Below are 67,168 nucleotides of genomic sequence, written 5' to 3'. Positions count from 1 at the left end.
GAAAAATCCCCGCTCGACTAGTCCATCTCGTCCTTCCTTCTCATTTCGTCTCACCTTCCCATCTTGTTCTCGCCTATCCTGCCGTCAACCCCTGCCCCTCGTCCTACCTCTGGCTTGGAAAGCCTTCCCTCCTCAAATCCGTCAATCATCATCATCATCTATTGTATTTATTGAGCGCTTACTATGTGCAGAGCACTGTACTAAGCGCTTGGGAAGTACAAATTGGCAACATATAGAGACAGTCCCCCCTTCAAATCCCTACTGAAGGCTCACCTCCTCCAAGAGGCCTTCCCAGGCTCAACCGCCCTTTTCCTCAGCTTCCCCTCCCCACCGCCCCAACTCCCTCTCTCTACGCCCCTCCCAGCCCCACCACACTTGTGTAAATATACACATATTTATTATTCTATTTATTTTAATAATGTGTATATATCTATAATTCTATTTATAATAATGACAGCATTTATTAAGTGCTTACTATGTGCAAAGCACTGTTCTAAGCACTGGGGAGGTTACAAGGTGATCAGGTTGTCCCACGGGGGGCTCACAATCTTCATCCCCATTTTACAGTTGAGGTCACTGAGGCCCAGAGAAGTGAAGTGACTTGCCCAAAGTCACACAGCTGACAATTGGCGGAGCCGCGATTCGAACCCATGAATTCTGACTCCAAAGCCCGTGCTCTTTCCACTGAGCCACGCTGCTTCTATTTATTTATATTGCTGCTATTGATGCCTGATGGCTTGGGAGTCAGGGGTCGTGGGTTCTAATCCCACCTCCACCACTTGTCATCTGTGTGACTTTGGGCAAGTCACTTGTCTCAGTTACCTCATCTGTAAATAATAATGTGTATATATCTATAATTCTATTTATTTATATTGCTGCTACTGATGCCTGATGGCTTGGGAGTCAGAGGTCGTGGGTTCTAATCCCAGCTCCACCACTTGTCAGCTGTGTGACTTCGGGCAAGTCACTTGCCTCAGTTACCTCATCTGTAAAATGGGGATTAAGACTGTGAGCCCCACCTGGGACAACCTGATCACCTTGTATCTCTCCCAGCGCTTAGAACAGTGCTCGGCACATAGTAAGCGCCTAACAAATACCGTCATTATTATTATTATTATATGATAATAATATGATAATAATTATATGATAATAATAGAGAAGCAGAGTGGCTCAGTGGAAAGAGCCTGAGCTTTGGAGTCAGAGGTCATGGGTTCGAATCCCGGCTCCACCAATTGTCAGCTGTGTGACTTTGGGCAAGTCACTTCACTTCTCTGGGCCTCAGTTACCTCATCTGTAAAATGGAGATTAAGACTGTGAGCCCACCGTGGGACAACCTGATCACCTTGTAACCTCCCCAGCGCTTAGAACAGTGCTTTGCACATAGTAAGCGCTTAATAAATGCCATTATTATTATTATTATGTGTGTAATAATAATAATATTATACCCACTTACATACATATCAACTAGGGATGTACTCTACCAAGTTTTTAGTACGGGACACATGGTAAACAGTAAATACCATTGATACATACATATTGAGCGCTTATTGTGTACCCTGTACTCAGCGCTTGGGAGAGTAGAATACGAGTTGGTATACGTGTTCCCTGCCCACAACGAACTTACAAATCATCATCAATTGTATTTATTGAGCGCTTACTATGTGCAGAGCACTGGCCACTCACCCCATTTCCTTCCCCTCCCTCCGTCCTTCCCTTTTTGGTGCCTCCTTTCTCCGTCCCTACTTCTCTGGGGGTCTTTGTCTCCTTCCCCATCTTCCTTCCTGGGATTTTTCCGCCCAGCTCCCTGGAAGCCCCTCCACCTATTCCAATCTGAGCTCCCACAATCAGGAACTACAAACCCCGTTGAATTTTCCATGCCACGGTCACGGACAGAAGCAGGCTTTCTTGCCAATCAATCAATCAATCATATTTATTGAGCACTTACTGTGTGCGGAGCACTGGACTAAGCGCTTGGGAAGTACAAGTTGGCAACATATAGAGACAGTCCCTACCCAACAGTGGGCTCACAGTCGTTAGAACAGTGCTTGGCACAAAGTAAGTGCCTAACCAATGCCATCATTCTTACCTGTATATATGTATATATGTTTGTACATATTTATTACTCTATTTTATTTGTACATATTTATTCTATTTATTTTATTTTGTTAATATGTTTTGTTGTCCGTCTCCCCCTTCTAGACTGTGAGCCCACTTTTGGGTAGGGACCGTCTCTATATGTTGCCAACTTGTACTTCCCAAGCGCTTAGTACAGTGCTCTGCACACAGTAAGCGCTCAATAAATACGATTGAATGAATGAATGAATAAAAGTGACTAAAAGTCTAAAAGTCCAGTTCAGACTCAGTCCTCCGAGGCCAGGAAGACCCGATTGAGGGTGGGGAGTGGGGGTCATCAATGATTTATCTTTGTTGCCAACTTGTACTTCCCAAGCGCTTAGTACAGGGCTCTGCACACAGTAAGCGCTCAATAAATACGATTGATTGATTTATCAGCTAATTAGCAAAATCCCCCATCCCAATCTGGGTCAGTTGGGGCAGATAGACAGACAGGCCGGACAAGGCCAGAGACAAAGAGCAGGAAAAGCAGACCCCAACCGGAGAAGACTTGTTTTTTCCTTTGTTTTGTTTTTATGGTCTTTGTTAAATGCTTACTATTTGTCAGGCCCTATTCTGAGCACTGGGGTAGGTAAAAAATAATCAGGTGGAATTCATTCATTTATTCAATCGGATTTATTGAGCGCTTACTGTGTGCAGAGCACTGTATTAAGCGCTTGGGAAGTACAAGTTGGCAACATATAGAAACAGTCCCTACCTAACAACGGGCTCAGACATTGATACCAATAAATACATAGAAAAATAAATAAATGACATCTGTCACCTCCCATAGTCGGGGGAAAGCTCCCAGTCTAGAGGGGGAGATAGACAATAATACCAATAAATAAACAGATAAATAAATAAATTACTACCCATGGCAGGGAGGGGGGAAATCAATCAATCGTATTTATTGAGCGCTTACTGTGTGCAGAGCACTGTACTAAGCGCTTGGGAAGTACAAGTTGGCAACATATAGAGACAGTCCCTACCCAACAGTGGGCTCACAGTCTAGAAGAAGCTCCCAGTCTAGAGGGGGTAATAGACATTAATAAGAATAACTCCCATTCTAGAGGGGGAGACAGACCTCAATACCAATAAATACCCAGATAAATAAATAAATGACATCTGTCATCTCCCATGTAGGGGGAGAAAGCTCCCTGTCTAGAGGAGAAAACAGACATTAATAAAAAAAAAACTCCCAGTCTAGAGGGGGAGACAGGCATTAATACCAATAAATACATAGAAAAATAATAAATAAATGACATCTTAGTCACTTCCCATGGGCGGGGAGACAGTCTAGAGAGGTAGACAGACATGAATAAGAATAACTCCCAGTCTAGAGGGGGAGGAAGACATCAATACCAATAAATATATAGAAAAATAAATAAATGACATCTTGTCCCCTCCCATGGTGGGGGGAGAAAGTCCCTGTCTCACATGGGGTTCACAGTCTTAATTCCCATTTTTCAGAAGAGATAACTGGGGCACAGAGAGGTAAAGTGACTTACCCAAGGTCACTCAGCAGACAAGTGGTGGAGCCGGGATTAGAACCCAGGTCCCCTGACTCTCAAGCCTGTGTTCTTCCTACTAGGCCAAGCTGCTTCTCCAGGTTTAAGGGCCTAAACAGGAATTATCTAAAGGGCTCATAATCTTCTCCTCCCCCTGCCAATGAGAGAAGCAGGGAGGAAGGAGGGAAGGAAGGAAGATAACTTCCCTCCTCCCAGGCATGTCCCCACAGGTCACTTCAATTAATTGATCAATCAATAGTATTTACTGAGTGCTTACTATGTACGGAGGACTGTACTAAATAGTAATTAAGAATAATAATTATGGTATTTAAGTGCTTACCATGTGCCAGGCACTGTACTAAGTGCCGGATACAAGCAAATCGGGTCGGACCCAGTCCCTTGTCCTTCATGGGGCTCACAGTCTCAATCCCCATTTTACAGATGAGGTCGCTGAGGCACAGAGAAGTTCAGTGCCTTGGCTAAGATCACACAGCAGCAGACAAGTGGCGGTTGGGAAAGTACTACACTGTCAGGGAGATGGGGGTGGATAGAGGGGGCTAAGGTTTGGGAGCCCGCTGGCAGAGACTAGAAACTGGATCCCTTGGGTAGGGTTGAGGGGCAGGGCCCACTGGGGGATGGGAGTACTTGTCCCTTCATCCGATACAGGTGGAATGATGGGAGTTAGAGGGCCTGGGTTCTAATCCTGACTCCGCCACCTTATCTGCTGTGTGACCTTAGGCAAGTCACTTCACTTCTCCGGGCCTCCGTTACCTCACCTATAAAATAGGGATTAAGACTGGGAGCCCCACGTGAGACATCATCATCATCATCATCAATCGTATTTATTGAGCGCTTACTATGTGCAGAGCACCGTACTAAGCGCTTGGGAAGTACAAATTGGCAACATATAGAGACAGTCCCTACCCAACAGTGGGCTCACAGTCTAAAAGGGGGAGACAGAGAACAAGACCAAACATACTAACAAAATAAAATAAATAGAATAGATATGTACAAATAAAATAAATAAATAGAGTAATAAATATGTACAAACATATATACATATATGCAGGTGCTGTGGGGAAGGGAAGGAGGTAAGATGGGGGGATGGAGAGGGGGATGAGGGGGAGAGGAAGGAAGGGGCTCAGTCTGGGAAGGCCTCCTGGAGGAGGTGAGCTCTCAATAGGGCCTTGAAGGGAGGAAGAGAGCTAGCTTGGCGGATGGGCAGAGGGAGGGCATTCCAGGCCCGGACATGAACTGTGTCCAGCCTAATTCGTTTGTACCCCTCCCAGCCCTTGCTACCATGCCTGACACGTAGTAAGTGCTTACCAAATACCATGAAAAAAAACACCTGGGCAATGCAGACTGGTCAGAAAGCAGAGCAATCATCTTTGAAGTGATTATTTCAACTTGGTCAATAAAATGGCTCTTTCTTTTCTGGAGTGCAATACTAATTGGCAGTTGGCCAGGAAAACCCCACTCCTCATTTCCTCTGAAAATCCCCCGAATGTTCCAGCCAGCTTTTCGGCCCTGATGGGTGGCCGGGTTGATCCCGGCCAAACCCCCAGAAAGCGAAGAGATTAGAGTCTGTTGCATTCATCATTTTACTGGGCATCCACTTACCATCATCAATCATCGTCAATCGTATTTATTGAGCGCTTACTGTGCGCAGAGCACTGTATTAAGCGCTTGGGAAGTACAAGTTGGCAACATATAGAGATGGTCCCTGCCCAACAGTGGGCTCACGGTCTAAAAGTCTACCCACCTATGCTAGGAAAGGAAAGCTAATCGGAGAAAACCCTTTCCACCCAGAATAAAGCATCTGATTCCCTCTGAACCTAAACTCTCCCTCCCAAGGAATCAGGATCCCAGGCATTGGCCAGGGGTTGCTCAAGTGTGTACATGCAAAACCCCACAAACACACCCCTCTCCCCCCACCCCTGGAATTTGAGGGTTGTAGACAGGAGTTGTGGAGCGGTCTGAAAGCCGTGTTTTAGGCTGAATTATTTGACGCTGGAAAAGGCTTTTTACTGGATAATCTGTGAATTTGCCCCACATACCGGAAACAAACACTTCCTTGGGGGAAAGCAACGTTTTAGGCTGAATTATTTGACGCTGGAAAAGGCTTTTCATTGGATAATCTGTGAATTTGCCTCCCATACAGGAAACAGACACTTAGAGAAGCAGCGTGGCTCAGTGGAAAAAGCACGGGCTTTGGATTCAGAGGTCATGGGTTCAAATCCCGGCTCCACCACTTGTCAGCTGTGGGACTTTGGGCAAGTCACTTCACTTCTCTGGGCCTCAGTTCCCTCATCTGTAAAATGGGGATGAAGACTGTGAGCCCCACGTGGGACAACCTGATCACCTTGTAAATTCCCCATCATCATCATCATCATCAATCGTATTTATTGAGCGCTTACTATGTGCAGAGCACTGTACTAAGCGCTTGGGAAGTACAAATTGGCAGCATATAGAGACAGTCCCTACCCAACAGTGGGCTTACAGTCTAAACGGGGGAGACAGAGAACAAAACCAAACATACTAACAAATTAAAATAAATAGGATAGATATGTACAAGTAAAATAAATAAATAAATAAATAGAGTAATAAATATGTACAACCATATATACATATATACAGCGCTTAGAACAGTGCTCTGCACATAGTAAGCGCTTAATAAATGCCATTATTATTATTATTATTATAAACACTTCCTTGGGGGAATAGGACGGATTAATCACCAGGCAGATCTCCTTCTTGGATTCTTTCTCTGTAGTTACAGCTCAGAGGGTTGGGGACAGAAGAGCGACTAAGGGCCACAAATACTGGTAATGAATTAATTGACTTACTTGGGGTCCTGATCTAAGAATGAGCAGTATTTTCCTTTGGTTGGAAAAATTTCCAAAGTGTCCAAACCTTGTCCAAAGTGTCCAGAGAAGCAGCGCGGCCTAGAGACATAGGGATTCAGAAGGACGTGGGTTCTAAGCGCTTAGTACAGTACAAGCGCTTAGTACAGTGCTCTGCACACAGTAAGCGCTCAATAAATACGATTGATTGCTTCTAATCCCAGCTGTGCCACTTGTCCGCCGTGTGACCTTGGGCAGGCCACGTCACTTCTCTGTGCCTCAGTTACTTCATCAATAAAATCGGGATTAAGAGTGTGAGCCCCACATGGGACAAGGACTGTGTCCAATCTGATTTGCTTGTATCCACCCCAACCTTTAGCACAGTGCTCGGCACATACTAAGCACTTAAATACCATAAAAAAACCCCCTAAGTGCCTGAAGTTCTTATCCAGGAATCCAGTGATTTGGAGCTAGGGTCGCAGGGGGAAGAGCATCGGAACATTAATCCTCAATGAATGCCAGGGTGTACCCGGCGGGCATACACACTTCATGCTGCTGCCCATATCATCTTTGTCCAGAAACGCTCTGGGCATATTACTCCCCTCCTCAAAAATCTCCAGTGGCTACCAATCAATCTGCGCATCAGGCAGAAACTCCTCACCCTGGGCTTCAAGGCTGTCCATCCATCACCTCACCCCCTCCTAACTCACCTCCCTTCTCTCCTTCTCCAGCCCAGCCCGCACCCTCCGCTCCTCCGCTGCTAATCTCCTCACCGTACCTCGTTCTCGCCTGTCCCGCCATCGACCCCCGGCCCACGTCATCCCCCGGGCCTGGAATGGCCTCCCTCTGCCCATCCGCCAAGCTAGCTCTCTTCCTCCCTTCAAGGCCCTGCTGACAGCTCACCTCCTCCAGGAGGCCTTCCCAGACTGAGCCCCTTCCTTCCTCTCCCCCTCGTCCCCCTCTCCATCCCCCCCATCTTACCTCCTTCCCTTCCCCACAGCACCTGTATATATGTATATATGTTTGTACAGATTTATTACTCTATTTATCTTACTTGTACATATCTATTCTATTTATTTTATTTGGTTAGTATGTTTGGTTTTGTTCTCTGTCTCACCCTTTTAGACTGTGAGCCCACTGTTGGGCAGGGACTGTCTCTATATGTTGCCAATTTGTACTTCCCAAGCGCTTAGTACAGTGCTCTGCACATAGTAAGCGCTCAATAAATACGATTGATGATGATGATACACACTGGTTAATTCTTCACCCCCTGCCTTCACAGAGTATGTTTAGCTTCCGTCATCGCTAATGTCAAGCGCACATTTCGAGTTTCTAGTTCTCGATTTCTTCCCCCTTCAGCCTTTTCTCCGCTGGCGGCGTCCCACACCTAACGCATTTTCTCGGAGAAACTTCTGCTTTCGGCACATTTCCGCTGTGGTTTTTTCGCTCCGAGTTCCTCCTCTCCCTTTTTCAGTTCACCGTGTCACCCGCCCAGCCCCTGTCGATATTCCACTCACCGCCGCTGTCCTCCATGCCCAAGGCCTGTGTCTGCAGGCCTTGCTACTTCCCAGCCAGCTCACACCCAGCTCCCCCAGAGCCATTCTCCTCCCTGTAACCCACTCTTGACTCTCCCATTTCTAATCCTGCGTTCACACTCTTCTTCCCCTGTCCAGAACCCAAATCCTACAGACTCCGGCACTCCCGCCCCAGCTTTAAAGCTTCTTAAAAAGCCACCTCCTCCAGGCGGCATTCCCTGACTCATCCCCCCGCCGCCTTTGGTCAGGTCGCCCCAACAGTTACCCTTACCATTTATATAGCGATTTTCATACTCCATTTACTCATTTTTCCAAATGCTTGCTGTTCTGTTTAACTTCGCAACCCCACCGTAGATGCACAGGGTTTGTCTGTCTGTTTGTCTGTTCCCTCCCTCTGCCCATCCGCCAAGCTAGCTCTCTTCCTCCCTTCAAGGCCCTACTGAGAGCTCACCTCCTCCAGGAGGCCTTCCCACACTGAGCCCCTTCCTTCCTCTCCCCTTCATCCCCCTCTCCACCCCCCCATCTTACCTCCTTCCCTTCCCCACAGAACCTGTATATATGTATATGTTTGTACATATTTATTACTCTATTTATTTATTTATTTATTTTACATGTACATATCTATTCTATTTATTTTATTTTGTTAAGATGTTTGGTTTTGTTCTCTGTCTCCCCCTTTTAGACTGTGAGCCCACTGTTGGGTAGGGACTGTCTGTATATGTTGCCAACTTGTACTTCCCAAGCGCTTAGTACAGTGCTCTGCACACAGTAAGTGCTCAATAAATACGATTGATTGATTGATTGATTGATTGATTAATTCTCCCCATTAGGTTTTAAGCTCCGTAAGGGCAGGGATCCTGTCCTTTACTTTTAATGTCACTTGTCCAAGTAAATACAGAATACAGTGCATGGTAGGTACCCCCTTCAGTCTCATGCTTAATAGGCACTCAGTACAGTGCCCTGCTGGCACCAGGTGTTCAATAAGTACTACTGAAGGAACAGATGAGAGCCCCAGTGTTGCATTAAGTTTGTCAGGCAGGTTTCCAGTAAAAAAAAAACACATGCTGTGGTTGGTTTACATAGGTCACGTACATCTTCCCACTTATAATAATAATAATAATAATGGCATTTATTAAGCGCTTACTATGTGCAGAGCACTGTTCTAAGCGCTGGGGAATTTACAAGGTGATCAGGTTGTCCCACGTGGGGCTCACAGTCTTCATCCCCATTTTACAGATGAGGGAACTGAGGCCCAGGGAAGTTAAGCGACTTGCCCAAAGTCACACAACTGACAAGTGGTGGAGCCGGGATTTGAACCTGTGACCTCCGACTCCAAAGCCCGGGTTCTTTTCCACTGAGCCACGTTGCTTCTCTTACAGATCTTACAGATCTTATGGTATTTGTTAAGCACTTACTATGTGCCAGGCACTGTTCTAAGCGCTGGAGTAGATAGTAGCTAAGCCGGTTGGACACAGTCCATGTCCCACATGGGACTCACTGTCTTAATCCCCATTTTACACATGGAGGAACTGAGGCACAGAGCAGACAAGTGGCCAAGTCGGAATTAGAACCCAGATGCTTCTTACTCCCAGGCCCCTACTCTGTACACAGTAAGCGCTCAATAAATACGACTGAATGAATAAATGAACCCACTGAGCCACACAGTTTCTCTGGCTTCCACCAGGGCCACCTGTATTGCATCAACTGGTACTTCCCAAGCGCTTAGTACAGTGCTCTGCACACAGTAAGCGTTCAATAAATACAATTGAATGAATGAATATAATTTATCTCAAGAGTTTGACAGGGCTCTGACCACCTGGGCCTGAAGAATAATACTAGTAATAATAATAATATTGGTTAAGGCCTCACTGGATGCCAAGCACTGTGCTAGGCACTGGGATAGATGCAATACAATCTGATCAAACCTCGTTCTTATCCCACATAGGCCTCAGAGTCCAACGGGAAGGGAGAACAGGAATTTAATTCCTATTTTACGGATGGGGAAATTGAAGCACAGAAGCATTAAGTGACTTACCCAGTGTCAAAGAGTAGGTTATGACAGCCTTCGGTCCTCTCCTCAGATGAAGAAGTGTGCAATCGGCACGGGAGAGGATGGTAATCACTGGTGAGAGCCGAATTTGCACAAGATTTAAAAATTGTGGTATTTGTTAAGCGTTTACTATGTGCCAGGCACTGTACTAAGCGCTGGGGTGGATACAAGTACCCTGTCCCACATGAGGCTCACAGTCTCAATCTCCATTTCCCAGATGAGGCAACTGAGGCCCAGAGAAGTGAAGTGACTTGCCCAAGGTCACCCAGCAGACAAGTGGGGGAGGCGGGATTAGAACCCATGACCTTCTGACGCCCAGGCCCGGGCTCTAACCACTGGTTAGAGAGAGAAGCAGCATGGCTCAGTGGAAAGAGCCCGGGCTTTGGAGTCAGAGGTCATGGGTTCAAATCCCGGTTCCGCCAACTGTCAGCTGTGTGACTTTGGGCAAGTCACTTAACTTCTCTGGGCCTCAGTTACCTCATCTGGAAAATGGGGATTAAGACTGTGAGCCCCCTGTAGGACAACTTGATCACTTTGTAACCTCCACAGCGCTTAGAACAGTGCTTTGCACATAGTAAGTGCTTAATAAATGCCATTATTATTATTATTATTATTAAGATTTGTGGTTCGGGGGCGAAGACCACCAGACAAACATCCAGTTAGTCGTCAAACCGCTCCACAGCATAAAGACTCACCTGCCGGGCCTGTTGGCTCCGCGGTCTTTTAGCTCCATTCTTCCTGACGAGGGAGCGCTGCCTTATAACAGTAACTAACTTTAATGAACAATAAATGCCCGTTTATGGACACCCCACGACCTAAGCCAGGAACCTTCCCCAAGGCAAGCAAAATAATAATAAAGTATTTATAGAGCACGTACTGTCTGCTGTGTGACCTTGGACAAGGCATGTAAGTTCTCTGTGCCTCAGTTACTTCATCTGTAAAATGGGGACTAAGACTGTGAGCCTCACGTGGGACAACCTGATGACCTCCAGTGCTTAGAACAGTCCTGGGCACATAGTAAGCATATAACAAATACCGTAATTATTAGTATTACTGTGTGCCAAGCACTGTACTGAGGACTTGGGAGAGTTCAATAGGACATCAGACACACTCCCTGACCACAAAGAGCTCACAGTCTAGACGGGGAGGTGGACATTAATATAAATAAATAAATAGGAAAATAAATAAATTACAAATATATACAGATATAACATATCTATAGATATCTGTATATAAACAAATCAAATTCACAGGGACATCTTGAGATGTCCCCCTCCCCATCCCCCCCACCTTACCTCCTTCCCCTCCCCCCAGCACCTGTATATATGTATATATGTTTGTACGTATTTATTACTCTATTTATTTATTTGTTTTATTTGTACATATTTATTCTATTTATTTTATTTTGTTAATATGTTTTGTTTTGTTCTCTGTCTCCCCCTTCTAGACTGTGAGCCCACTGTTGGGTAGGGACCGTCTCTATATGTTGCCAACTTGTACAAGCACTTAGTACAGTGCTCTGCACACAGTAAGCGCTCAATAAATACAATTGAATGAATGAATGAATGAATGTCTCTAGCATGTAAACCTGTTGTGAGCAGAGATTGTCTTTCTTTATTCATGAATTATACTTTCCAAGTGCTTAGTACAGCGCTTTGCACACAGTAAGCAGTAGAATGGGGGTTAAGACTGTGAGCCCCACGTGGGACAACCTGATTACCTTGTATCCACCTCAGCGCTTAGAACAGTGCTCAGCACATAGTAAGCACTTAACAAATGCCATTATTATTATTATTAGAGAAGCAGCGTGGCTCAGTGGAAAGAGCCCGAGCTTGAGAATCAGAGGTCATGGGTTCAAATCCCACCTCTGACACTTGTCAGCTGTGTGACTTTGGGCAGGTCACTTCATTTCTCTGTGCCTCAGTTCCCTCATCTGTAAAATGGGGATGAAGACTGTGAGACCCATGTGGGACACCTGATCACCTAGTATCCTCCCTAGCGCTTAGAACAGTGCTTTGCACATAGTAAGTGCTTAATAATAATAATAATAATAATAATAATGGCATTTGTTAAGCGCTTACTATGTGCAAAGCACTGTTCTAAGCGCTGGGGGGGATACAAGGTGATCAGGTTGTCCCAAGTGGGGCTCACAGTCTTCATCCCCATTTTACAGATGAGAGAACTGGGGCTCAGAGAACTTAAGTCAATCAGTCAACCAATCAATCAATCGTATTTATTGAGTGCTTACTGTGTGCAGAGCACTGTACTAAGCGCTTGGGAAGTACAAGTTGGCAACATATAGAGACGGTCCCTACCCAACAGTGGGCTCACAGTCTTAAGTGATTTGCCCAAGGTCACACAGCAGACATGTGGCAGAACCTGGATCAGAACCGATGACCTCTGACTCCCAAGCCCAGGCTCTTTCCACTGAGCCATACTGCTTAGCAAATGTCAACGGTATTATTATGATTAAATACGAATGGATGGATGGCAGAAGAAAGAAAGAAAGAGAGAAAGAGAGATAAAGGAAGGAAGGAAGGAAGAGAGAGAGAGAGAAAGAGAGAAAGAGAAAAAGGACGGAAGAAAGAAAGGAAGAGAGAGAGAGAAAGGAAGGAAGAAAGAAAATAAGAAAGAAGGAAAGAAAGAAGGAAAAAGAAAGAAAGAAAGAAAGAAAGAAAGAAAGAAAGAAAGAAAGAAAGAAAGAAAGAAAGAAAGAAAAAAGGAAGAAAAAAGAAAGAAAGAAAGAAAGAAGAAAGAAAGGAAGAGAGAGAGAGAAAGGAAGGAAGAAAGAAAATAAGAAAGAAGGAAAGAAAGAAGGAAAAAGAAAGAAAGAAAGAAAGAAAGAAAGAAAGAAAGAAAAAAGGAAGAAAAAAGAAAGAAAGAAAGAAAGAAGAAAGAGAGAAAGAGAGAAAGAGAGAAAGAAAGAAAGAAAGAAAGAAAGAAAGAAAGAAAGAAAGAAAGAAAGAAAGAAAGAAAGAAAGAAAGAAAGAAAGAAAGAAAGAAGGAAAGAAAGAGAGAGAGAGAGAAAGGGAGAAAGAGCGAGAGAGAAAGAAAGAAAGAAAGCAAGAAAGCAAGAAAGCAAGAAAGCAAGAAAGAAAGAAAGAAAGAAAGAAAGAAAGAAAGAAGGAAAAAGAAAGAAAGAAAGAAAGAAAGAAAGAAAGAAAGAAGGAAAGAAAGAGAGAGAAAGGGAGAAAGAGAAAGAGCGAGAGAGAAAGAAAGAAAGAAAGAAAGAAAGAAAGAAAGAAAGAAAGAGAAAGAAAGAAAGAAAGAAAGAAAGAAAGAAAGAAAGAAAGAAAGAAAGAATGAATGAATGAATGAATGAATGAATGAATGAATGAGTGAGTGAGTGAGTGAATGAATGAATGAATGAATGAATGAATGAATGAATGAATGAATGAATGAATGAATGAATGAATGAATGAATGAATGAATGTCTCCGGCTGCTCTGTCTCCTTAAGGCGAGCCCATGAAACCGGGCATGCGCAGCAGCAGCTTCGCAGTTGCTAAGGCCTAAAGGCAGATAGAGACCCCGAGTTGGGAGACAGCCAATCCCAAAGCTCGACGCCCCCCATCCCACCAATCCGGACTCAGGAGCCTCGCAGTCACCCCTCTCAGGCTCCGCCCCCTCCCCGGCCACCCAATCATCGCGCCGCCCTCCTTGGGCGGCCTTTTCAAACCACGGAACGCGAAACAAATCGGGGCCCTTTAAAGGGCGTGAGGCGTCCCGCCGGGGACGTCTCCCTCCGCCGGCTAGTCCGACCGAAAGGGCGGAGAGGGAGGGAGAGGGAGAGGGAGGGGGAGGCGCCGATGTCGTCGGGTCGGAAAAGGGGGTGGGGGAGGGGTCCAATCCGGGGCGTCCAATAGTGGGGGTGGGGGGTGGGGAGGGACTATTTTTCGAGGTCCGGCTCGGGCCCTGCAGCCGGGGCCGGGGGAGGGGGATCGCTCCGCGCGCTGGGGGTCACGTGACCCGCGGCCAGCGCTAAACCAAAACAAGGCGGATACACACTCACACACAGTCACACAGACACTCACACAGACAGCGCGGGGCAGAGCGTTCAGTACAGAGTACCGCACCCACCGCCACAACCTCAAGGTGAGCGGGAGCCGGGCCGCACTCGGGAACGGGGGGGAAAAGACGCGGGGGGGGGGGGGCGGGGGGAGGGGATCCCTTTGTTCTCCCCCCATGAATGAATGATCACTCATTCATTCAGTCGTATTTATTGAGCGCTTACCGAGCACTGTACTAAGCGCTTGGGAAGTCGGCCACATCTAGAGACGGTCCCTCCCCAACAAAGGGGGCCCACGGTCTAGAAGGGGGAGACAGACAACAAAACATCTTAACAAGGTAAAATAAATGGAATAAATATGTACAAGGAAAATAATAGAGGAATAAATATGTACAAAATAAATAGAATAAATATGTACAAGTGGAATAATAGAGGAATGAATAGGTACAAATAATAAATCTGTACGAATAAATGAAATAAAATGAGTAAAATAAAATAATAGAGGAATGAATAGGTACAAATAAATAAGATAAATAGAATAAATAGGTACAAGTGGAATAATAGAGGAATAAATAGTACAAATAATAAATCTGTACGAATAAATGAAATAAAATGAATAAAATAAAATAATAGAGGAATAAATAGGTACAAATAAATAAAATAAATAGAATGAATAGGTACAAGTGAAATAATAGAGGAATAAATCGGTACAAATAATAAATCTGTACGAATAAATAAAATAGAATGAATAAAATGAATAGAATAAATATGTACAAGTAAAATAATAGAGTGATGAATAGGTACAAATAAATAAAATAAAGTGAATAGAAAATAATAGAGTAATAAAGCTGTACAAATAATAAATCTGTACAAATAAATAAAATAGAATGAATAAAATGAATAGAATAAATATGTACAAGTAAAATGATAGAGTGATAAATAGGTACAAATAAATAAAATAAAGTGAATATAAAATAATAGAGTAATAAATATGTACAAATAATAAATCTGTACAAATAAGTAAAATAAAATGAATAAAATAAATAGAATAAATATGTACAAGTAAAATAATAGAGTGATAAATATGTACAAATAAATAAAATAAAGTGAATAAAATAAATGGAATAAATATGTATAAGTAAAATAATAGAGTAATCAATATGTACAAACATGTACCCATATTCATACAAGTAAAATAAATAGAGAAATAAATGTGTGTAAACATATACATCTATTGGTTCATTCATTCGTATTTATTGAGCGCTGGGGAAAGTACAATTCATTCATTCATTCCATCGTATTTATTGAGCACTTACTGCGCGCAAGGCGCTGTACTAAGCGCTTGGGAAGTCGGCCACATCTAGAGACGGTCCCTCCCCAACAGCGGGCTCACGGTCTAGAAGGGGGAGACAGACAACAAAGCATATTAAGAAGATAAAATAAATAGAATAAATATGTACAAGTAAAATAGAGTAATAAATATGTACAAGTAAAATAATAGAGTAATAAATATGTACAAATAAATAAAATAAATAGAATGAATATGCACAAGTAAAATAATAGAGTAATAAATATGTAGAAACATAGATACATAAATATGGACGAACATATGTACATATATTCATAGAAGTAAAATAAATAGAGAAATAAATATGTACAAACATACATCTATTCATTCATTCATTCGTATTTATTGAGCGCTGGGGAAAGTGCAGTTCATTCATTCATTGATTCCATCGTATTTATTGGGCGATTACTGCGCGCAGAGCACTGTACTAAGCGCTTGGGAAGTCGGCCACATCTACAGACGGTCCCTCCCCAACAGCGGGCTCACGGTCTAGAAGGGGGAGACAGACAACAAAACATATTAACAAGGTAAAATAAATGGAATAAATATGTACAAGTAAAATAATAGAGTAATAAATATGTACAAATAAAATCATAGAGTAATAAATTTGTAGAAACATAGATACATAAATAAATATGGACGAACATATGTACATATATTCAAAATAAATAGAAATAAATAGGTACAAACATATACATCTATTCATTCATTCATTCGTATTTACTGAGCGCTGGGGAAAGTACAATTCATTCATTCATTCCATCGTATTTACTGAGCGCTTACTGCGCACAGAGCGCTGTACTAAGCGCTTGGGAAGTCAGCCACATCTAGAAACGATCGCTCCCCAACAGCGGGCTCACGGTCTAGAAGGGGGAGACAGACAACAAAACATATTAACAAGATAAAATAAATAGAATAAATACGTAGAAGTAAAATAATACAGTAATAAATAGAATAAATATGTACAAGTAAAATACTAGAGTGATAAATATGTACAAATAAATAGAATAAATATGTAGAAGTAAAATAGTAGAGTAATAAATATGTACAAACATAGATACATAAGTAAATATGGACGAACATATGTACATATATTCATACAAGTAAAATAAATAGAGAAATAAATATGTATAAACACATATACATATATTCATTCATTCGTATTTATTGAGTACTGGGGAAAGTGCACTTCATTCATTCCATCGTATTTATTGAGCGCTTACTGCGAGCAGAGCACTGTACTAAGCGCTTGGGAAGTCGGCCACATCTAGAGATGGTCCCTCCCCAACAGCGGGCTCACGGTCTAGAAGGGGGAGATGGACGACAGAACAAAACATATTAACAAGATAAAATAAATAGAATAAATATGTACAAGTAAAATAATAGGGTAATAAATATGTACAAATAAATAAAATAAAACGGAATAGATATGTACGAGTAAAATAATAGAGTAATAAATATGTACAAACATAGATACCTAAATAAATATGTACGAACATATATACATATATTCATACAAGTAAAATAAATAGAGAAATAATAATAAATATGTACAAACATAGATACCTAAATAAATATGTACGAACATACATACATATATTCATACAAGTAAAATAAATAGAGAAATAAATATGTGCAAACACACATACATATATTCCTGCATTTGTATTTACTGAGCGCTTACTGCGCGCAGAGCACTGTACTAAGCGCTTGGGAAGTCGGCAACATCTAGAAACGGTCCCTCCCCAACAGCGGGCTTACAGTCTAGAAGGGGGAGACGGGCGACAGAACAAAACATATTAACAAGGTAAAATAAATAGAATAAATATGTACAAGTAAAATAAATAGAGTAATAAATGCGTACGGACATATATACATTAATAAATGTGTACGAACATATATACATAAATAAATATGTACGAACATATGTACATATATTCATGCAAGGCTCAGTCTGGGAAGGCCTCCAGCGATGCAATGCAATGCAATTCGGCAATACCATCTCTCTGTTTATTCCTACTAACGTTGGGCGGTGACGGGTCTCATTTATTTATTATTTTTCTATGTATTTATTGGTATTTATGTCTGCCTCCCCCTCTAGACTGGAAGCTTTCCCCCCCCACCATTGGAGGTGACAAGATGTCATTTATTTATTTATCTGGGTATTTACTGGTATTATTGTCTGCCTCCCCCTCTAGACTGGAAGCTTTCCCCCCACCATTGGAGGTGACAAGATGTCATTTGTTTATTTATCTGGGTATTTATTGGCATTATTGTCTGTCTTCCCCTCTAGACTGGGAGGTTTTTTTTTTATTAATGCCTGTTTCCCCCTCTAGACTGGGAGCTTTCTCCCTCCCCCACTATGGGAGGGGACAAAATGTCATTTATTTATTTTTCTATGTATTTATTGGTATTGATGTCTGCCTCCCCCTCTAGACTGGGAATTATTCTTATTCATGTCTGTCTCCCCCTCTACACTGGGAGCTTTCCCCTGACCATGGGAGGTGACAAGATGTCATTTATTTATTATTTTTCTATGTATTTATTGGTATTCATACCTTTCTCCCCCTCTAGACTGGGAGCTTTTTTATTAATGTCTGTTTCCTCCTCTAGACTGGGAGCTTTCTCCCCCCACCATGGGAGGTGACAGATGTCATTTATTTATTTATCTGTGTATTTATTGGTATTGATGTCTGTCTCCCCTTCTAGATTGGGAGACTTCCCCCCACCATAGGAGGTGACAAGATGTCATTTATTTATTTTTCTATGTATTTATTGGTATTGTTGTCTGTCTCCCCCTCTAGACTGGGGGAGAAAGCTTTCCCCCCACGATGGGAGGTGACAAGATGTCATTTATCTATTTTTCTCTGTATTTATTGGCATTGATGTCTGTCTCCCCCTCTAGATTGGGAGCCTTCCCCCCACCATAGGAGGTGACAAGATGTCATTTATTTATTTTTCTATGTATTTATTGGTATTGTTGTCTGTCTCCCCCTCTAGACTGGGGGAGAAAGCTTTCCCCCCACAATGGGAGGTGACAAGATGTCATTTATCTATTTTTCTATGTATTTATTGGCATTGATGTCTGTCTCCCCCTCTAGACTGGGAGTTATCCTTATTAATGTCTATTTCCCCCTCTAGACTGGGAGCTTCCCCCCTCCCCGCCGTGGGTAGTAATTTATTTATTTACCTTTTTATTGGTATTGTTGTCCATCTCCCCTTCTAGACTGGGAGCTTTCCCTCGACTATGGGAGGTGACAGATGTCATTTATTTATTTTTCTATGTATTTATTGGTATTAATGTCTGATCCCGTTGTCGGGTAGGGACCGTCTCTATATGTTGCCAGCTTGTACTTCCCAAGCGCTTAGTACAGTGCTCTGCACACAGTAAGCGCTCAATAAATCCGATTGAATGAATGAATTAATGTCTGTCTTCCCCTCTAAACTGGGAGTTAATTCATGTCTGTTTCCCCCTCTAGACTGGGAGCTTTCCCCTTCCCTGCCATGGGAGGTGACAGATGAAATTTATGTATTTATCTATGTATTTATTGGTATTAATGTCTGTCTCCCCCTCTACAGTGGGTGCCATTTATATTAATGTCTGTTTCCCCCTCTAAATTGGGAGCTTCCCCTTCCCCCTGTCATGGGTGGTGAAAGATGTAATTTATTCATTAATCTATTTATTTCTATTTATGCCTGTCTCCCCCCCTCGTGGGCAGTCAGATGTAATTTATTTATCTGTTTATATTAATGCTTGTCTCCCGCCTTTTGACTGCGAACTCCTTTTGGGCAGGGAAGGCCTGTGTTTATTGTTGTATTGCCCTCTCCCAAGCGCTTAGTACAGTGCTCTGCACACAGTGAGCGCTCAATAAATACAATTGAGTGAATGAATGGTGGCCCGCTGATTTCCTCCTGCTCCGGGTGGGTGGATGGGTGGGTGGGCTGAGGTGACAAGAGGCCTGCCCGCTGTGGCCTCCGGAAGGGGTCCATCATCATCATCATCATCAATCGTATTTATTGAGTGCTTACTGTGTGCAGAGCACTGTACTGAGCGCTTGGGAAGTACAAGTTGGCAACATATAGAGACAGGCCGAAACCCACTCCCCACCCCCGTCCATCATTCAATGCCGTTTTCTTTTCAGTGGTATTTAGGTGCTTACTATGTGCCAAGCACTGTACTATGCCCTGGGATGGATACAAGCAAATAAGGCTGGACACCGTCCCTGTCCCACGTGATGATAATGATAATGATTATGGTATTTGTTAAGCGCTTACTATATGCCAAGCACTGTGCTAAGCCCTGGGATGGATACAAGCAAATCAGGCTGGACACAGTCCCTGTCCCACATAATAATAATTATGGTATTTGCTAAGCGCTTACTATGTGCCAAGCACTGTACTAAGCCCTGGGGTGGAAACAAGCAAATCAGGCCGGATACAGTCCCTGCCCCACATAATAATAATAATGATAATAATAATGATTATGGCATTTGTTAAGCGCTTACTATGTGCCAAACACTTTTGCTTGATTCCCTGGGGTGGAATCAAGCAAATCAGGCCGGATACAGTCCCTGCCCCACATAATAATAATAATGATAATAATAATAATGATTATGGCATTTGTTAAGCGTTTACTATGTGCCAAACACTTTACTAAGCCCTGGGGTGGATACAAGCAAATCAGGCTGGACACAGTCCCTGTCCCACATAATAATAATTAGGGTATTTACTAAGCGCTTACTATGTGCCAAGCACTGTACTAAGCCCTGGGGTGGAAACAAGCAAATCAGGCCAGATACAGTCCCTGCCCCACATAATAATAATAATGATAATAATAATGATTATGGCATTTGTTAAGCGTTTATTATGTGCCAAACGCTTTACTAAGCCCTGGGGTGGATACAAGCAAATCAGGCCGGATACAGTCCCTGCCCCACATAATAATAATAATGATAATAATAATAATGATTATGGCATTTGTTAAGCGCTTACTATGTGCCAAACACTTTACTAAGCCCTGGGGTGGATACAAGCAAATCAGGCTGGACACAGTCCCTGTCCCACATAATAATAATTAGGGTATTTACTAAGCGCTTACTATGTGCCAAGCACTGTACTAAGCCCTGGGGTGGAAACAAGCAAATCAGGCCAGATACAGTCCCTGCCCCACATAATAATAATAATGATAATAATAATGATTATGGCATTTGTTAAGCGTTTATTATGTGCCAAACGCTTTACTAAGCCCTGGGGTAGATACAAGCAAATCAGGCCGGATACAGTCCCTGCCCCACATAATAATAATAATGATAATAATAATAATGATTATGGCATTTGTTAAGCGCTTACTATGTGCCAAACACTGTACTAAGCCCTGGGGTGGAATCAAGCAAATCGGGCCGGATACAGTCCCTGCCCCACATAATAACGATAATAATAATAATAATAATGATTGATGATAAATAAATAATTGATGATGAATGATAAATACGATTGATGATTTGTTAAGCGCTTACTGTGTACCAAACACTGTACTAAGCCCTGGGGTGGAATCAAGCAAAGCAGGCTGGATATAGTCCCTGTCCCACATAATAATAATAATAATAATAATAATAATAATAATAATAATAATAATGATTATGGCATTTGTTAAGCGCTTACTATGTGCCAAACACTTTACCAAGCCCTGGGGTGGATACAAGCAAATCGGGCTGGACACAGTCCCTGTCCCACATAATAATAATAATAATAATAATAATAAAAATGGTATTTGTTAAGCGCTTATTATGCACTAGCCATTTCTCAGCTGTGTGACTTTGGGCCAGTCACTTCACTCCTCTGGGCCTCAGTTCCCTCATCTGTAAAATGGGGATTAAGTCTGTGATTCCTCACGTGGGACAACCTGTTGACCTTGTATCTACCTCAGCGCTTAGAACGGTGCCCGGCACCTAGTAAGCGCTTAACAAATGCCATCATCATCATCATTATTATTATTCCTAAGCACTGGGGTGGGTTCAAGCAAATCGGGTTGGACAGGGTCCCTGTCCCCCATAGGACTCACAGTCTTCATCCCCATTTTACGGATGAAGAAACTGAGGCACAAAGTGAAGTGACTTGCCCAAAGTCACGCAGCAGATAAGTGACAGAGCCGGGAGTAGAATACAGGCCCTTCTGACTCCCAGTCCCGTTCTCTGTTCACTAGGCCTCGCTGCTTCTCTTATTAAGAGATGCATTAAGTAAAAACTTTTTTTAAAAAATGGTACGGCGTTCATTCATTCAGTCGTATTTATTGAGCACTTACTGTGTGCAGAGCAGTGTACTGAGCGCTTGGAAAGTACAAGTCGGCAACAGAGACAGTCCCTACCCAACAACGGGCTCAGTCTTAAGTGCTTACCTTATCTCAGATACCGTACTAAGCCCTGGGGTAGATACAGTGATGATGATGGCATTTATTAAGCGCTTACTATGTGCAAAGCACTGTTCTAAGCGCTGGGGTAGATACAGGGTAATCAAGTTGTCCCCCGTGGGGCTCACAGTCTTCATCCCCATTTTACAGGTGAGGTCACTGAGGCCCAGAGAAGTGAAGTGACTTGCCCAAAGTCACACAGCTGACAGTTGGCGGAGCTGGGATTAGAACCCACGACCTCTGACTCCAAAGCCCGGGCTCTTGCCACTGAGCCACGCTGCTTCTATCAGTAATAAATGCCATCCTTTGTGCTTTGCACATAGTAAGCGCTTAATAAACGCCATCATTATTATTATCCTTATTATTAATTGATTCATTCAATCATATTGAGCGCTTACTGTGTGCAGAGCACTGTACTAAGCACTTAATAATAATGATGGTATTTGTTAAGTGCTTACTACGTGCAAAGCACTGTTCCAAGCGCTGGGGAGGTTACGAGGTGATCTGATTGTCCCACAGGGGGCTCACAGTCTTCATCCCCATTTTCCAGATGAGGGAACTGAGGCCCAGAGAAGTGAAGTGACTTCAAGATCATTCAGTTGTATTTGTTGAGCACCTACTGTGTGCGGAGCACTGTACTAAACCCTTGGGAGAGTACAATAGAAAAATAAACAGATGCATTCCCTGCCCACAGGGTTGGACACAATCCCTGTCCCACATGGGGCTCACAGTCTTAATCCCCATTTTCCAGATGAGGGAACTGAGGCCCAGAGAAGTGAAGTGACTTGCCCAAGGTCACACGACAGACAAGTGGCAGAGCCGGGATTGGAACCTAACTCTTCCTGAATCCCAGGCCCGGGTTCTATCCACTAGCCGGAGAAGCAGCATGGCTCAGTGGAAAGAGCCCGGGCTTTGGAGTCAGAGGTCACGGGTTCAAATCCCGGCTCCGCCAACTGTCAGCTGTGTGACTTTGGGCAAGTCACTTAGCTTCTCTGTGCCTGTTACCTCATCTGGAAAATGGGGATTAAGAATGTGAGCCCCCCGTGGGACAACCTGACCACTTTGTAACCTCCCCAGTGCTGAAGCAGCATGGCTCAGTGGAAAGAGCACGGGCTTTGGAGTCAGAGGTAATGGGTTCGAATCCCAGATCCGCCACATGTCTGCTGTGTGACCTTGGGCAAGTCAACTTCTCATAGCCTCAGTTCCCTCATCTGTAAAATGGTGATGATGACTGTGAGCCCCACGTGGAACAACTTGATCACCTTGTATCCCCCCCAGCGCTTAGAACAGTGCTTTACACATAGTAAGCGCTTAACAAATGTCATCATTATTATTATTATTATTAACAGATGTCATCGTCATTATTATTATTATTATTATTATTATTATTATTAGAACAGTGCTTTGCACATAGTAAGCGCTTAACAAATACCAGGACAACCTGATCACTTTGTATCCCCCCCCCCCAGCGCTTAGAACAGTGCTTTACACATAGTAAGCGCTTAACAAATGTCATCATTATTATTATTATTAACAAATGTCATCATTATTATTATTATTATTATTATTATTATTATTATTATTATTAGAACAGTGCTTTGCACATAGTAAGCGCTTAACAAATACCAGGACAACCTGATCACCATGTATCCCCCCCAGCGCTTAGAACAGTGCTTTACACATAGTAAGTACTTAACAAATGCCATCATTATTATTATTATTAACAAATGTCATTAATTATTATTATTAGAGCAGTGCTTTGCACATAGTAAGCGCTTAAATACCAGGACAACCTGATCACCTTGTATCCCCCCCAGCGCTTAGAACAGTGCTTTACACATAGTAAGTGCTTAACAAATGTCATCATTATTGTTATTAGGCCACGCTCCTTCCTGCGTGCAGAGCACTGTACTAAGCGCTTGGGAGAGTGCAAGGCCCCAGAGTCGTCATCAATCAGTCGTATTTATTGAGCGCTTACTGTGTGCAGAGCACTGTACTAAGCGCTTGGGAAGTACAAATTGGCAACATATAGAGACAGTCCCTACCCAACAGTGGGCTCCCAGTCTAAAAGGGGGAGACAGAACAAAACCAAACAGACTAACAAAATAAAATAAATAGAATAGATATGTACAAGTAAAATAAATAGAGTAATAAATATGTACAAACATATATACAGGTAGGTAGGCAAGTTCCCTGCCCACAGTGAGTTTGCAGTCTAGAGCATGCTCAGTGGAAAGAGCGAGGGCTTGGGAGTCAGAGGTCATGGGTTCGAATCCCAGCTCCGCCACTTGTCAGCTGGGTGACCTTGGGCAAGCCACTTAACTTCTCCGGGCCTCAGTTCCCTCATCTGTAAAATGGGGATGAAGACTGTGAAGCCCCAAGTGGGACAACCTGATCACCTTGTAGCCCCCCCCCAGCACTTTGAACAGTGCTTGGCACATAGCCCTTCACAAATACCCCCATTATTATTATTATCACCTTGTAACCTCCCCAGAGCAGTGCTTTGCACATAGTGAGCGCTTAATAAATGCCGTCATTATTATTAGAGGGGCGGTTACCCCTCGCGTGCTGATGCGGACCGGGCCCGGGGTTTCCCGCAGATGAAGGAGCTGGCGAGTCGGGAAGGCGTCCGGCTCTTCCGGCTGCTGAATCTCCACCTGGAGCAGGAGCAGAAATTCCAACCCCGGGAGAAAGGGCTGAGTCTGATGGAGGCCACCGCTGAGGTAAGCCCGAGGGATCCATCCCTCGGAGGGGGAGGCAGGCCGCCTTCCCGTCCTCCCCCCTCTTCCCCTCCCTCCAACAATCAATCAATCAATCAGTCGTATTTATCATCATCATCATCAATCGTATTTATTGAGCGCTTACTGTGTGCAGAGCACTGTACTAAGCGCTTGGGAAGTACAAATTGGCAACATATAGAGACAGTCCCTACCCAACAGTGGGCTCACAGTCTCACAGTATTTATTTATTATTTATTTTTTGGATGGCATTTCTTAAGCGCTTACTATGTGCAAAGCACTGTTCTAAGCGCTGGGGAAGTTACAGGGCGATCAGGTTGTCCCTTAGGGGGCTCACCGTCTTAATCCCCATTTTCCAGATGAGGGAACTGAGGCACGGAGACGTGAAGTGACTTGCCCAAAGTCACACAGCTGACAATTGGCAGAGCCGGGATTTGAACCCATGACCTTTAGACGTTTAGACCTTTTAGACTGAGTAGGGACTGTCTCTATATGTTGCCAATTTTTACTTCCCAAGCGCTTAGTCCAGTGCTCTGCACATAGTAAGCGCTCAATAAATACGATTGATTGATTGATTGACTTCTGACTCCAAAGCCCGGGCTCTTTCCACTGAGCCACGTATTGAGCGCTTACTGTGTGCAGAGCACTGGACTAAGCGCTTGGGAAGTACAAGTTGGCAACATATATGTATATATGTTTGTACATATTTGTTACTCTATTTTACTTGTACATATCTATTCTATTTATTTTATTTTGTTAGTCTATTTGGTTTTGTTCTCTGTCTCCCCCTTTTAGACTGGGAGCCCACTGTTGGGTAGGGACTGTCTCTAGATGTTGCCAACTTGGACCTCCCAAGCGCTTAGTACAGTGCTCTGCACACAGTCAGCGCTCAATAAATACGATTGATGATGATGATATAGAGGCAGTCCCTACCCAGCAGCGGGCTCACAGTCTAAAAGGGGGAGACAGACAACAAAACCAAACATACTAACAAAATAAAATAAATAGAATAGATATGCACAAGTAAAATAAATAAATAAATAAACATATACAAGCATATATATATATATATATGTATATATATATGTGTGTATATATATATGTGTATATATATGTGTGTATATATATGTATATATGTATATATATAATATATATACATATATACACATATATATGTGTATATATGTGTGTGTGTATATATATGTATATATATTACATATGTATATATATTATATATATATATACATATATATACATATATATAAAAAGCTGTGCCCCTCTCCCTTTGTCCCCACCCCAGTGCCCTGGGCGCCCGAGAATCTGGGGCCGAGCCCTGGCCGGCTCCAATCGATCAGTTAAATTTACGAAGCGCTGCTTTGCACACAGAAAGCGTTCAGTAAATACGATTAAATGAGTTCCTTCAGTCGTATTTATTGAGCGCTTACTGTGTGCAGAGCACTGTACTAAACGCTTGGGAAGTACAAGTCGGCAACGTACAGAGACGGTCCCTACCCAACAACGGGCTCACGGTCTAGAAGGGGGAGACAGACCCCAAAACATGTAGATGATAATAATAATAGTAATTGGCATTTGTTAAGCGCTTACTATGTGCAAAGCACTGTTCTAAGCGCTGGGGAGGATACAGGGTGATCAGGTTGTCCCACGTGGGGCTCACAGTCTTAATCCCCATTTTACAGATGGGGGAACTGAGGCCCAGAGAAGTTAAGTGACCTGTCCAAGATCACACAGCAGACATGCGGCGGAGCCGGGATTCGAACCCATGACCTCTGGCTCCCAAGCCCCAATCGTCAGAACAAATATAGCTACAGTGCCAAGCACTGTAGGTTGCAGACGACAAGGAAGTGTCGTGCCACTGCTTTGCACACAGTAAGCGCTCAATAAATACGACTGAATGAATGGTGCGCTTACCGTGTGCCAAGCACTGTAATAATAATGGTATTTGTTAAGCACTTACTATGTGCTAAGCACTGGGGTAGATATGTTGCCAACTAGCCGGGATTCGAACCCATGACCTCTGGCTCCCAAGCCCCAATCGTCAGAACAAATAGAATTATAGCTACAGTGCCAAGCACTGTAGGTTGCAGACAAGAAAGTGTCGTGCCACTGCTTTGCACACAGTAAGCGCTCAATAAATACGACTGAATGAATGGTGCGCTTACCGTGTGCCAAGCACTGTAATAATAATGGTATTTGTTAAGCACTTACTATGTGCTAAGCACTGGGGTAGCTATGTTGCCAACTTGTACTTCCCAACCGCTTAGTACAGTGCTCTGCACACAGTAAGCGCTCAATAAATGCGATTGAACGAATGAATGAATACAAGGTATCAGGTTGTCCCACTCGGGGGCTCACCGTCTTAACCCCCATTTTACAGGTGAGGTAACTGAGGCCAAGCGAATTTAGGCGACGGGCCCAAAGTCACACAGCTGACAAGTGGTGGAGGTGGGATTAGAACCCACGACCTCTGACTTCCAAGCCCCGGCTCTTTCCACTAAGCTGCTTCTGTAACTGTAGGTTGCAAACATGAAAGTTTATTTCTCCTTTATCCATACAAAGGTTTTTTGGTTGGGTTTTTTTTGTTTTTACAAAAGTGCTACTCCCAGGTTGAAGCCTTTTCAATCAATCAATCGTATTTATTGAGCGCTTACTATGTGCAGAGCACTGTACTAAGCGCTTGGGAAGTACAAATTGGAGAGTACAAATTTTCTTGGGAGACGTCGTCCTTTTCCGAATCCTACTGGAAACATGTCCAAATTCCCCCCCCGGCCATGAACAAGTCAGTACTCCGTAAAAGCTGCGCTTGAAAGAAAGTTCCTGCTCATGTCCTGGGGAGTTGGATTCACCGGATTAATGTTTCTTGGATTAATTTAACTGGCTTGCCATCTGGTTGCGGTATTCATATTCATCACTGCCAGGCCTTTGTGGCCCAAACACATCTCCCAAAGCCTCAAATATTTTTATAAAGTGCACTTAGAAGGTGCCCGGAGCGGCTGAATCAGAATCCCTTTCTTTTGTATTTTTTTTTATGGTATTAAGCTCTTCCTATGTGCCTGGCACTGTAGTAATAATAATAATAATAATAATGATGGCATTTGTTAACACATGGGGCTCTCAGTCTTCATCCCCGTTTTACAGGTGAGGTAACTGAGGCCCAGAGAATAATAATAATAATAATGATGGCATTTGTTAAGCGCTTACTATGTGCAAAGCACTGTTCTAAGCACCGGGGAGGATACAAGGTGATCAGGTTGTCTCACGTGGGTTAATCCCCACTTTACAAGTGAGGTAACTGAGGCCCAGAGAATAATAATAATAATGATGGCATTTGTTAACACATGGGGCTCTCAGTCTTCATCCCCGTTTTACAGGTGAGGTAACTGAGGCCCAGAGAATAATAATAATAATAATGATGGCATTTGTTAAGCGCTTACAATGTGCATAGCACTGTTCTAAGCACTGGGGAGGATACAAGGTGATCAGGTTGTCTCACGTGGGGCTCGCAGTCTTCATCCCCCTTTTACAGGTGAGGTTACTGAGGCCCAGAGAATAATAATAATAATGATGGCATTTGTTAAGCGCTTACTATGTGCAAAGCACTGTTCTAAGCACCGGGGAGGATACAAGGTGATCAGGTTGTCTCACGTGGGGCTCGCAGTCTTCATCCCCATTTTACAGGTGAGGTTACTGAGGTCCAGAGAAGAATAATAATAATGATGGCATTTGTTAAGCGCTTACTATGTGCAAAGCACTGTTCTAAGTACTGGGGAGGATACAAGGTGATCAGGTTGTCTCACGGGGGGCTCGCAGTCTTCATCCCCATTTTACAGGTGAGGGAACTGAGGCCCAGAGAAGTGAAGTGACTTGCCCAAAGTCACACAGCTGACAAGCGGCGGAGCAGGATTTGAACCCATGACCTCTGACTCCAAAGCCCGGGCTCTTTCCACTGAGCCATGCTGCTTCTCGTAGCCACGCCGCTTCTCAGTGTACTAAGCACTCTAGGGTGGCTACAAGCTAATCGTTTTGGACTCAGTGTCCCTGTCCCACATGGGGCTCACACTCTTTATCCCCATTTTACAGATGAGGTAACCGAGGCGCAGAGAAGTGACGTGACTTGCCCAAGGTCACGCAGCAAAGTGGCAGAGCTAGGGTTATTGCGAGAGCCTCTCGTTATCGGCATCGATGGTATTTATTGAGCGCTTACTGTGTGCAGAGCATTGTGGTCGTGGGTTCTAATCCCCGCTCTGCCACTTGTCAGCTGTGTGACTTTGGGCAAGTCAGGTAACTTCTCTGTGCCTCAGTTCCCTCATTTGTAAAATGTTGATGAAGACTGGGTGCCACACGTGGGACAACCTGATTATTTACAGCGCTTAGAACAGTGCTTTGCACATAGTAAGCGCTTAACAAATGCCATTATTATTATTATTATTGTGCTAAGCGCTTGGGAGAGTGCAACGGAGTTGGTCGACACGTTTTCTGCCGGGCCATCCTTCAACCGGGACAGGGCTGGTTGCCAGCTTGTACTTCCCAAGCGCTTAGTACAGTGCTCTGCACACAGTAAGCGCTCAATAAATACGATTGATTGATTGATTCTTGTTTTAGACAAAGAGATTTTCCCTGGGCCAAGGGAAAATCGGGACTTCTCCTGAGAAGTCGTAAACATTGATTTGAGTGCAACGGAGTTGGTCGACACGTTTTCTGCCGGGCCATCCTTCAACCGGGACGGGGCTGGTTGCCAACTTGTACTTCCCAAGCGCTTAGTACAGTGCTCTGCACACAGTAAGCGCTCAATAAATACGATTGATTGATTGATTCTTGTTTTAGACAAAGAGATTTTCCCTGGGCCAAGGGCTCCCGAGAAGTCGTAAACACTGGTTTCAATCTGTTTTGCAGAACGACAATACCCTGTGTCCAAGACTGAGAAATGCCAAGGTGGAAGATCTCAGGAGCTTAACCAACTTTTTTGCATTTCGGACCGAAACCTTTGTCCTGGCCGTCAACATTTTGGACAGATTCTTGGCTCTTATGAAGGTATTCGCGTGCGTGACATGCCTGCTTTAAAAAGGGGAATTTTTGCTTAGTCGGGATTAGGAGAATTCAAAATTCAAATCCAGCTATTTAAAATTGGGCTGTCTCGGACTGCCGTAGGCGTAAAGTTGATGGTGCTGATTACATCAGAGGGTAGGGTTTGCTTCCAGGGTGTATAATCACGCAACACCTAATCCTAGGGATTTATATTTTTTTCATCACATAGAGAGATCACTTCACCAAAGTCCTGAAATCTCTTATTCTTTGCTTTCTAGCCTATCGCTTTTATCCCGCAAATACTTCCCAGACTGAGCCCCTTCCTTCCTCTCCCCCTCGTCCCCCTCTCCATCCCCTCCATCTTACCTCCTTCCCTTCCCCACAACACCTGTATATATGTTTGTACATATTTATTACTCTATTTATTTTACTTGTACATATCTATTCTATTTATTTTATTTTGTCAGTATGTTTGGTTTTGTTCTCTGTCTCCCCCTTTTAGACTGTGAGCCCACTGTTGGGTAGGGACTGTCTCTATATGTTGCCAATTTGTACTTCCCAAGCACTTAGTACAGTGCTCTGCACACAGTAAGCGCTCAATAAATACGATTGATGATGATGATGAAATACTGTTATTGATCAGCTCCCTGGTCCTATTGACCATCCTGTCCTGAGGGGGATTGATGATAAACACAAACCTCCTATGAATGGGGTTGTGAAGTACTGGGACCTAATGAATGTCATCTAGAACAGTGCTTTGCACATAGTAAGCACTTAACAAATACCAATACTATTGTTATTATTATTATTATCTAGGCTGTAAGCTCATTGTGGTCAAGGAATGGGTCTACCAACTCTGTTATAGCGTACTCTCCCACGTGCTTAGTCCAGTGCTCTGCACACAGTAAGTCAGACTAACAATATTTCAGAAAAATGATGATTAACTGAGGACAATCAGCACGTTTTATGCCCACATGGCCAAACAAATGTAATCAAATCGGCTGCTGATACCGATGGGCGGAAAAAGATCATTTTTATTCGTGATGCAAGATCTTATTCGACTTATTTTATTTTGTTAATATGCTTTGTTTTGTTCTCTGTCTCCCCCTTCTAGACTGTGAGCCCACTGTTGGGTAGGGACTATATATGTTGCCAACTTGGACTTCCCAAGCGCTTAGGACAGTACTCTGCACACAGTAAGCGCTCAATAAATACGATTGAATGAATGAAAGTGCTCAATAAATACCACTGATTGATTACCCCAGCAGTCACAGAATCTGGCTGAGAGGCCTCCTGGAGGTCTGTGCCCCAGAAGGGGAAATGCCTGCTGTCACTTTGTTGTGGGCAGGAAATGTGTTGCTAATTCTGTTGCATTGAACTCTTCCAAGTGCTTAGTACAGTACTCTGCACATAGTAAGTAGTAATTATAATGATGATGGTATTTGTTAAGCGCTTACTATGTGCAAAGCACTGTTCTAAGCACTGGGGAGGTTACAAGGTGATCAGGTTGTCCCAGTGGGGGGGGGGGGGAGCTCACAGTTTTAATCCCCATTTTACAGATGAGGGAACTGAAACACAGAGAAGTTAAGTGACTTGCCCAAAGTCACACAGCTGACAGTTGGCAGAGCTGGGATTTGAACCCATGACCTCTGACTCCAGAGCCCGGGCTCTTTCCACTGAGCCACGCTGTAAGTGCTCAATAAGAGAAGCAGCGTGGCTCAGTGGAAAGAGCCCGGGCTTTGGAGTCAGGTCATGGGTTCGAATCCCGACTCCACGACGTGTCTGCTGTGTGACCTTGGGCAAGTCACTTGACTTCTCTGAGCCTCAGTTCCCTCATCTGTAAAATGGGGATTAAGACTGTAAGCCCCACGTGGGACAACTTGATCACCTTTTATCCCCCCCAGCGCTTAGAACAGTGCTCTGCACATAGTAAGCGCTTAACAAATGCCATCATCATCATCATCAATACGATTGATCAATGAGTTGTGTTGAGTGCTTACTGTGTGCAGAGCACTGTCGAAGTACTTGGGAGAGTACAGTATGACAGACACATTCCCATCCCACAACGAGTTTATAATCCAGAGGGGGAGACAGACATTAATGTAAATAAATTACGGATATATACATAAGTGCAAGTAATTGACTGAATGACCCCAGTTTGTGAGCTCCTGGGATCTGGGTTCCAATCCTGGCTCCGCCACTTGTCTGCTGTGTGACTTTGAGCAAGTCACTTCTCTGTGCCTCATCTGTAAACTGGGGGTTGAGACTGTGAGTCCCACAAGAGACAGGGACTGTGTCCAGCAGGAGTTGCTTGTGTCCACCCCAGCGCTTAGTACAGCGCCTAGCTCATAGTAAGCGCTTAACAAATACCATCATTATTGTAATTATCCTGGGGGGCTAATCTGAGAGCTCACCTCCTCCAAGAGGCCTTCCCAGACTGAGCCCCCTTTTTCCTCTCCTCTTTCCCACCCCCCCACCCTACCTCCTTCCCCTCTTCACAGCATTTGTATATATTTGTACAGATGTATTATTCTATTTATTTTACTTGTACTTATTTACTATTCTATTTATTTTGTTTATGATGTGCATTTAGCTTCAATTCTATTTGTTCTAATGATTTTGACCCCGTCTACATGTTTTGTTTTGTTGCCCGTCTCCCCTTTCTAGACTGTGAGCCCATTGTTGGGTAGGGACCATCTCTATCTGTTGCCGACTTGTACTTCCCAAGCGCTTAGTACGGTGCTCTGCACACAGTAAGCGCTCAATAAATGCGATTGAATGAATGAATGAATAATCTCCTCCCCCTCCCACCACCCTTTGATGATTTGACTGGGGAAGGGAGAGCCCTGGGGGCTGTGAAGCATTTTCTTTGCTTGAGTTTGAACAATAGCCTTTTTTCTCTTTTTCCTTTTCAGGTGAAACCTAAGCATTTATCTTGCATTGGCGTCTGCTGTTTCCTGTTGGCCGCCCGCTTAGTGGAAGAGGAATGCAATATTCCGTCCATCCATGATGTCATCCGAATTAGCCAATGTAAATGCACTGTGTCCGATATCAAAAGGATGGAAAAGATCATTTCAGAAAAGCTGCACTATGAATTGAAAGCTACTACTGCCTTAACTTTTTTACACTTGTACCACGCTATTGTTCTCTGTCACACTTTGCAAAGGTAGGCGCAGTGAAAATATAATAATAATCATGGTATTTGTTAAGTGCTCCCTATGTGCCAAACGCTGTTCTAAACTCTGGGGTAGATACAAGGTAATCAGGTTGTCCCACGTGGTGCTCATGGTCTTAATCCCCATTTTATTCATTAATTCAATTGTATTGATTGAGCGCTTACTGTGTGCAGAGCACTGTACTAAGCACTTGGGAAGTACAAGTTGGCAACATATAGAGACGGTCCCTACCCAACGACGGGCTCACAGTCTAGAAGGGGGAGACAGACAACAAAACAAAACATGTAGACAGGTGTCAAAACCATCAGAATAAATAGAATTATAGCTATGTGCACATCCTTAACAAAATAGAGGAGTAAATATGTCCAAGTAAAATAAATAGAGTAATAAATCTGTACAAATATATACAAGTGCTGTGGGGAGGGGAAGGAGGGCGGGGGGATGGGGAGGAAGTGATGAGGTTGGTGAGATACTGCATTATAGATGAGGTAACTGAGGCACAGAGAAGTTAAGTGGTTTGCCAAGGTCACATGGCAGATAATCAATCGTATTTATTGAGCACTTACTGTATGCAGAGCACTGTACTAAGTGCTTGGGGAGTACAAGTTGGCAACAGATAGAGACAGTCCCTACCCAACAGTGGGCTCACAGTCTAGAAGATAAGTGGAGGAGGCGGGATTAGAACCCACATCCTCTGACTCCCAAGCCCGGGCTCTTTCAATTAAGCCATGCTGCTTCTCTACAATGAGTTTAGACGGGAAGACAGACATCAATATAAATAAATAAATTACGGCTATTCATTCATTCATTCAATCGTATTTATTGAGCACTTACTGTGTGTAGAGCACTGTACTAAGTGCTTGGGAAGTACAAGTTGGCTACATATAGAGACGGCCCCTACCCAACAACGGGCTTACAGTCTAGTGCTGTGAGGCTGAGGGAGGGGAAGCATTTATGTACATATCTGTGATTTTTAATTTATATCCATGTCTCTCTCCCCCTCTAGACTGTAAACTCGTTGTCTGTTGTTATATTGTAGTCTTCCAAGCGCTTAGTACAGTGCTCTGCACATAGTAAGTGCTCAATAAATATGATTGCCTGACTGACTGACTACTACCTAGGTGGGTTAATAAAATACCGTGGCACAATTTTATTTTATTTCCAGAAAAGAAGTATTGAGCCTTGACAAACTGGAAGCTCAGTTAAAAGCTTGCAACTGCCGACTAATTTTTTCAAAAGCGAAAGTGAGTGAATTTTTTTTCCTCAGTGATCTGCCTAACTAGTAACTTTTGACAAGAATATATTGAGTAATCAACTTTTTCTTTTCCCCTCCTAGCCATCTGTATTAGCCTTGTGCCTTCTCACTCTGGAAGTGGAAACTCTGAAATCTATTGACTTGTTAGAAATTCTCCTACATGTTCAGAAGCATTCCAAGGTAAACTGTCTTTTGGAGCTGGTGGTATAATATTTGGTACAGTACGCTGCACATAGTGAGCATTCAGTAAATACCACTGATTATAGCACCTGCCTGACACGTGAGTTTTTAGAGTTATTTCTAAGACACGTGGGTGTTCTGGTTAAGCTCGGCTGTTACTACAGCGGCTTCAGTGTGATGAAATGTCCATCTTTTGGCCTTCACAGGGCCTGCCTGTGTTCTTTGTCCCAGTACGCCGCTTTCGTGGCTTTCAAATCCATACAGAAATTGCACAGACCATTCAGGAATCATTCTGATTTGGTTGATTCCTTAGTTCATCTTGCTTTTTTGGAACATCGGAATCCTACATCTTGATCCCTTTGCATTTTACGCGGTGGGGAGGGATTGAAATGTTTGCTTGGCCCTGCAACCCTTTCAGCTGGTAAATTGCGATTTTGACGGGAGGCTTATAGGGATGATGGGAAAAGTTTATGGGAAAGCCACTTCAGTCCTGCCCACTATTTTAACTCTTCTTGTTGACTACTTTATTCCTAAAAAGTTGCTGATTTGTGATGCCCTTCAGAGAGGTAGTGTGGACTAGAGGAAAGAGCTTGGGCCTGGAAATCAGAGGACCTTGGGCGAATCACTTAATTTCCCTGTACCTCAGTTCCCTCATCCGCAAAATGGGGATTCAAAACCTGTTCTCCCTCTCATTTAAACTGAGCACCACCTTGGACCTTATTATTTTAGCCAGGATTTAATACAGTGCTTGGCACATAGTAAGTGCTTAGTAAATGCCGCAATTATTATTATCAATAACAACCCAGAAGTCAGGGTTATATTTAGCCTTCAAGAATGAATAATGTCAGTTTTGCTTAATCTGGCAGATTAGTCTGTTCTAGTTGCAGTCTTGTCTTTATTCATTCAATCATATTTACCAAATATCTTTATATATATATAATATATTTATATAATATAATATATATTTATATCTTTATATTAAAAGAGCCTGGGCTTTGGAGTCAGAGTTCATGGGTTCGAATCCCGGCTCCGCCACTTGTCAGCTGTGTGACTTTGGGCAAGTCACTTCACTTCTCTGGGCCTCAGTTACCTCATCTGGAAAATGGGGATTAAGATTGTGAGCCCCCTGTGGGACAACCCCATCACCTTGTAACCTCCCCAGCGCTTAGAACAGTGCCCTGCACATAGTAAGCACTTAATAAATGCTATTATTATTATTATTATCTTTACCAAATATTCTTTAGACTGACAACACCAGTGAGCAAATTTTGTCTTTGCAAGAGTCAGTAATTCTAGCACCCATCGGTACAAATCCAGCAAATGTCCTTTCAAGCTTTTGTTTGGTGTGGATTTCTGAAATTACTTGGTTCCAAAACTAACGTCTGTTTTGGGACTGACGTGAAGAAACTCAACTGGTGCTTGAGATTCAGATGGGACAGGTAGGACAGGATTCTGCAGCTATTGAGCAAATGCCCTTGAGTAACTGAAACATCAGGTTACTGGTGCTGTTGTGCCCAAGGCATTACAGTAAATACCAACAGTACCATCTCCATTTCTGTTGTTAAAAGATTAACTTTTATTCCTGATCACATTTCAGACTGATGACCTGAGCTTGTTTGAATAGTAATTTGCCTTTAAACCATGTGGTTTATTCCACTAACAAGACTTTCAACTCTCTATTGTAACCAAAAGCCTTGGAAGAAAGCTCCCTGCTGTGGGCCATCCTATTTCCTCAGCTTTGAAAAACATTTATTGCACATAAACATGTCCTGATTAAAAAAAAAAAAACTCCTTCCTGACCCTTGTTCCCATCTTCAGGCACGGCTATCGTAAAGGTCATGCAATTATCATAATAATGATGTTATTAAGTTCTAACCACGGGGTAATCTGGCTGTACACAGTCCCTATCCCAAATGGGGCTCATGGTCTTAATCCCCGCTGTACAGCTGAGGGAACTGAGGCCCAGAGAAGAGAGGTGACTTGCCTAGGATCACAAAGCAGACAAATGGCAGAGCCAGGATTCGAACACAGGACCTTCTGATTCCCAGTCCCCTACTCTTTCCCCTAGGTCACACTGCTTCAATGATGCAGTATCGAATCAGCCAGAAAACTGTACAGTGAAAAGGCAGTTTGTCCCTTAGTTCATTTTCCTGGAAGTTTAGCATCCCCACCGGCTAAAACCGATGTTTTTTTTGCATACGATGAAGAGCGATATCTAGAACGGTACTATCATCATCATCATCAGTCGTATTGAGCGCTTACTGTGTGCAGAGCACTGTACTAAGTGCTTGGGAAGTACAAATTGGCAACATATAGAGACAGTCCCTACCCAACAGTGGGCTCACAGTCTAAAAGGGGGAGACAAAACCAAACATACTAACAAAATAAAATAAATAGAATAGATATGTACAAGTAAAATAAATAAATAAATAGAGTAATAAATATGTACAAACATATATACATACTATATATATATATATATATACTATATACTACTCTTGGGGTTTGTTTTGTTTCTGTTTTTCTGGTGTTTAAGCCCTTACTATGTGCCAGGCACTGTTCTAAGCACTGGGGTAGATACAAGGTAATTCATTCAATCGTATTTATTGAGTGCTTACTGTGTGCAGAGCACTGTACTAAGCGCTTAGGTAATCAGGTTGGACACTGTCCATGTCCCACATACGGCACGCCGTCCTAATCGTCATATTTCAGGTGAAGTAACTGAGGTACGGAGAAGTGAAATGACTTGTTCAAGATCACACAGCAGATAGGTGGTGGGGCCAGGGTTAGAAACCCGGTCCTGCTGACTCCCAGCCCCGTGTCCTATCCACTAGGCCATGCTGCTTCCCTGGATGGAACGGTTTAAAACCTCCACTCCTAACATTCGTCGGTTGTCTGAGTCTTTTCTCTGGGTTGTACAAAAGAGGGCCTCTTGGCCTAACAGGCTGCTTTTCAGATAAGAGCTCTCTTTTTGTGCTTCGTATTTCAGATTAACGATCCTGACTTGCTGTACTGGAGAGAGTTGGTTTCCAAATGCCTAACGGAATATTCTTCGCCCGCGTGCTGCAAGCCGGACCACAGGAAGCTGGTGTGGATCGTTTCACGGCGCACGGCCCAGTGCCTGCACAACAGCTACTACAGCGTCCCCGAGCTGCCCACCATCCCCGAAGGCGGCTGTCTCGATGAGAGCGAAGGGTGAGCGCTCATTCGCGAAGATGCTCTTTTCCTTTTCTTCCCGACCCTCGACCCCTTCAGAAGCTCCTTCCCCTGGAAGCAGCCTGACTTAGTGGATAACAGCAAGGGCCGGGAGTCAGAAGGACCCGAGTTAATAATAATAATAATAATAATGGCATTTATTAAGCGCTTACTATGTGCAAAGCACTGTTCTAAGTGCTGGGGCGGATACAAGGTGATCAGGTTATCCCGCGGGAGGCTCACTGTCTTCATCCCCATTTTACAGATGAGGTAACTGAGGCACAGAGAAGTGACTTGCCCAAAGTCACACAGCTGACAATTGGCGGAGCTGGGATTTGAACCCATGACCTCTGATTCCAAAGCCCGGGCTCTTTCCACTGAGCCACGCTGCTTCTCGGTTCTCCTCCCGGCTCCGCCACTTGTCCGCTTTGTGACCTTGGGCAAGTCACTTCACTTCTCTGGGCCCCAGTTACATCATCTGGAAAATGGGGATTAAGACTGTGAGCCCTGTGTGTGTCCACCTGATTATCTTGTGTATATATCTCAGCACTTAGAACAATGTCTGGCACAGAGTAAGAGCTTAACAAATATTAGTATTATTATCCTGGGCCCCATGCAAGTAGGGAAATGGAGGATTTTAAAAATTCACCTCTCCTGCAGACTTTTGGGGGTTTTTTAGTCTCCCACTGAATATCACAGTTCTGCACTTCCTGGTTCAGGGAAGGATTGCCATTCCTTCAGCTCACCCTTGTGTGCTTCTCCTCTCTGAGCCCCCCGTGGGACAACCTGATCACCTTGTAACCTCCCCAGCTCTTAGAACAGTGCTTTGCACATAGTAAGCACTTAACAAATACCATTATTATTATTATTATTATTCCCACAAGCCAGTGCTTCCAAAGGAGGGAACCCATTAATTCCAAAATGGCACGGTCTCCAATCAATCGATCGTATTTACCGAGCATTTTCTTTACTAAGCGCTTGGGAGAACATGGAATAACAGAGTTGGTAGAAACATGCTGTGCAGGCGGGCAGGGAGTTGCTCACACCCAGTAGATGCAATGTCCTGGGAATTTTTATGGATGAATCTTCCCAATTGTAATAGTTTGGTAGGGTGTGATGTAACTCACTGAGTCACTGAGATCCTTCAGGGCTCTGACATCAGCGTAAAACGGCCTCCCTTCCCACTGCACAGTACAGGAGAAACCTTGATTTTGAGGGCTTACGAAATTCTCAAGTATTCTTTGAAGTTTTTTATTTATTTTTTTTTCCTCCCCCAGGCCACGTCCTACCGCGTTTGCTGTGCTTCCTCTCCTTTTAGGTCAGGCTTGCGTTATTGTAGTTCAACAGGTCCTTGCTATTCCAGCCAAAAATATCTTTTTCTCAAGGTAGCCTCACTGCTAAAGCTCTCTTTATCTCTGTCTCTCTCTCTCTCTTTGGTTTCAGTGAAGACTCAGCCGAAGATATGAGTTGTGGAGAAGAAAGTCTGAGCAGCTCCCCTCCCAGCGACAAGGAATGCTCCTTCTCCTTCGACTTCAAAGTGTCACAAGCTCTGTGCTTCCCCTCTTAGAAATATCATTGCACAAGAACTGGGATTTGGTTTCTAAGCAATAAGTGGGGGTGAGGGTGTGGGGAGGGATTGAGCAGTCTAAATTTTCTTTGTATTCCCTTCCCTTATCTTCAGCCTCCCCTCCAAGGAGGAGGCCCATACTTCGCTCCCCGTATTTACGACTCAGATCCGTTCTGCCGCTTTCGGACTTCAGCCTAAGCCATCAGATGGATTCCCGTCTCCTTCACAAGAACTTTAAAATGTGGCACTTTTTCATTTTTGACACAGATAGGGTCTCTGGCTCTCTCTGCTTGCTCGGGAGAGGAGGCCTGGAATCTCAAATTTACTACTTAGGGCTTTTCTAGGGAATTGTAACGGTATAGGTCTTTTGTAACTCTTTGTAAAGAGCCTTCAGGTATTCTGACTCCAGCCCAGGGAGACCGTTCACGGACTGAACGGTGCTTTGTCCTCTGAACGGTTTTTCTTGTGTTTTTTTTTTTTTTCTTTTTCTCCCCCAAACGTGTCCCAAGAAGCTGCAGGCTCCCATAGGAGAAGGATGCAGATCAGGTGACGTTTGGTGGTATTTGGGGGGAAATGCTTCACGCAGTCTAAGCGGTGTTCAAATCGGACGAGCCTCTTGACCTTTGTACACTTTTGTATTTAATGCCTCGGTTCAAGCTGGTGTCCTAGAGCCGAAGTCACTGGAAGGCTAAGGGATCAGGTATTAAAGTCTTTGCGACTAAGTACTTTAGCCCTGTAGCTTTATTTTAGTGATATCGAGCCAAGTCCCTAATCATAACGAGTTCTGCATGCATGTGTGTGAAAGCAGGTAGTGCAAGAAAAATTCATTACACTGAAGTGTTGGAAAGTGTGTCATTGATCAGTATTGGTGTAATAGAAATCTAGTTTTGTTGTTGTTGCTTTTCTTAGCGGATCTTAATGACCGCATTACACTTCGGGAATAGAGAAAGTAAACAATGTTACTCATGCTTTATGAACAACTGTATTCGTATATGGGTGCTGGGGTTGAACTATAAAGCAGAAAACCCAAGTGTTAAATTTGTATTCTAGATGTAAGCATCTTTCTGTGCTGTGGTACAGATGTGAGTGGCAATGTGTGTACTGAAACTTCTACAAGGACTGAAAGTTTACAAAAATGTATATAAAAAATGTAAATTTAAAAAACTGTACATAAAAAAAGTACCGTATTTTTTTACATTGTGTATGTAACGGTCTGTAGACGCTGCATGTAGATATAATTTATTACGTATTCTGTATGATAAAAGCTGTACATTGATATACTGTCTTTTTTTTACCGTTAAATCGAGGACAGCTGTCTGAAATCAAGCCCTCTAAAGTGCTCCACCCCAGTGGATTCCAGTTCGGAATAAAATAAAAATATCCCTCCGCAAACTAGAACTTTCTCCATTCACATTTTTTTATTTCTGCATTTGATAAAGTGGGGACTTCGTCCCGGGCAGCATAACAGCATCAAGTAGCCATCTCCTCCCCTTCCTCCTCTCCTCAAGCTGGTCCACTTCTGGGGGTCTATCTGTGCTCGCTCCATTTACCTGGGCCCTCTTCCAGCCTCGGTCTCTGCTGCTTGGCCGTCCTTTTCTCCTTCCTCCTCTCTCTTTCCGCTTGTTTCATCCTCTTGAAACGGCATCTAGGCGCTCTCCCTTCCTGCCCTGGGCCCGGTCAAGGGATTTGTGATCAGGAAAGGGAGCAGATCCCTCCCGAGGTGGAAGGGGATGGAATGATGACTTACAGAACATGAGGGGAGAAAGTTTTCCCCCGCCTTAGTGGCCAATTTGAGGAAGGGGGTGGATGATCTCTCAGGGAGCAGAGTGGCAGGTTGGCCCAGGAAGGGGGCAGTTGGCCGGCAAGGTGAGGCGGAGCCAGGGACCAGCAAGGCCTGGTGTGACTGAGAATCAATCAATCAATCAATCAATCGTATTGAGCGCTTACTGTGTGCAGAGCACTGTACTAAGCGCTTGGGAAGTACAAGTTGGCAACATATACAGTCCCTACCCAACATCATCATCAATCGTATTTATTGAGCGCTTACTGTGTGCAGAGCACTGTACTAAGCGCTTGGGAAGTACAAATTGGCAACATATATAGACAGTCCCTATCCAACAGTGGGCTCACAGTCTAAAAGGAGGAGACAAAACCAAACATACTAACAAAATAAATACAATAGATATGTACAAGTAAAATAAATAGAGTAATAAATCTGTACAAACATATATACAGGTGCTGTGGGGAAGGGAAGGAGGTAAGATGGGGGGGTGGAGAGGGGGACTCAGTCTAGAAAAGAGAAGCAGCATGTCCTATGGCAGGAGCTCGGGCTTGGGAATCAGAGGATGTGGGTTCTAGTGCCGCTCCGTACTTTGCTGTGTGACCTTGGGCAAGTCACTTCTCAATGCCTCGGTTACCTCATCTGTAAATTGGGAATTAAGACTGTGAGCTCCACGTGGGACAACCTGATTACCTTATATCTCCCTAGTGCTTATAACAGTGCTTGGCACGCAGTAAGCACTTAACGAATACCATTATTATTATTGTGTGACTGACTGATATAACCCCAGGCTGCTTCTCTCTATAAAGAGGCTGGAAAGGGACTGCCCCTGACAAAAAAATAATCCTCCATCTCCCTTGCCCTCGGATGGGGATGTAGTAGAGTCTTGGAGCCACAATCTCCCACATTCCCAGAGGGTAAAGTAGAAAATGGGAGCCCCCCGGGAGAGAGGAAGGATTTTTCCTGGTGGAGGGGAACCGGGGGGGGGGGGTTGGTTTCTTCTGGAAAATTATTTTCCTTCCTGACCTCTTTGACCCTCTGAATGAGAACAGAGTGATGCTGATTCTAGGCTTCTTGCTGGTCAGTGTGGGACTGGTGCCGACTGCAAAATTCACCATGTTCAGAGTCAGGTTACCTAGACCACGAGCCCCTGTGGGACGGGGACTGTGTCCAACCTAACCATATCTCTCCCGGTGCTTAGAACAGTGTTTGACACATAATAAGCGCTTCAGAAATACCATAGAAAGCAAATACCAAAGAAAATGACTAAGTACTTGTCTCTCCCAGAAAGCCCCTCGCTACGACCTGGGTTCGCAAGGAAATTTTAGAACGTGACCTGAGATTTTGAAAGCATCTTTTACTTTCATTCATTCAATCGTATTTATTGAGCGCTTACTGTGTGCAGAGCACTGTACTAAGCACTTGGGAAGTACAAGTTGGCAACATATAGAGACAGTCCCTATCCAACAGCGGGCTTCTTCTTAGAACTATCTCTACAAGGCCTTGATTGGGGTTGGGCAGGAATCTTTTCTCTTTAACTCTACTGGACTCTCCAAAATACAGTGCTCTTCACAGAGCTCCTTGTGGGCACAGAATGTGTCTGTTTATTGTTATATTGTACAGTGCTCTGCCCAAAGTAAGCACTCAACAAATACAACTGATGGAATGAAAGATGGAAGAGTGAGTGCTCAATAAATACCCTTGATCGATTTCCCTGGATACAGCTGGAAACTCCACCTAGAGAAAACCTCTCCCCAACTGTGCCTCTCCCCCTCTCCTCCATCAATCGTATTTATTGAGCGCCTACTGTGTGCAGAGCACTGTACTAAGCGCTTGGGAAGTACAAATTGGCAACATATAGAGACAGTCCCTACCCAACAGTGGGCTCACAGTCTAAAAGGGGGAGACAAAACCAAACACACTAACAAAATAAAATAAATAGAATAGATATGTACAAGTAAAATAAATAAATAAATAAATAAATAAATAGAGTAATAAATATGTACAAACATATATACAGGTGCTGTGGGGAAGGGAAGGAGGTAAGATGGGGGGGATGGAGGGGGGACGAGGGGGGGAGGAAGGAAGGGGCTCAGTCTCCAGTCCCACCCCGGTCTCCTCCTGTTATTGCTGAATTGTACTTTCCAAGCGCTTAGGACAGTGGTCTGCACACAGTAAGTGCTCAATAAATACGATTGAATAAATGTGCTATTTCTTTACCTGCATCAGAGGCGAACAGGCAAGCAAATTATGCCCGAAAGGGAGCGGAAAGAGACTCAGAGGAACCCAAGTGTGAGCTGGAAAGTTACTGCTGTAATTGCATTTTGCAGTCCAGTCGTTTCATTCCCGCTCCCTTTTATTCAATCATTAATTCAATCATACTATGTGCTTATTGTGTGCAGAGCACTGTACTAACTGCTTGGGAGAGTACAATACAATAAACAGTCACATTCCCTGCCCAGCTTACAGTCTACGGTTTCTCTCTTCCTCTACCTGATGAAACCTGACTCCTCCAAGACACATTCATTCATTCGATTGTATTTATTACGTGCTTATTCTGTGCAGAGCACAGTACTAAGCGCTTGGAAAGTACGATTCAACAACAGAGACAATCCCTACCCAACAACGGGCTCACAGTCTAGAAGGGGGAAGACAAACAACAGAACCAAACAATGCAAGTAAACAGGCATCAGTAGCATCAATATAAAAATATGGGACACTTCACGAATTTGCCTGTGCAGTCATCAGAGGAGAGGTCATTGGAGGCAAGGAATGGGTCTGTTTAGTGTTATATTGTATTCTCCCAAGTGCTTAGTACAGTGCTTTGCCTACAATAATTTATTTATAATAATTTATTATAATAATTACATGAATTATAAATTATAATAAATTTAATAACGAATATTAATTAATTATAACCATAAATTATAAGTAATCATAAATTATACATTATACTTTATTTATATGAATATCTGTCTCTGTCCCTCTAGACTGCAAGCTCGTTGTGGTCAGGGAATGTGTCTGTTTATTGTTATATTGTACTCTCCCAAGTGCTTAGTACAGTGCTGTGCACACAGTAATGCATTTTAATGTCTGTCTCCCCCTCTAGACTGTAAGCTCTCTGTAGGCAGGGACTGTGTCTGTTTATTGTTATATTGTACGTTCCCAAGCACTTAGTACAGTGTGGTGCACACAGTAATGTATTTTAATGTCTGTCTCCCCCTCTAGACTGTAAGCTCACTGTGGGCAGGGAATGGACAGTTGATTGTTATATTGTATGCTCCCAAGCGCTTAGTACAGTGCTGTGCACACAGTAATGCATTTTAACGTCTGTCTCCCCCCTAGACTGTAAGCTCGCTGTGGGCAGGGATTGAGTTTGTTTATTGTTATATTGTACTCTCCCAAGTGCTTAGTACAGCGCTCTACATCATCAATCATATTTATTGAGCGCTTACTGTGTGCAGAGCACTGTACTAGGCATTTGCACTGTACTAAGCGCTTTACACACAGTAAGCACTCAATAAATACAAATGAATGAAGGAAGGAAGGCTACTGGACAGGTCTGAAGCAGCATCAGCTAATGGAAGGAGCTCCGGCACGGGAGCAAAGAGACCTGGGTTCTACTTTCTGCTCGTCTCTTCATCATCATCAATCGCATTTATTGAGCGCTTACTATGTGCAGAGCACTGTACTAAGTGCTTGGGAAGTACAAATTGGCAACATATAGAGACAGTCCCTACCCAACAGTGGGCTCACACTCTCTTGTCTGCTTATGGGATCTTGGGCTTGTCTCTAGACTGTAAGCTTGTTGGGGGCAGAGGATGTGCCTTTTATTATTATATTGTACTCTCCTAAGAGCTTAGTACAGTGCTCTGTACACAGTAAGTGCTCAATAAATACGACTGACTAAATGACTGACTTATCTGGGCCTCAGTTTCCTCATCTGTAAAATGGGGGTGAAATACCTGTTCTCCTTCCCCCTTAGACTGTGGGCTCCATGTGGGACAGGGATTGGGTCCAATCTGATTATCCTGTATCTGCCCAGTGCTCAGCCTAAGGGTTGATACATAGTAAACACTGAACAAATAAATCATCATCATCATCAACAACAGTGGTATTTACTGAGCACCTACTATGTACAGAGAACTGTATTAAGTGCTCAGAAGAGCACAATACAACAGAGTTGGCAGACACATTCCCTGCCCACAAGGAGCTTACAGTCTAGAGGGGAGGCAGTATTATTATTATCAATCATATCTATTCATTCATTCTTTCATTCAATCAATCATATTTATTGAGCGCTTACTGTGGGCAAAGCACTGTACTAAACACTTGGGAGAGTACAATATAATATCATATTCCTTGCCCATAAGCTCACAGTCTTATTGAGAGCTTACTATGTGTAGAGCACTGCACTAAGCCCTTGAGAAGCAGCATGGCCTAGTGGATAGAGCACATGCCTGGAAGTCAGAAGGAGCTGGGTTCTAATCCCGGCTTGGCACTTGTTTACTGTGTGCCCTCTGGCAAGTCACTTCACTTCTCTGTGCCTCAGTTCCCTCACCTGTAAAATGGGGATTAAGACTGTGAGCCTCATGTGGGACAGGGACTGTGTTCAACCCCATTTGCTCGTTTACACCCCAGTGCTTAGTATAGTGCTTGGCACATAATAAGTGCTTAACAAATACCATCATTCATTCATCCAATTGTATTTATTGAGCGCTTACTGTGTGCAGAGCACTGTACTAAGCGCTTGGGAAGTACAAGTCGGCAACATATAGGGATGCAGCATGGCTCAGTGGAAAGAGTACAGGCTTTGGAGTCAGAGGTCAGGGGTTCAAATCCCCTCTCTGCCACTTGTCAGCTGTGTGACTTTGGGCAAGTCACTTAACTTCTCTGTGCCTCAGTTACCTCATCTGTAAAATGGGGATTAAGGCTGTGAGCCCCCCGTGGGACAAAGTGATCACCCTGTAACCTCCCCAGCGCTTAGAACAGTGCTTTGCACATAGAAAGCGCTTAATAAATGCCATCATTATTATTATTACATACAGTCCCTAACCAACAACAGAGAAGCAGCGTGGCTCAGTGGAAAGAGCCCGGGCTTTGTAGTCAGAGGTCATGGGTTCGAATCCCACTCCGCCAACTGTCGGAGCCCTCTGTTTTGAGCCCTCTGTTGGGTAGGGACTGTCTCTATATGTTGCCAATTTGTACTTCCCAAGCGCTTAGTACGGTGCTCTGCACATAGTAAGCGCTCAATAAATACGATTGATGATGATGATGATGTTGCCAATTTGTACTTCCCAAGCGCTTAGTACAGTGCTCTGCACATAGTAAGCGCTCAATAAATACGATTGATGATGAGCATATAGAGACAGTCCCTACCCACCAGTGGGCTCACAGTCTGCGCTTAGAACAGTGCTTTGCACATAGTAAGTGCTTAATAAATGCCATTATTATTACTATTATTATTCTGGGGCTCTGCCAGCTGCCAAAGAGCTTCAACCGATGCCAGGCTCTCCCGGATAACTCCTTCCCCCTCCTCCCCTCCGGCCTCAGTTGCTCCGAACAAGCTGCCCAGCTGGTCTGAGTAGAGTTGCACCCTAGTTCCTGTTTTCTCTCCGGACGGGTTCGCTGGGGGTCTGGCCCTGCACCCTGTTTCATGGGGGCGGGGGACAGGACCGGCGCCAAGCTTTGGCTCTCTGGGTCTCGGGTGGGTCTGAGGGGGAGGAGGTTACTGCAGCATGAAGGTGAAAGCTGGAAGGAAGTTCTGCGGAGTGACAAGGGCAGCGTGCGCGCATCTGTGTGCGCATTAAGGCGTGCAGGGCTACGGTTGAGTGCCCGGGAAACTTTGTCTAGGGGTGTGTGCCTGTCTCTATCTTCAGCTTACAGTCTAGAGGGGGAAACAGACATTAATATAAATCAATCAATCACGGACATGTACCTAAGTGCTGTGGGGTTGAGGGCGAGGCGGATACCGGGCGCCCAAACAGTACAGATCCAAGTGCGTAGATGACACTGTGGGACTAGTGTCCCATACAGTCTTTTAGACTGTGAGCCCACTGTTGGGTAGGGACTGTCTCTATATGTTGCCAACTTGGACTTCCCAAGCGCTTAGTACAGTGCTCTGCCCACAGTAAGCGCTCAATAAATATGATTGATGATGATGACTGTATGACTCAGTGGAAAGAGCCCGGGCTTGGGAGTCAGAGGTCGTGGGTTCAAATCCCGGCTCCGCCGCTTGTCGGCTGTGTGACTTTGGGTAAGACACTTCACTTCTCTGGGCCTCAGTTCCCTCATCTGTAAAATGGGGATGAAGACTGTGAGCCCCTCGTGGGACAACCTGATTACCTTGTATCCACCCCAGGGCTTAGAACAGTGCTTTGCACATAGTAAGCGCTTAACAAATGCCAACGTTATTATTATTATTATGACTCGGGAGAGGGGATCGGAGAAAGAGGACTTAATCGGGGAAGGCCTCTTGGAGGAGATGTGAATTTAATAAGGCTTTGGGGGTGGGAAGAGTGTGGTCTGGGGTACCTGGAGGGGATGCCAGGCCAGAGGAAGGGCATGGGAAAGAAGTAGTCATCAGTGAGATAGACGAGACTGGGGCACAGTGAGCAAACTGGGGGGGCTTTAAAGTGCTAAAGAAGTGAAGTGTGAGGGCCTGGCTGTAGTAGGAGAAGCAGCCTGGCTCAGTCGAGAAGCAGAGTTGCTCAGTGGAAAGATTCCGGACTTGCGAGTCAGAGGTAATGGGTTCAAATCCTGGCTCTCCCCAGTTGTCAGCTGTGTGACTTTGGGCAAATCACTTAACTTCTCTATGCCTCAGTGGTCTCATCTGTAAAATGGGGATTAAGAGTGTAAGCCCCCTTTAGGACAACCTGATCACTTTGTAACCTCCCCACCTCTTAGAGCAGTGCTTTGCACTTAGTAAGCACTCAATAACTGCCATTATTATTATTATTAGGAGATCAGTAAGAGATAAGGTAAGAGGGGGCCAGATGAATGAGTACTTTAAAGCTTAAGCACTCATGCACACATCCCTTTTCTCATCTTCCCCTGATTTGCAAGTTCTTTGAGTTTTTGTTCCCTCTCCCCCTCTCCCATCTCCCCTCCAACTAGACTGAAAGGGCCTTGAAGACAGGGATTGGGGCCTAATAGCTCTATTGTATTTTCTCAAGCCTTTATAAGGTGGTCTGCAGACAATAGGTGTTCAATATCGCAGGCTACAATTCACCCCACCTTCAAAGTCCTCCTAAAAATCCCACCTCTTCCAAGAAGCCTTCACGACTTAGTTCCCAGCCCCAACCTCGGTATCATCTCACCCCAATATAGGCTAGGGGCTATGACTTCCATCACCTTGCCCCCTCCTATCTCACCTTGCTACTCTCCTATTACAACCAGCCCACATACTTGGCTCCACAAATGCCAACCGTCTTACTGTACCTCGATCTAATTTATAGAAGCAGCATGGCTCAGTGGAAAAGAGCCCGGGCTTTGGAGTCAGAGGTCATGGGTTCAAATCCCGTCTCTGCCAATTGTCAGCTGTGTGACTTTGGGTAAGTCACAACTTCTCTGGGCCTCAGTTAGACCTCATCTGTAAAATAGGGATGAAGACTGTGAGCCCCTCATGGGACAACCTGATCACCTTGTATCCTCCCTTGCACTTAGAACAGTGCTTTGCACTAGTAAGCGCTTAACAAAAGCCATTATTATTATTATTTTTATTTAGCTCGCTGCAGACCTCTTGCCCACAACCTGCCACTGGTCTGGACCACCTTCCACCATCAATCGTATTTATTGAGCGCTTACTGTGTGCAGAGCACTGTACTAAGCGCTTCCATATGCCTTCAGATCCAACAGACAATTTCTCTTCCCCACTTCAAAGCCTTATGGAAGACACATCTCCTCCAAGAGGCCTTCCCCGACTAAGCCCTTCTTTCCTCTTCTCCCATTCCCTTCTGCACGGCCTTGACTTGCTCCTTTATTCAGCCCCATTCCCATCCCCACAGCACTTAAGTCCATATCTGTAATGTATTTATTTATATTAATGGTCTGTCTCCTCCTCCCAGCCCCACAGTACTTATGTCCATATCTGTAATGTATTTATTTATATTAATGTCTGTCTCCTCCTCCCAGCCCCACAGCACTTATGTCCATAGCTGTAATGTATTTATTTATATTAATGTCTGTCTCCTCCTCCCAGCCCCACAGCACTTATGTCCATATCTGTAATGTATTTATTTATATTAATGTCTGTCTCCTCCTCTATTCAGTCATTCATTCCATCAAATTTATAGAGAAGCAGCATGGCTCAGTGGAAAGAGCCCGGGCTTGGGAGCCGGAGGTCATGGGTTCTAATCCCAGGTCCATCACGTGTCTGCTGTGTGACCTTGGGCAGGCCACTTAACTTCTCTGGGCCTCAGTTACCTCATATGTAAAATGGGGATTAAGACTGTGAGCTCCACATGGGCCGACCTGGTTACCCTGTATCTACCGAAGCTCTTAGATCATTGCTTGACAAATGCCATTATTATTATTAAATCCCTGGGCCAAATCTCCCTTGAAGGTATCAGGGTCATCATTCATTCATTCACTTCACTCATTCAATCGTATTTATTGAGCATTTACTGTGAGCAGAGCACTGTACTAAATGCTTGGGAGAATGCAATACAGCAATAAACAGACACATTCCCTGTCCACAAATTTACACTCATCCTTGACACTCACATACTGAAGAGCATTCCGCACACTTGGTGTCCAATACAGAGGGCATTGCAAATGTAGGAATCCACCACTACATTGTGCCCATTGTAGGCACTTAGTTCAGTGCTCTGCACCCAGTAATAATGATAATATTTGTTAATGGCTCATTATGTGACAAGCACTGTTCAATGCACTGGAATAGGTACAAGTTAAGTTGGACACGATACTTGCCCCATACAGGGCTCACAGTCTAAATAAGAGGGGGAACAGATATTGAAAGTCCATTTTACAGATGAGGAAACAAGCACAGAGAAGTAAAGTGACTTGCCCACAGTCACACAGCAGACAAATGGCGAAGCCAGGATTAGAAACCAGATCTTCTGCCTTCCAAGCCACATGGCTTTTCTTAGTAGGTCTCATTCAGGCCTCAGTTCCCTCATCTGTAAAATGGGGATGAAGACTGTGAGCCCCACGTGGGACAACTTGATCACCTTGTATCCCTCCCAGTGCTTAGAAAGGTGCTTTGCGCATAGTCAGCGCTTAACAAATGCCATTATTATTATTATTATTCAGTGCACATCAGGGTGGTGGTAGCGAAGATGATGTTGATGTTTACTCAGTGCCCAGACAGTGTGCTTCCTCATGTCCTGCAGGAAAACTTAAAGCTCGGAAAACTATCCAAGACCGTAAAACTTGTTACATTCTTTGAATTCTCCTGAGGGAAAGATCTGGCAGATCCCAGCTCTGCCAGTTGTCAGCTGTGTGACTTTGGGCAAATCACTTAACTTCTCTGTGGCTCAGTTACCTCATCTGGAAAATGGGGATTAAGACTGTGAGCCCCACGTGGAACAACCTGATCACCTTGTAACCTCCCCAGCACTTAGAACAGTCCTTTGCACATAGTAAGCGCTTAACAAATGCCATTATTATTATTATTATTATTCAGTGCACATCAGGATGGTAGTAGTGAAGATGATGTTGATGCTTACTCAGTGTCCAGACGGTGTGCTTCCTCTCAGACGTCCTGAGTCACACCATTTTGGTGTTTGTTACAGAATGTACCAAGCACCTCTACTTACTGGCCACACCCCTGTTCCCCTCTGCCTCTGCCTTAATAAATGCCATCATTATTATTATTATTATCTAAGCCAACATACCAGCCATCCTTGAGCTTGCACAAGTGAAGTTCTCTTCTTTGTTCACCACCTGTCCAGAGAGCAGACGGCCCTGGGTCCTGAAACGCTGCCAGGCATAAGCCGGTATTCCTGGATGGAAGCACAGGGTGGTGAAATGTGGAAGCAACCTGGGAGGGTGGGACCATAGCACAAACATGACCAGAGGGAAGAGGATTTGGGGGTTTAGCCAATTGGGATGTCTAATCCTGGCTCCACCACTTGTCTGCTGTGTGACCTTCGGCAAGTCACTTCACTTCTCTGTGCTTCAGTTGCCCCACCTGTAAAGTGGGGATTAAATCCTACTCCCTTCTACCTGATCACCTTGTAACCTCCCCAGCGCTTAGAACAGTGCTTTGCACATAATAAGCGCTTAATGCCATTTTTATTATTATTATTACCAAGACCGTGAGCCCCATGTGGAACAGGAACTGTGTCCAAACTGATTAACCTTGTATCTATCCCAGGGTTTAGAACAATGCTTGGTACATAGTAAGTACACAACAAATACCATTATTATTATTTAGCATGGTACATAGTACATAGGTACATAGTAAGTACACAACTTATTGATACATAGTAAGTACACAACAAATACCATTATTATTATTTAGCATGGTACATAGTACATAGGTACATAGCAAGTACACAACTTATTGGTACATAGTAAGTACACAACAAATACCATTATTATTATTTAGCATGAGAAGAGAGCACTGTACTAAGCACTTGGAAGAGGACAATATAACAACTTAGACACATTCCATGCCCACAAGGAGATTACAGATTAGAGGGAGAGCCAGATATTAATATAAATTAATAAATTACAGCTATGAACATAAATGCTGTGGGGCTGAGAGGAGGATGAACAAAGGGAGCAAGTTTGGGAAAAGTATAAGGGAATGGGAGAAGAATTATTACTTAGCATGAGCTGAGGTGAGACCAGCACTCTCTGAGCTATGGAGTACTTATACGGAGAGTGTGGCTGGGTCTCTCGGAGTGATAAACATTGGGCTAGGCTACCCAAGTGAGGTAGGGGAAGCAGAGGGCTGGACTAGATGACCCCTCAGAAAGAGCTCCACCCCCAAAGCTCTGTGATGGTTTAAAGGTCGGGACCATTGTCTATAGCTAAGCTGGAACTTGTTTGCACAGATGGCCACCAGCTGAGCCTCGTTTGCTAGCCTTTCTGCTCCTCTCCCAATGGCCTATCAATCAATCAATCAATTAATCGTATTTATTGAGTGCTTACTGTGTGCAGAGCACTGTACTAAGCGCTTGGGAAGTACAAGTTGGCAACATAGAGAGACGGTCCCTACCCAACAGTGGGCTCACAGTCCTATCCAGTGCTCCACCAGGTTCTGCCCGGTCCCAGGCTCCTTGGCCAGTGACTCTACGACCTGGCTCCCATCCTGCTGACCACCAGGCTCCGATCCTCCTTTTGCTTGGCCACACCATCCCCATCCCACAGTCCTCTGGGTCTCACTCCCCTCATTCATTCAATCGTATTTATTGAGCGCTTACTGTGTGCAGAGCACTGTACTAAGCACTTGGGAAGTACAAGCTGGCAACATATAGAGACGGTCCCTACCCAACAGTGGGCTCACAGAATAGAAGGGGGAATCAATCAATCAATCAATCAGTCAATCAATCAATCAGTCAGTGGTATTTACTGAGTGCTTACTGTGTGCAGAGCATTGTGCTAAGCGCTTGGGAGAAAACAATACAACAATAGAGCAGACATATTCTCTGCCCAGAAGGAGTATACAGTCTAGAGGGGGAGACAGACATTATAATAATAATAATAATAATAGTATTTATTAAGCACTTACTATGTGCAAAGCACTGTGATAAGTGCTTGGGAGAAAACAATACAACAATAGAGCAGACATATTCTCTGCCCAGAAGGAGCATACAGTCTAGCGGGGGAGACATAATAATAATAATAATAGCATTTATTAAGCACTTACTATGTGCAAAGCACTGTGCTAAGTGCTTGGGAGAAAACAATAGAGCGGACATATTCTCTGCCCAGAAGGAGCGTACAGTCTAGGGGGGGAGACATAATAATAATAATAATAGCATTTATTAAGCACTTACTATGTGCAAAGCACTGTGCTAAGCACTTGGGAGAATACAACAATAGAGCAGACATATTCTCTGCCCAGAAGGAGTGTACAGTCTAGAGGGGGAGACATAATAATAATAATAATAATAATAATAATGATAATAGCATTTATTAAGCACTTACTATGCACAAAGCACTGTGCTATGCTCTTGGGAGAATACAACACAACAATAGAGCCAACATATTCTCTGCCCAGAAGGAGTGTACAGTCTAGAGGGGGAGACAGACATTATAATATTGTGCTAAGCGTTTGGGAGAATACCATACAACAATTGAGCAGACATATTCTCTGCCCAGAAGGAGTGTACAGTCTAGAGGGGGAGACAGACATCATAATAATAATAATAATAATAATAATAATAATAATAATAATAGCATTTATTAAGCGCCTACTATGTGCAAAGCAGTGTTCTAAGCACTGGGGAGGTTACAAGGCGATCAGGTTGTCCCACTGGGGGCTCAGAGTCTTAATCCCCATTTTACAGCTGAGGTAACTGAGGCCCAGAGAAGTTGTGACTTGCCCAAAGTCACACGCTTAGTCCAGTGCTCTGCACACAGTTAGCGCTCAATAAATACGGTTGAATGAATTGGCGGAGCGGGTACTTGAACCCATGACCTCTGACTCCAAAGTCCTTGCTCTTGGGTAGGGACTGTCTCTATATGTTGCCAACTTGTACTTCCCAAGCGCTTAGTACAGTGCTCTGCACACAGTAATCGCTCAATAAATAGGATTGATTGATTGATTGATTTCCACTGAGCCACGCTGCATAAATAAATGATAGATACAAATCAATCGTATTTATTGAGCGCTTACTGTGTGCAGAGCACTGGACTAAGCGCTTGGGAAGTACAAGGTGGCAACATATAGAGAACGGTCCCTACCCAACAATGGGCTCACAGCCTAGACGGGGAAGACAGACAACAAAACAAAACATGTGGACAGGTGTCAAGTCATCAGAATAAATAAAAATAAAGCTAGATGCCCTCCCTCCCAACATCCGCCAAGCTAGCTCTCTTCCTCCCTTCGAGGCCCTGCTGAGAGCTCACCTCCTCCAGGAGGCCTTCCGAGACTGAGCCCCCCCCTTCCTTCCTCTCCCCCTCGTCCCCCTCTCCATCCCCCCATCTTGCCTCCTTCCCTTCCCCACAGCACCTGTATGTATGTATGTATGTTTGTACATATTTATTACTCTATTTATTTATTTATTTTACTTGTGCATATCTATCCTATTTATTTTATTTTGTTAGTATGTTTGGTTTTGTTCTCTGTCTCCCCCTTTTAGACTGTGAGCCCACTGTTGGGTAGGGACTGTCACTATATGTTGCCAATTTGTACTTCCCAAGCGCTTAGTACAGTGCTCTGCACATAGTAAGCGCTCAAAAAAAAATACGATTGATGATGATGATGATGATGATGAAGTGTTGTGGGGCTGGGAGGGGGATAAAAAAAGGAGCAAGTCTGGGAGGAGCAAATGGGAGTCGGGGGTGAAGGAAGGAGGGCTTGGTCAGGGAAGGCCTGGCTTCAGTAAGGCTTTGAATCAGGGGAGAGTCATTGTCTGTCGGATATGAGGAGGGAGGGCATTAAAAGTCAGAGGCAGGATGTGGGCGTGAGGGAGGGCGTTATAAGCCAGAGGAAGGATGTGGGCCAGAGGTAGACGAGATCAAGGTACAGTGAGAAGGTTAGAGGGGCAAAGTGTGAGGACTGGGTTGTAATAATAATAATAATGACAGCATTTATTAAGCGCTTACTATGTGCAAAGCACTGTTCTAAGCGCTGGGGAGGTTACAAGGTGATCAGGTTGTCCCACGGGGGGCTCACAGTCTTCACCCCCGATGTCAGTCTTCTAAATTACTGAAAGGTCTAACATTGTGGATTTCATTTTGAGGAGGAGTATGGAACATAGCCCGCTGTTGGGTAGGGACCGTCTCTCTGTGTTGCCAACTTGTACTTCCCAAGCGCTTTGTACAGTGCTCGGCACACAGTAAGCGCTCAATAAATATGATTGATTGATTGATTGGTGGAGCCGGGATTTGGACCCATGACCTCTGACCCCAAAGCCTGGGCTCTTTCCACTGAGCCACACTGGAAACCAGCAAAGTGAGGTAGGAGAGGGCAAGGTAATTGAATGCTTTAAAGGCAACGGTGAGGAGTTTCTGCCTGATTAGGAGGTAGATGGGCAACCACTGGAGTTTCTTGAGGAGAAACTGTGCTGACCACCCTCCGCCGCTCTCCAGTGCCCAACTATATGGCTAGCTTGCCCCATTCCGGGAGGGCCCGGCCCTTTGAGGAGAAAAGGGGCCGAGGGCTGGTGGAGAAGGAACGCACGTTCACACAGTCTGCCAGGACCTTAGTCCCAACTCCAGCCCCGGCCCCCAACCCAGCCCAGATCCCAGCGCCCACCCCAGCCTAGTCCCAGCCCCAACCCCAGGCCTGAGCGGCAGGAAGCAGTGGAGGACAGTCTTCCCCACAGTCCTGAGCTCAGGCCGCCACATCCCTGAGCACCAATTTAGGAACTGAGACCCAGCCCACGGGGCCAGAGTCTTCCCCTACTGCGGGAGTGACTACCCCAGGACCCGCGCCAGCGGAGGAGAGGTGGGTTTGGCTTGACCAGTGAGGAGCCAAGTACAGTAGAATGAATAAACATGATCCCTTCCCTGAGGGGACGGCCCAGGGTGGCTTCCAAGACCTTGTGGTCAAGCAGCAGGGACAGGCAATGACTGGAGGGAGAAGGGAACGAGACCGCTGCTCTCCTCATCTCCAAAGCCCTTCTGAAATCACAACTCCTCTAGGAGGCCTTCCCTGATTCATCTTTCATCTCCCCACCCTGTTTTCCCTTCAGCTGCCATTTCAGCACTTCCTGTTACCTAAGCACTTTGATTTTCACCCCACCCATAGCACTTATATGCACAACCTTATACTCAGTTCCCTCTCCTACCTGTAATTTATGTTATTGTCTGTCTCTCCCTCTAGATTGTAAACTGCATGAGAGCAGAGGTCATGTTTACTCACTCTACTGTACTTTTCCAAGTGCCTAGTACAGTGTTCTGTGCACAGTAGGTGCTCAGTAAAGCTCCGAGTCAGGAAGGAGACTCTTGGGTGGCACTGGACAGACCCCTCCTGCCCCCTCCTCTTCTCAGTGGCAAGAGCCTACATTTGGGACCAGATTCTTCCGTTTGGTCTTTCAGTTTCTCTTTCATCCCCGGGGGCAGATGGGGGGTTGGGATTGAGGGGAGGGCATGGGGCTCCTTTCATTCATTCATTCTATCATATTTATTGAGCACTTACTGTGTGCAGAGCACTGTACTAAGCGCTTGGGAGGTACAAGTTGGCAACATATAGAGACGCTCCCTACCCAACAGCGGAGTACAAGTAAAATAAATAGAGTAATAAATCTGTACAAACATATATACAGGTGCTGTGGGGAGGAGAAGAAGGTAGGGCAGGGGGGATGGGGAGGAGAAGAGGATAAAGGGGGCTCAGTCTGGGAAGGCCTCTTGGAGGAGGTGAGCTCTCAGTAGGGCTTTGAAGGGAGGAAGAGAGTTAGCTTGGCGGATGTGCGGAGGGAGGGCATTCCAGGCCAGGGGGAAGACGGGGGCCGGGGGTCGACGGAGGGACAGGCGAGAATGGGGTACAGTAGGGATCAATCCCCCTGCCCCCTCCTACCTCACGTCGCTCCTCTCCTACTCCACTTCAGCCCACACACTTGGCTCCTCTAATGCTAACCTTCTCGCTCTACGTCCAGCTCGCCTATCTCACCGCCTACATCCTGCCCCCGACCTGGGATGCCCTTTCCCATTGGCCTGCAGCTTGGCCAGGGATATGGCCGGGATAAAGGTATTCCCAGGGAACTGGAGGAAAGGTACAGCTGTCAAATCTACAGTGTGACAGCTGTGTGACCTCTGGGGGGGAGTCCGGCCTGTGCCTCCTGGTGAGGATCTGGTCTGACTGAGCCCTAGTAGGGGTCTGGCCTGTGTCCCTCCTCCAGGAGGCCTTCCCAGACTGAGCCCCTTCCTTCCTCTCCCCCTCGTCCCCCTCTCCACCCCCCCATCTTACCTCCTTCCCTTCCCCACAGCACCTGTATATATGTATATATGTTTGTACATATTTATTACTCGATTTATTTATGTATTTATTTTACTTGTACATATCTATCCTATTTATTTTATTTTGTTAGTATGTTTGGTTTTGTTCTCTGTCTCCCCCTTTTAGACTGTGAGCCCACTGTTGGGTAGGGACTGTCTCTATATGTTGCCAATTTGTACTTCCCAAGCGCTTAGTACAGTGCTCTGCACATAGTAAGCGCTCAATAAATACGATTGATGATGATGATGATGATGATGTCCCCTTCTGAGGGTCAGCCCACTCCCAGCCTCAGTGACTGCTTCTGGGAAATCACCAATTTCCTGCCCGACCCCAGGGGCTCCAGGGGAGCTCAGGCAGTTCTGCCCCTCCTGCCCAGACACCCACCTCCTCAACACAGGAAATAATAATGATGCTATTTGTTAAGTGCTTACTATGTGCAAAGCACTGTTCTAAGCGCTGGGGAGGCTACAAGGTGATCACATAATAAGCACTTAAATTCCGTAAAACAAAACCAACCAACCAAAAAAAAAAAAAAAACAGGTCTAGAGAAGTGAAGTGAGTCGGCTGAGGTCACACAGCAGACAAGTGGCAGAGGTGGGATTAGAACCCAGGTCCTCTGACCCCCAGGCCTGTATTCTTTCCATAGACCACGCTGCTCATCAAGTGACACTATGGTGTTCTTTTTCATATGGCTTCAGACTAGATCAAAACTATTATCTTCATCTTTTGTGTAAACCTAATAGTCAGGAAAACAGAATTCTACTTTTTAATGGGTTTCCTTTTGTGTAATTTGAAATCTATTTGTCATGGGGGTTTTGTTTTGTTGTCTGCCTCCCCCTTCTAGACTATGAGCCCGTCGTTGGGTAGGGACCGTCTCTACATGTTGCGGATTTCTAATCAATCAATCAATCGTATTTATTGAGTGCTTACTGTGTGCAGAGCACTGTACTAAGCGCTTGGGAAGTACAAGTTGGCAACATATAGAGATGGTCGCTACCCAACAGTGGGCTCACATTATTGGCATCTTCAAGTGTAAAGCACAACTGTTTAGCTCAGTGGAAGAGAAATCAATCAGTGGTATTTCATTCATTCATTCAATCGTATTTATTGAGCGCTTACTGTGTGCAGAGCACTGTGCTAAGCGCTTGGGAAGTACAAGTTGGCAACACATAGAGACAGTCCCTGCCCAACAGTGGGCTCACAGTCTAGAAGGGGGAGACAGAGAACAAAACCAAACATTCTAACAAAATAAAATAAATAGAATAGATATGTACAAGTAAGATAAATAAATAGAGTAATAAATATGTACAAACATATATACATATGTGCAGGTGCTGTGGGGGAGGGAAGGAGGTAAGATGGGGGGGTGGAGAGGGGGACGAGGGAGAGAGGAAGGAAGGGGCTGAGTGTGGGAAGGCCTCCTGGAGGAGGTGAGCTCTCAGTAGGGCCTTGAAGGGAGGAAGAGAGCTAGTTTGGCGGATGAGCAGAGGGACTGGGGGCATTCCAGGCCCGGGGGATGACGTGGGCCGGGGGTCGATGGCGGGACAGGCGAGAACGAGGCCTAACGGTGAAGAGATTAGCGGCAGAGGAGCGGAGGGTGCGGGCTGGGCTGGAGAAGGAGAGAAGGGAGGTGAGGTAGGAGGGGGTGAGGTGATGGACAGCCTTGAAGCCCAGGGTGAGGAGTTTCTGCCTGATGCGCAGATTGATTGGTAGCTGCTGGAGATTTTTGAGACTTGTACTTCCCAAAGCGCTTAGTCCAGTGCTCTACACACAGTAAGCGCTCAATAAATACGATTGAATGAATGAATGAATGCTACCCAGAAGTCTGGGTTTCTCCTTTGGCCACCTTCCAGGTCGGCGGGCCGGGGCTCGTGGGGACCGCGTGTCCTCTGTTGGCAGGAAGCTCACACTCCAAGTGCCAACTTGGCCTCTCCCCAGGCATATAAGCCTCCTCCGCGCCCCTGGACCCGAGGCAGCAAAATGAATCAAAACCTATATTTTTCTCAGAGCCCGGCCCCCCGGTCTTGAAGGAAAAGAGGTTGTGGTGGGGCCAAAGGCGTCATGGGGTGCTGAATTGTTCAGAGGGCTACCCCGAGCCCAGGACGTCCCCCTCTACATCCCCCCCGTCTTACCTCCTTCCCTTCCCCACAGCACCTGTATACATGTTTGTACATATTTATTACTCTATTTATTTTACTTGTACATATCTATTCTATTTATTTTATTTTGTTAATATGTTTGGTTTTGTTCTCTGTCTCCCCCTTCTAGACTGTGAGCCCACTGTTGGGTAGGGACTGTCTCTAGATGTTGCCAACTTGGACTTCCCAAGCGCTTAGTACAGTGCTCTGCACACAGTAAGCGCTCAATAAATATGATTGATTGATTGATCAAAAGGGGGTGGCTCCCACCTCCCTCCCCCATCTCCCCAGGGCTGCTCTCTAGCCTAAGGTCAGACCTGGGGAGCTCCTCAATCAATCAATCAATCAATCAATCAATCAACCAGTCAGTGGTATTTATTGAGCACTGACTGTGCAGAACACTGTACTAAGCGCTTGGGAAAGTATGAGATAACACTTGGTAGACACGTTTCCTGCCCACAACGAAGCTTGGGGAAGCAGCAGGCCCAGTGGAAAGAGCACAGGCTTTGGAGTCAGAGGTCCGGGGTTCAAATCCCGGCTCCGCCAATTGTCAGCTGTGTGACTTTGGGCAAGTCATTTATATTCTCCGTGCCTCAGTTCCCTCATTTGTAAAATGGGGATTAAGACTGTGAGCCCCCTCGTGGGACAACCTGATCACCTCGTAACCTCCCCAGCGCTTAGAACAGTGCTTTGCACATAGTAGGCGCTTAATAAATACCATTATTATTATTATTATTATTATTATAATGAGCTTACAGTTAGCTGAGGGTTTGAAGCGTTGTCTCACCCTTGCCGTAGCTTGGTCTGGTCTGGACCATCTTTTACAGCAAACTCTAGTGAGGCCTACTGTATAAAGACCTCTGTACTGGGCACCTACTGTATACAGAACACACTGTACTAAATGCCTCTTGGGTACAGATTACTGTACCGGGTTCTACTGTGTGCAGAACGCTGTTCTGGGCACATGCCCTCACATTGTGCAGAGTGTTGAACTAAGAGAAGCAACATGGTATAGTGGATAGAGCATGGGCCTAGTAGTGAGAAGCTCATGGGTTCTAATCCCGTCTGCTGTGTGGCCTTGGGCAAGTCACTTCACTTCTCTGTGCCTCAGTTACCTCATCTGGAAAATGGAGATTGAGACTGTGACCCCCATGTGGGACAACCTGATGACCTTGTATCTACCCCAGTGCTTAGAACAGTGCTTGGCATATAGTAAGTGCTTAACAAATACCAACATTATTATTATTATTAGAACAGTGCTTTGCACATAGTAAGTGCTTAACAAATGCCATTATTATTATTATTGTTATTACCTTGTATCCAGTGCATAGTACGACGTTCTGCACATAATAAGCGCTCAATAAATACAATTGACTGACACAGTAAGAGCCTTAACACCGCTAAAGTTCACCCTGTGAAGGTTGCACTGACAGGGATTTCGTGACAGGTTGAAGGTGTGGGTTGAAGGAGAGAGAGGAGTCCAGGATAATGATAATAATGATAGTGATGATGAGAACAACATCAACAACAATGATAATAATAATAATAATGATGACATTTATTAAGTGCTTACTATGTACAAAGCTCTGTTCTAAGCGCTGGGGAGGTTACAAGGTGATCAGGTTCTCCCATGGGGGGCTCACAGTCTTAATCCCCATTTTATAGATGAGGTAACTGAGGCCCAGAGAAGTGAAGTGATTTGCCCAAAGTCACACAGCTGACAATTTCTAGACTGTGAGCCCGCTGTTGGGTAGGGACCGTCTCTATATGTTGCCAACTTGTACTTCCCAAGCGTTCAGTACAGTGCTCTGCACACAGTAAGCGCTCAATAGAAGCAGCGCGGCTCAGTGGAAAGAGCAAGGGCTTTGGAGTCAGAGGTCATGGGTTCAAATCCCGGCTCCGCCACTTGTCAGCTTGGTGACTTTGGGCAAGTTACTTAACTTCTCTGGGTCTCAGTTCCCTCATCTGTAAAATGGGGATGAAGACTGGGAGCCCCCCGTGGGACAACCTGATCACCTTGTAACCTCCCCAGCGCTTAGAACAGTGCTTTGCACATAGTAAGCGCTTAATAAATGTCATTATTATTATTATTATTATTACTAATAATAATAAATACGATTGCATGAATGAATTGGCGGAGCCAGGATTTGAACCTGTGTGACCTCTGACTCCAAAGCCCGGGCTCTTTCCACTGAGCCACACTGCTTCTCGATGAGGATGATAATTCATTCATTAATTCAGTCGTATTTATTGAGCCCTTACTGTGTGCAGAGCACTGTACTAAGCGCTTGGGGAGTACAAGTTGGCAACATATAGAGACGGTCCCTACCCGACAAAGGGCTCACAGTCTAGAAGGGGGAGACGGACAACAGAACAAAACATATTAATAAAAATTCAATTGTATTTATTGAGCGCTTACTGTGTGCAGAGCACTGGACTAAATGCTTGGGAAGTCCAAGTCGGCAACATCTAGAGATGGTCCCGACCCAACAGTGGGCTCACAGTCTAGAAGGGGGAGACGGACAACAGAACAAAACATATTAATAAAAATCCAATCATTTATTGAGCACTTACTGTGTGCAGAGCACTGGACTAAGCGCTTGGGAAGTTCAAGCTGGCAACATCTAGAGACGGTCCCTACCCAACAGCAGGCTCACAGTCTAGAAGGGGGAGACGGACAACAGAACAAGACATAGGAAAATAATAATAATAATAATAATAATGGCATTTATTAAGTGCTTACTATGTGCAAAGCACTGTTCTAAGTGCTGGGGGGATACAAGGTGATCATGTTGTCCCGCGGGGGGCTCACAGTCATCATCCCCATTTTACAGATGAGGTAACTGAGGCTCCGAGAAGTGAAGTGACTTGCCCAAGGTCACACAGCAGACATGTGGCGGAGCCGGGATACGAACCCATGACCTCTGACTCCAGAGCCCGTGATCTTTCTGCTAAGCCACGCTGCTCCTCAATAATGATGGCATTTATTAAGCGCTTACTATGTGCCAAGCACTGTTCTAAGCGCTGGGGGGATACAAGGTCATGAGGTTGTCCCACGTGGGGCTCCCCGTCTTCACCCCCATTTTACAGATGAGGGAACTGAGGCCCAGAGAAGTGAAGTGACTTGCCCAAAGTCACCCAGCTGACAAGGGGTGGAGCCGGGATTTGAACCCCTGACCTCTGACCCCAAAGCCCGGGCTCTTTCCCACTGAGCCACTTCTGAGCTGCTTCTCCGACATAATGGCACTAGTAATCGATTGCTTAATAGTATTGATGATGAAAATAATAATGATGGTAATGACAACGATAATGATAACGCTTAGAACAGTGCCCAGCGCTTAGAACAGTGCTCAGCGCTTAGAACAGTGCTTTGCACATAGTAAGCGCTTAATAAATGCCATAATAATAATAATAACGATAACAACAACGATGATGATGATGATGATGATGATGATGATAATAATAATAATAATAATAATAATAATAATAATAATAATAATAATAATAATAATAATAATAATAATAACCAAGTGTCTTCGACTTCATCTCCGCCCAATGAAAGGCTGCAGAAAACTGTATCCTGCGGCGGCACCTGCTGGCCAAGGACGGAATTGCATCCAGCTTTGAGGATTCCCCGAGTAGGAGAAAGACTTGGTATTTTCATTTAATCAATCAATCAATCAATCGTATTTATTGAGCGCTTACTATGTGCAGAGCACTGTACTAAGCGCTTGGGAAGTACAAATTGGCAACATATAGAGACAGTCCCTACCCAACAGTGGGCTCACAGTCTAAAAGGGGGAGACAGAGAACAAAACCAAACATACTAACAAAATAAAATAGAATAGATATGTACAAATAAAATAAATAAATAAATAAATAGAGTAATAAATCTGTACAAACATATATACATATATACAGGTGCTGTGGGGAAGGGAAGGAGGTAAGATGGGGGGATGGAGAGGGGGACGAGGGGGAGAGGAAGGAAGGGGCTCAGTCTGGGAAGGCCTCCTGGAGGAGGTGAGCTCTCAGCAGGGCCTTGAAGGGAGGAAGAGAGCTAGCTTGGTGGATGGACAGAGGGAGGCCATTCCGGGCCCGGGGGAGGACGTGGGCCGGGGGTCGATGGCGGGACAGGCGAGAGCGAGGTACGGTGAGGAGATCAGCGGTGTACTAAGCGCTTGGGGGAGGACATCATAACAAACAGACACATTCCCTTCCCACAACGAGCTTCCAGTTTAAAGGACAAGCTCTGGGCCGGGCCCTGTTCTAAACTCTGGGGTGGATACAAGCAAATAACAGTAATGGCATTTGTTAATAATAATAATAATAATAATGGCATTTATTAAGCGCTTACTATGTGCAAAGCACTGTTCTAAGCGCTGGGGAGGTTACAAGGAGATCAGGTTGTCCCACGTGGGGCTGACAGTCTTAATCCCCATTTTACAGATGAGGGAACTGAGGCTCAGAGAAGTGACTTGCCCAAGGTCACACAGCAGACATGGGGCGGAGCCGGGATTCGAACCCATGACCTCTGACTCCAAAGCCCGGGCTCTTCTCCACTGAGCCACGCATTTATTAAGCGCTTACTATGTGCAAAGCACTGTTCTAAGCGCTGGGGAGGTTACAAGGTGGTCAGGTTGTCCCACATGGGGCTCACAGTCTTCATCCCCATTTTAAAGCTGAGGGAACTGAAGCCCAGAGAAGTCGTGACTTGCCCAAAGTCACCCAGCTGACAGTTGGCGGAGGCGGGATTTGAACCCGTGACCAGTGACTCCAAAGCCCGGGCTCTTTCCACTGAGCCACGCTGCTTCTCATCGGGTTGGATACAGTCCCTGTCCCATCAGGGGCTCACAGGCTCAATCCCCATTTGACAGGTGAGGTAACTGAGGCCCAGAGAAGTGAAGCGACTAGCCCAAGGTCACACAGCAGACATGTGGCAGAGCCAGGATGACCTTATTACTCCCAGGCCCGTGCTTGACGCCAGTTGGGTCACCCGAGACGTGGAATTTGTAACTTGCGACCCCAGAGGAGGTCGTTGACCAGTCCAGTGAGGGTTCAGGGAACTCTGCAAGGCATCGGGGAGAAGGGAAGAGGGGAGGACTTGACGAGCAGGGCTCGGTAAGAGCAGAGAATGTGTCTACCAACTCTCTTGTAATATAATAATAAAAATTGTGATATTTGTTAAGCGCTTACTATGTGCCAGGCACTGTATTTAGCACTGGGGTGGATACAAGCAAATCAATCAATCAATCAATCGTATTTATTGAGCACTTACTATGTGCAGAGCACTGTACTAAGCGCTTGGGAAGTACAAATTGGCAACACATAGAGACAGTCCCTACCCAACAGTGGGCTCACAGTCTAAAAGGGGGAGACAGAGAACAGAACCAAACACACCAACAAAATAAAATAAATAGGATAGAAATGTACAAGTAAAATAAATAAATACATAAATAAATAGAGTAATAAATATGTACAACCATATATACATATATACAGGTGCTGTGGGGAAGGGAAGGAGGTAAGATGGGGGGATGGAGAGGGGGACGAGGGGGAGAGGAAGGAAGGGGCTCAGTCTGGGAAGGCCTCCAAGCAAATCAGTTTGGACACAGTCTCTGTCCCACGAGGAGCTCACAGTCTCAATCCCCATTTCGCAGATGAGAAAACTGGGGTATAGAGTAGTGAACTAACTTGCCCACAATCACAGATGGGTGACAGAACTGGAATTAGAACCCATGGCTTTCTGATTCCCAGGCCCTTGCTCTATCCACTCTGCCACGCTGCTTCCCTATTGTACTCTCCCAAGTGCTTGGTACAGTGCTCTGTGCAAAGTAAGCTTTCAATAAATTTGATTGATTGATTGGTGGAAGAGGCCTGGGGTTTAGGCCCTAGAAGAACAGCAGAGGTCCCCAAGGTCCCCAAGTACAATATAACAATAAAACAGAAACATTCCCTGCCCAAAACAGAAACATTCCCTGCCCACAATGAACTTCCAGCCTAGAGGGGGGAGATGGACATTAATCTGAATACATAAAATGACAGATATGTACATAAGTGCTGTGGGGCTGCTAGAGGGGATGAATAAAAGGAGCAAGTCAGGGCAATGAATGCAGAAGGGAGTGGAAGAAAAGGAAAAGAGGGCTTAGTCAAGGAAGGCCTCTTGGAGATGTGCCTTCAATAAGGCTTTGAAGAGGGGAAGAGTCGCTGTCTGTTGGATATGAGAAGAAAGGAGGGCGTTCCAGGCCAGAGGCAGGACGTTGGCTAGGGATCTGCGGTGTGATAGATGAGATGGAGGCACAGTAAGAAAGTTGGCATTAGAGAAGCAATGTGGCTGGGTTGGAGTAGAAGAGTAGTGAGGTGAGGTAGGGAGGGGGCAAGGGGATTGAGTTCTTTAGGTCCCAGGTGGTCAGACAGAGGAGGGCCTCCAAGTTGGATTCATGCTCCGTAGGACTGCTTGAGAGCCGGAATCCCCTCCGGAATCCCCTTCCAGGTGGCCTCCTGAAGCCCATTTCCCTGATCCCACGGCCCCAGGGGCTTGGCTCAGCCCAGCCGCTCAGTGCCTTCGCCATCATGTAGCTGCGGCACAAACCCCAGGCCCAGGCTGGGATTTCTCCTCCTGACCTGGCTTCAGGGAGCTCGTTGTGGGCCGGGAACGTGTCTGTTGATTGTTATATTGTACTCTCCCAAGCGCTTAACGCAGTGCTTTGCACACAGTGAGTGCTCAATAAATACGATTGAATGAATGAAGGGGCAGAGGAAGGACCCTCACTGCTTCTGCAGGGAAGACTGCTCTCCAGCCTCCTCATTCCTCCTCCATCACCTGAGGTCCTACAGGATACAGAGCACTCCCTTGGATATTTAGGTGACTACTGGATGCAGAGCCCAGTGTGGAGCACTGTACTGGAAACCTACCATGTGCAGGGAGAATAGTAGGAAGAGCATTTGTTAAATGTCCATTGGTAGCGCTGCACTTCCCACTTGGGAAGTACCAAACAGAGAAGTGACGCATTCCAGCCAGGAGCCTGGGCAGGGATAGGAATGGGGCTGGGAGCTGGGACAGGGATAGGAACAGGAATGGGGTCAGGACCAGGGGCAGGAAAAGGAATTTACTCTTCTCCCACTCCCTTCTTTGTCACCCTTGCATTTGGATTTGCACCCTTTATTCACCCCTCCCTCAGACCCATAGACTTATAATAATAATGATGTGAGCCCACTCTTTTAGACTGTGAGCCCACTGTTGGGTAGGGACTGCTCTCTATATGTTGCCAATTTGTACTTCCCAAGCGCTTAGTACAGTGCTCTGCACACAGTAAGCACTCAATAAATACGATTGATGATTTGTTAAGCGCTTACTATGTGCAAAGCACTGTTCTAAGCGCTGGGGAGGATACAATGTGATCAGGTTGTCCCACGTGGGGCTCAGTCTTAATCCCCAGTTTATAGGTGAGGTAACTGAGGCCCAGAGAAGTTAAGTGACTTGCCCAAAGTCACACAGCTGACAAGTGGTGGAGGCGGGATTAGGACCCACGACCTCTGGCTCCCAAGCCCGGGCTCTTTCCACTAAGCCACGCTGCTTCTCAATTTATGTCCATATTGGTAATTTGTTTATATTAATGTCTGTCTCCCCCTCTGGACTATAAACTCATTGTGGGCGGGGAATTTGTCCACCAACTCTGTTATGTAGTACTTTCCTAAGTGCTTAGTACTCTGCACTCAGTAAGCACTCAATAAATATGACTGATTGACTGACTGAATGGGGCCAGGACCTGAGACAGGAGTAGGAATGGGGTTGGGAGCTGGAGTAGGAATAGGGATAGGGCCAGGACAGGGATAGGGATAGGGATAGGGATGATGCCAGGGGCTGGGACAGGGATAGAAATAGAGATGGGTCCAGTGCCTGAGTCTGGGAAGTAGGAGCTGGGAACTCGGGATAGGTTGGGACAGTGATATGGATAGGAATGGGGCCAGGCACGGGGTTCTGGGGCAAGGATAGGGATAGGGATGAGGCTGGGACAGAGACAGGGATAGGGATGGAGATGGGGCCATATCCGGGGGAAAGAACAGGAATGAGAAGTAGCATGGGAAGAACAGGAGCCTGGAAATCAGAGGACCTGTGTTCTAATACCAGCTCTGCTAATTACTCCCTGAGTGACCTAGGGCAAGTCACTAAACTTCTCTGTGACTCAGTTTCTTCAACTGTAAAATGGGA

The 67,168-nt window shown here is 44.9% G+C and overlaps 1 protein-coding gene across 3 annotated transcripts; it reads left to right on the top strand.

Moving 5' to 3' along the window:
- Positions 1 to 14,016: 14,016 nt before the first annotated feature.
- On the top strand, positions 14,017 to 40,350 carry CCNG2 (cyclin G2). 3 transcript variants are annotated; one of them, XM_038759185.1, is made up of 8 exons: positions 14,017 to 14,141; positions 24,410 to 24,532; positions 29,459 to 29,596; positions 32,506 to 32,756; positions 33,932 to 34,010; positions 34,103 to 34,201; positions 37,191 to 37,396; positions 38,845 to 40,350. In XM_038759185.1, the coding sequence occupies exons 2-8, from the start codon at positions 24,410 to 24,412 to the stop codon at positions 39,005 to 39,007; spliced, it is 1,059 nt and encodes a 352-aa protein (XP_038615113.1). In that variant the 5' UTR covers positions 14,017 to 14,141; the 3' UTR covers positions 39,008 to 40,350. The 3 variants fall into 3 exon arrangements, with proteins under 3 accessions (XP_038615113.1, XP_038615114.1, XP_038615117.1); XM_038759186.1 differs by having other exon boundaries at positions 38,840 to 40,350; XM_038759189.1 differs by having other exon boundaries at positions 14,037 to 14,141; positions 24,356 to 24,532.
- The last annotated feature ends 26,818 nt before the right edge of the window (positions 40,351 to 67,168 follow it).

The sequence above is a fragment of the Tachyglossus aculeatus genome, chromosome 17, assembly GCF_015852505.1.
Source record: "Tachyglossus aculeatus isolate mTacAcu1 chromosome 17, mTacAcu1.pri, whole genome shotgun sequence".
Taxonomy (NCBI): Eukaryota; Metazoa; Chordata; class Mammalia; order Monotremata; family Tachyglossidae; genus Tachyglossus; species Tachyglossus aculeatus.
Note: the sequence above shows the minus strand (reverse complement) of the source record. Positions and strands in the feature narration are given on the sequence as shown.

Bases quoted from the DNA above. Each gene is read 5' to 3' on its own strand.
- CCNG2 (XM_038759185.1), top strand. From the start codon at position 24,410: ATGAAGGAGCTGGCGAGTCGGGAAGGCGTCCGGCTCTTCCGGCTGCTG. The intron at 29,597-32,505 runs GTATTCGCGTGC...TTTCCTTTTCAG, and splicing joins GATTCTTGGCTCTTATGAAG to GTGAAACCTAAGCATTTATC. The intron at 34,202-37,190 runs GTAAACTGTCTT...TTCGTATTTCAG, and splicing joins ATGTTCAGAAGCATTCCAAG to ATTAACGATCCTGACTTGCT.